General features: G+C 48.5%; 2 protein-coding genes across 7 annotated transcripts; one reads left to right on the top strand and one right to left on the bottom strand.

Annotated features, from left to right (window-relative positions):
• Positions 1-19,151: 19,151 nt before the first annotated feature.
• MFSD4A (major facilitator superfamily domain containing 4A) lies at positions 19,152-45,542 on the top strand. Of its 4 annotated transcripts, XM_036909729.2 has the most exons (11): positions 19,154-19,454; positions 25,318-25,443; positions 27,661-27,859; positions 28,480-28,740; positions 31,750-31,918; positions 32,357-32,472; positions 33,541-33,714; positions 38,104-38,251; positions 40,841-40,911; positions 42,082-42,202; positions 43,351-45,542. In XM_036909729.2, the coding sequence occupies exons 1-11, from the start codon at positions 19,225-19,227 to the stop codon at positions 43,404-43,406; spliced, it is 1,671 nt and encodes a 556-aa protein (XP_036765624.1). In that variant the 5' UTR covers positions 19,154-19,224; the 3' UTR covers positions 43,407-45,542. The 4 variants fall into 4 exon arrangements, with proteins under 4 accessions (XP_036765625.1, XP_036765627.1, XP_036765624.1 ...); XM_036909732.2 differs by lacking the exon at positions 33,541-33,714 and having other exon boundaries at positions 19,153-19,454; XM_036909731.2 differs by lacking the exon at positions 25,318-25,443 and having other exon boundaries at positions 19,155-19,454.
• A 2,844-nt stretch (positions 45,543-48,386) lies between these two features.
• ELK4 (ETS transcription factor ELK4) lies at positions 48,387-66,859 on the bottom strand. 3 transcript variants are annotated; one of them, XM_036909734.2, is made up of 5 exons: positions 66,370-66,859; positions 60,492-60,707; positions 58,509-59,372; positions 57,571-57,687; positions 48,387-56,188 (listed from the first exon to the last, which is right to left on the bottom strand). In XM_036909734.2, exons 1-5 carry the CDS (start codon positions 66,472-66,474, stop codon positions 56,090-56,092), a joined length of 1,401 nt encoding a protein of 466 aa, XP_036765629.2. In that variant the 5' UTR covers positions 66,475-66,859; the 3' UTR covers positions 48,387-56,089. The 3 variants fall into 3 exon arrangements, with proteins under 3 accessions (XP_036765629.2, XP_036765630.1, XP_036765631.1); XM_036909735.2 differs by lacking the exon at positions 66,370-66,859 and adding an exon at positions 65,679-65,978; XM_036909736.2 differs by having other exon boundaries at positions 51,594-56,188; positions 65,996-66,507.
• Between the last annotated feature and the right edge of the window lie 3,590 nt (positions 66,860-70,449).

Genomic DNA, 70,449 nt, shown 5'->3' with positions numbered 1-70,449 from the left:
CGCTGATAAAAAGCACTGGGTCACAGGCATCGCTCACGAGGGTCGGCGGCCTTCTGAGGCGCTGAGCACTCCAAGCTGAGCCGGGAGAGCGCTTGGGAACTCCAGGGGCCCTCGCTGCCGCTGGTAAGTCTTAGTGGATTGTGGAGGAAGGGGCCACTGGGATCTGCCAGGTCTGCACCTCATCTGACCATGACCTTGGGTCTCTACTCTGCCAAGCAGGGCAGCGATGTACGGCCCACAGGGGAGAAGTGCTCCTCCGAGAAGCAGAGAAGAATGTGGCAAGCCGTGGTTCCGGGGTTGCAAATGCCCTTCTCCTGGATTCCAGTATGCTCGGGGCAGTCTCCCAGTCAGGCCTCTGGCTTCGAGGCCAGGCTACCTTGACATTTCCAGACGTGGGACTGACTCTGGGGAGTGGGATCCGTCCTGGGATTCCCAAAGCTGGAGCTGATAAGTGGGGATGGGCCCCAGGGTTCGGGCCCAGACCTGTTTCCTGCCTTGGGCAGATGGCTTGGCAAGTTCCCCTCAAGCCCCTGCGATTCTACACCTCCAGCCAAGTGTCCCACTTGGTAACGGAAGTGACTGTGCAGCTTCACAGTACAGAGAAGGCAAGGGGGATTCAATAAGCAGTAGAGGCAGTGCAGGGCGAAGGTCAAGGGCACATTCAGCCTTGGAGTGAATCCTGGCTTCACCACTTTCTAGTGGTTGGGACCATATAACAGGAGCTCTGTGCCTCAGTTTCTCCATCTGTAAAATAGGGTGATCTTCGGATTAATGTGGACATTAAATGAGTTAATGCATGGAAAGCACTCAGAATTTATTGGCCACATAGAAAGAGCCACATCTGTTAGCTCTGACATCTGCCCCCCAGGGCAGAAGAAGGCACCCCTCACCCGTTTTCATAGTGAGTGTTACGACCAGAGAGGTTTCTCACTGGAGGGAGGAAGGGTTGTATGGGGCACAGGAATGAAAACCAGCCCTTCTGTCCGTGGGGAGTCACCCATCTTCCCAGTCGGCCACTAGAGTTTGAGAATTCTGATGTACCTTATCCTAACAGGTAGATGTGTTAAGCAAACTGCTGTGAACTTAACATCTAAATTAAAGTTTTTTTTTTAGTTTAACAGACATGTTAGAAATTTCCTCAGCCCTAACCACTCTGTGGAACACTAAAGATTCAGAAAGAAGTAAACAGTGCTCCCGCCTCAAGGAACTCACAGTCTGTTCAGGGAGAGATAAGCTGATGGCAGAAATAACAATAGTGGCTTCCAAGTGGACGCTGTTATCTGCATCTCCCAGATGCAGTGGTGATAATCCCGGAGGGTGTGAGCCGCCTGCCCAGGGGACTTGCTCCTTTAAGCCTCCTGACCCCCCCTTCCTCAGTCCCTACGAACCTATCAATTTACAAAAGCCTCAGAAAGGGAGTTGGCTCCCTGCCCTCTAGGCTCAGTTCATAGCTGTGAATGAAAACGGATTGGCATACAAATGAAACATCTGCTACATTAGGAACCTGCTGGAACCCACCCTTCCCCCATCCTCCCCTTCCTTTCCAGGTAGCAGCCCAGACCACCCCCTGCCTTGAGCTCAGGCCCCTTCAGACAGGAGCGCCCATTTATAGGCACGTGGTAAAGCTGTATGTCGAGGTCCCTCGGCCTGGCCTTCCATTCCCTCTGCAGGTCAGACTCACCGCACCGCAGGCAGGCGCCGCCCTTGCTGGGACTCCTGTCCCTGTTACGAAGGGGCACTCATGGTACCAGGGTGCCCTCTGAGTGTCCTCCCTGCCCCCAATTTTACATCAGCCTCTCCGGCTTGTATGAGCCATTCCTACTCTCCTCTTTTCAAGCATGCTTCAAACTCTCCTCCTCCAGGAGGCATTTCTTGATCGACCCCATGTACATACACTCTTCCGGTGCTCAGTTCTGTGGCACCAGGTAGGCCTACACCAGTGCGGATGCAAGGGGTTCATGGGGGCCTTAGCCCCTCATAAGCTCCATCACCCAAATATACACAACCCAAGTAAAAACGGAGAGCTTAGCATGGAAATGTGACTCCCAGCAACATCCCCCACTCCAAACCAGTCCCAGCCCAAAAGCCTGACTCTCTAGAAATTCTGACGGCCTGTCGTCTACACTCGGATTTTCAGCATCTGTGAGGTCTCTTCCCTGGCTTGTAAACTCAGGTCTCTGCCTGGGTGAAGGGGGCCATGCCTTCTTGGGTGTGATACCCCCAGGCAGGCCACCCTGCCCCCCAGTTGCTTGGTTAGGGTGTTGAAACCAGTTGGTGAGCAAGTAATTCCCTTATAATTACTGAGGCACTTTCACGGACACTAACCCAGTTTGTGCTGAAACCATCCTGTGAGGTAGACAGGGCACGTGCCATTACCCCATTCCATGGATGTGTAAACTGAGGCCCTGGGAGGTTTAACACCTTGGACACGGTTAGTTAAGTGACAAAGCATGGCCTCCCCCAGGTACACCTACCTGCCTCACTGCCCTCCGAACTGGTTTGTTTCCCAGGTTTTGATCCCCAGTGTCCGGGGCTATTAGGCTGTGGCCCTGGGCTGGCGGGGGAGCCAGAATAAACGGATTTGACTTCTAATCTGACTGGCCCAGCGGGTTCAGAATGCGGCCGCCTTCCCCTCCTGCACAGCTGCTCCAGCATCCGCTTGCCTCTCTCAGGACCCCCGGCTCTGGGAGCCTCGGGGCGGGGTCCCAGGAGGATGTGAGCCCGTGGACAGGCGGGATGTTTTTCCTACTCGACATTGTTCTGCCGGTGCCCATTGTGTGGGCCGAGAGCGGGACGTCACCAAGTCGCCTGGCAGGCTTTCAGCAGAGCTGGGGAACATTTCCGGAGCGAGTTGACCTGTCATGAATGGCTGAAGCTTTTCAAAAGCTTTGGTGTTTCTTTGGATCCGCCAGACTGGGGGAGCCGAGGAAAGGAAGGCCTTGGAGACGCCCCACTCCTGGCAGCCAGCTGCCGGGCTAAAGGGCCAGGGGCCCTGGCGCACCTGCGGTCTGCCGAGAGGGCCTTGCCCCACAGCCTGAGGAGCAGGGCAGAGAAAATGGGGTGAGAAGGGGCCGGTGGACAGCGGGCTTGGCGAGGGGTTATGGCGCCAAAACGGAATGGTATTTTGTTTACAATGCTTCACTCCAACTCGGGATGGCTCCCACCGGAGGATGGGAACGGACCCGGGCCCCACGCAAAGCTTGATCTGAGCTCACCGCAGAGGAAATGAAAAGCCAGAATTGTTTTAAAGCAGCTTAGTATTGCCTTGTGGTGAGTTCCCAACTCAAAGCTCCTCCCTCTCAGGGATGCATTTGTCACGCAAACCTCTGTCTATCACTAGGCCAGGTGTCCCTGTAAAGTGTTTCCTAGGTGTCAAGCACTTTGCATCAGTTTTATCCCAGTTTGATTTAATACTCACAGCAAGACCAACAGGCAGGGGTAGGGCCCCATTTCTCAAAGGTAGGGAAACTGCATCTCCGAGAGGTTAAGGAACTGCTGGCAGACCACACAGCTTCTGGGCAGAGCTGGGATTTGAACCCAGGTCTGTGACACTCCAAAGTTCATGTTCTACAGCAAGATTTCTCAAACGTTCACATGCATATGAACTGACCAGGCTGCTGGCTAAGGACGCAGAATTTGGGGCCCACTCCTCTCTTGCCCCATTCTAATTCAATAAATCAGGGTTTGGGGGACAGAAATCTGCATTTTTGCCAAATAACACAGGTGATTCTGAGGCAACTGACCCAGAGGCTGAGAAACGCTTCAGCCAAGAGAGCAGCAGCCTGCTCTGAAAACACGGGTGTGCCCCAAGCCCCTGCCAAGACCCCGAGAAGCGGCCTCTGCCCTTGCCTACCTTTTGCGTGTGGAGTGAAATCTAGGAGAAGCAGCCCGGAGCCTCGGAAAACAAACAACAGATCTGTAGCCTAAGAAAGTCTGCCGGTTGCCCTTTAAACATTTTAAACTCAAGAGAAGAACCTGAGAATCAATGATGAGGGACCCTCACTCACCCCTCAGAGAGGGACCCCGCTGAGATCCTGAGCTGCGATGGAGCAGGGTTCTCGGAGCTGTGAGCATCAGGACCCACCTGCTTTGGAATTACATGGGGTTTGCTGAGGATGGGGAGTCCTGGGCCCCACCCCAGACCTCCAGCGGCCAAATCTCTGGGGTAAACTCTGGGAATCTGCATTTGAAATTCACTCGGAAGCAATTGTGAAGCAAACAAAGGCTTGAGAAGCAGTGCCCAGAGGGTCTGGAAGGACTGAAGGAACGAACGCCTGAGGCTCCAGGTCGGGAGAGGCCCAAGGCTGCAGACATCAGGAATCCTGGTGGCACAGCCAGTGCCAGCCCCCCTGGGCGGACGGGGAGGTGGCGGGGGTGCTGAGGCGCGGCAGGGGGGATCTGGTCCACCTCTCTGCGGAGACCACCTGAGCAGGCAGCCGGTGCCTGTGGAAGAAGCCCGTTCTGTTTTCGGGCGATGCCAGCGAAGGGCTCCCAGCAGCATCCAGCCGGCACAGACCCCCTTCCCTCCGCGGGGAAGCCACGGGTTGGGCTGGGCATGGTGGGTTAGCATTCGGAATCGTGACCCTGCACTCGGATGGAGTGGCCTGGGGCCCTCAGAGGGCCAGGGGTCAGGCTGTGGCCTGCAGAACCCTGAAGCCCAACCCTGAACCCGGAGGGCTGTTTCCGCCACTCCACAACCTGTTTGCTCCACTCACAAGCCCCTTCCCCCACTCCAGAAGCACACACCTTACGCCCACCCAGACTGGGCCCTTCCTGCCCACACGGTCTTCTTTCCCTGGAATTGTCTCTGCGAGCTGGGGCTGCTCACTGTTCTTCCTCGCCACCCTCCAGCAGCAAAAAAGACCCCTCTCCCCTCTCTCTTGGCCCTCATGCCCTCTTTAGAGGCTCCGTTTTGCTCCCCACCTCAACAAGCCCATGGCCAACTCCCTCCGGGGGGAGGGTCTGATAAACCAGTTCATGCCCAGGAGGAGGACGAGGCACACCTGGGGCCCTGCACGGGAACAGGTGCGCTTCACTTCACGGGCTGCTGAAGGTAAGAGGTACCGTGAGATGGGGTGGGGGCCTCTCCTCTGGCAGGAGAGCCTCAGGGCTAGGAGCACAGACTCCAGAGCCAGGGGTTCAAATCCTGGGTAGACCCCTCATAGCTGAGCAACCTCTGGCCACCTGCTTCACCTCCCTGTGCCTCAGTTTCCTCATGTGTAAAACAGATATAATAAGTGTACCCATTTCCTGGCACAGAGAAAAACACTCAGAACATGTCTGACACATATTAAGTACTCAGTAAATATTAGCCATTAGTGCTCATTAAAGGAAGGCTTTTGAACCTGGGGAGACTTTTAAGTCTAGACTTCACAGGTAGCTGCCTGTGTCCATCCAGGGCTGTGTGCCCGCCCCATCCAGGCCTGCCTGGTGCTCTCATCTGGAGGTTCCATTGCCCATGGAACCACGTGTCCAAGCTCTCAAGCTGGGACTGTCCTCTGGGGAAATCTCCTTGGGAAAATGACAACATGAGAGCAGTTGCGGCCAGAGTAGGGGGCAGTCTCCATTGGTGCGTCTTAAGCCAGGGCACAGAAAGACAGGCATTTGACTTTCTGCTCCTCTCTGCCATTGCCTTTAGTTCTGCTTCCGTGTGAACAGGGGCAGGGCTTGGTGAGAAACGAGGGTGGGGGCAGATCGTGAATCCCTGGGTCTCCACCGTCTGAGCAATTGGGAAGGAGTGGGATTCTCTGGCAGCTCTGTTCCTCTGCATGAATTAGACGACAAGGCGGGGAACGGTCTGGAGTCCTCCAGGCAAGGAGAGCGCTGGTGGGACCTTGCTCCAATCCCCTCCCCTCCTGGCCATTTGTCCCTGGAGAGGGACAGGAGGTCAGACCTAAAGGCTCCTGGGGGCGGGGAAGGGGTGTGTGGAAGTCTCTGGAGCAAATATCACCTGATCTCCCATCCCCCTTTCTCTTCTGGACATGAGAAAGGACCTCTGCCTCCTCCCCTCTCCTGGGCAACCAGCCGTCCTGGGAGAGCCCTTACCCCTGGGGGTCGGTCCAGTACCCATCACCGGTTTGGCAGACGCAGCTCGCCTGAAGAATGCCACGAGGTAGAGGACCCTGCCAGGAGAGGGGTGAGGACCGCAGCCAGGTCCAGCAAGCACCAAGAGCGCGCCCCAGAAACGCAAGCAGAAAACAGACGCCGACGGGAAGTGAGAAGGGGGCAGTGACTCTCCTAGCACCTCCAGCTCGCACAGGGTGGAGGAAGCCACGGGGGACTTGCTTCTGAGGGAGTCAGGGCCTGGCTGCACCTGGGAGCGCAGCGACGCCTGAGACAAGGGCCACACGCAGGAGGAATCCCGTCCAGGCGGAGACAGTGGGCTCCCTGGGCACAGCAGAGGGTGCCACCTATTCTGTCTGGGACGTGGGACACTTGAGCTGGACTGTAAAGGCTGAGTCACGTTTCTGTAAGACAGGGGAGAACAGCAGAGAGGCCTTGTTCAATGTCACAAGCCTCCCCAGGTGGGAAGGGGACGGCAATGCAGAAGAGGACGGAGACACAGAGGGGGCCTTGACAGGAGGCAGGAGGGACAGAGCTTACCCTCTGGGGGGTGGGCGGGGAGTGTATGTGGTTTCTTCCTGATTATTAATAGCAATATACCTTTATCATAAAAAATTTGGGGGGAGAGCAGGGACAGAAGAAAAGGATAAAGAAGAAAATTAAAATCACTCATATGTCAACTACCCAGAAATAACTACTGTTAACATTTTGGTGTCTTCCTTTCAGATTCTTTTTTTACAAAGAGACATTTAAAAAGAGTATATGGGTGAGAAATACAATGTGTAATCTAGAGGCATATTAATGTAGCAAAATGCATGTTTCACATTAAAAGATTATATTAGAGTATATAGTCTGAATTCAGAGGCTATGCAGATCAACATGCAAGTTATTATTATTTTATAATGACTTAGTAGGTGTACTTTTAAAAAAGTACATTGAGATGGTACAAAGGGGGAGTTTTAAATTTCATTTATTTTTAATAGATCACACATTCATGTGCTCCACAATTCAAAAGGTAAGAGTATATATAGTGAAATGTCCTTTCACCCCATCTGCCACCATTCGTTCTCCTCCTTGGACTCAGTGAAGGGTGCTGTAACCTTTCAAGGATTTTATGCAGAGACAAGAAGTCAAACACGTGCTATTTTCTCCCCCTTCACACAAATGTTACATAAGTGTTAGCCACACATTCTGCATCCTCCAGTTTTCACTTAAATACCTTTGATGCTATTTATTTTCAATATATAGTCTCCTCATTTTTTGTGGCTGTGATACCAGGGTTCTTGTTCATGGAGCCAAAGAATGAACTTCGCAAACACTCAAGGTAGGAGAGCCAGGGAGAGACTTTTACTTAGAGATCGAGTGAGAGGACAGAGCTCCTGGCTCACACCAGGAGGGGGCAAGAGTCTGCGCTTGTGCCGTTGTCTAGGGGTTTTATGCACAGTTGAAGATTTTCAGGAATGGGGGTAAAGGGCTAGGTGTGCACACTTGTTGAGTGGTCCCAGAATGCTCATTTTTGATGAGTAACGGAAGAAACTTGCTGCTCTGGTTCTTTCTCAGGACAGCAGTTTCCATCCGGGAGCATGTCAGTTAAGACCACCTGCCCTGCCCCCAAGGTGGGCTGGGCTGTTGCCTGTTTGCCAAAATGTGTGTTAAGAATCTTATTTCTTAACTTCTTGGGCTGTTTATGGGTGGGCTTGCTTATGAAATAAATCTTTTGCCCAGGTTACAGATTATTTGATTAGGGTTAGAGAAGGAAACACAGCATAGAGGTACAATTAAAAATACCCTGGGCCTTTTAGCAGGCTAAGGTGAATTTTACAGTGTCATGATCTAATTGGCACAATGAAGTCCTGGGTTATGCTGAGATACTCTTCTTTGTCTGAGGAACACTCAAACATTCCAGGCTAAATTGCTCCTGGCCTTTTGAGCTTTAACTGATTTCACTGAAGAATGCCTATATTCCTTGTCTGGTATTTTTACCCTAGAGAATTAGTGTGACTCTGACTTTGCGTAATGCTTAACATGGAGTTTGGATAGGGACTTCTTTGTACATTGTTACATTGTTCTGTCTGTAATTATCTTGTGTTGCCTTTTTTTCCGGAGGCCCTCACCCTTCTCCACTGAGACCCACCGTCCCTGTCTCAGATGTATCATATTCCATTATATAGACATATTCCAATGCATTTAGCAAGTCTCTTCTCATAGCCATTTGGGTTGCCTACATCTTTTGCTTTTATAAACAGTGCTGCAATACAGAATTTTGTACGTATGTCACTTTATACAAGTACAGCTCTAGACTGAGGATAACTTCCTAGAAGTGCAATTGCAGGTCAGAGGCAGGTTGCCAGAATAATTTTGGTGGCTGTTGCCAAACAGCCCTCTGTGGAGGTGATACAAACTGCTTTTAGATATCCGTCTTTTGATGTCAGTAAGGGATGAAATCAGGTCTGAACTTAGAGTGTAGGAGGCTGGATCAGAGCGGGGCAAGCAGAGCCCAGTGAGGAGGCTATGGCAATATGCAGGGGAAACCACCTGGAGCTAAACTGTGAGTCAGAACCACTGGACAACGACAGAAGATGGACCTGGACATGGAACAGTGAGGCTGCGCTGGTCAGTGGGCAGATTTCATTTCATTCAGGTGGGGAGTCTAGGTCACAAAGGGGACTCCAAATAATAGAGGTGGGAGCCCCTTCTTTGGGGCCATTGAGCCCTCTGATGGGGGGGATCCCTGGCTGCCCTACATGTTGCTTGGGAATTGACTGTTCCCACGTACTGTTGGCCAGCCCCTCTGTTCCCAGCCGTGGCTGTGCCTCCTGCCTCCTCTGGGCTGGCCCTAGAATTGACAGGGCAGACATGGACTGGCGCTTGGAGGCCGGAGTGCCAAGGTCTCCGACGGGGTGACCAGGTGGGTGAGGAAGCTGCATCTGGAGTGAAGAGACAGGTGAGAAAGGCCACCAAAGATGGAGGAGCCCCGGGCTTTCAGGAGCCTCTGCTTCCCCAAGTGCCGAGATCTGTGTTGTGATGATGGAACTTGCAGATTCACTCATTCTTCTGTGTTAAGAAGAATGACCTTCACTGCAAACAGGGTAGAACAGACCCACGAAGAGGGACTTGACGGCTTGCCTTTAAAGGTAGCCCATGGGCCACACATGTTTGCTATCCCTCCTTCTGTGACCCCACTAAAATGATAATAAAGCAATGAAGAAAAGTGTATTCTCCCAGTGGTGAGAACAGGAGGGGGGCCGCCGCTGACAAATGTCGTTGGCAACAACACAGGAGCTGGGAAATGGAGAAGAGGAGCTGCCAATGTAGGAAGCGGAGGACAGGGAACCCAGAAGGAGAGACAGCTGAGCTGTACACTGCGCCGCAGGGCCCCAGGGGCCAGGCGCAGAGAGGCCCAGGGGCGAGACCGTGCAGAGGGGGCAGGAGACCCAGCCACGGCTGGGAGCAGAGGGGCTGCGGACTGGCCAATAGCGCGCGGAACAGTCAATTCCCAAGCAACAGGTAGGGCAGCCAGGGGTCCACCCCCCCATCAGAGGGCTCAATGACCCCAAGAAGGGGCTTCCTCCTCTGTTACCTGAGTCCCCTTTGTCACCTAGGCTCCCCACCCAAAGGAAATGAAATCTGCCCACTGACCAGCCAGCCTCACTCTTAAATATGAAAAGACAGAGACCAGATATCTGAAAACAGCTCGTAGCATGAAAAAGAGTTGAAGATCAACAAATGGGAGGTCGGGGAGGATGCACCATAAGAAAGAGAAGTGTTTTAGGAAACAGAAGACAAAAAAGAAACCTTTCAATAACCCATAGGTGTCCTCAGGGAGATGTGAGGAGGCAGGACATCCCTAAACAAGGACAGGAAGCTACGTAAAGAGCAACTAGAAAATGCAAGTGTGAGGGGAGGGCCTGGAAATTAAAGAGAGAGGATTATGGAAAAAATGTCAGTAAAGGTGTTGGAAGGTAAGAGAATTAGTCTGATCTCTGGATAAAAACATATCTGAAAAAGAAGTGCAGAGAAAATGGAAGGGAAGAAATTCTCAAATGAGAAAATAAAATTCCCCAAAGCTAAAGGACAGAATTTTCCAATGTTGAGGGAACGCCAGGAACCCTGTGCATAAGCACCATCATGGTGAAATTTTAGAACAGCAACGATAGAGGCAATATTCTAAAAGGTCCCCTTGGAAAAAAAAAGTTTACCTCTAGAAATATAAGAATTAGCCTGGCCTCGGGATTCTCATTAGCAAAGACTAAGAACAACGCCTTCCACATTCTGTGAGAAAAGCAATTGTAGCGAAGAAGTCGCTGAATTACTGTTCAAGTGTGAGGGTGGAACTATGACACTTCCAGGAACAAGGGACTCAAATCCATACACCACCCACTCCTGCTGAAGAAATTACTTGAAGATGCAGCACAGCAAAATGATAGCATAAATAAAGAAGAAGAGAGGGAGGGAGGAGGGAGGGAGGTGGGGAGGGAGGAAGGAAAAAGCAGTGGGACCAGCCCAGGGCATCAGAGAAGAAGTCCCAGGCAGACAGCTGTGTGACAGAAAAGCAACATGCCTGAAAGATGCCACAGGAAGAGGGCCTTGTCTGTACGAAAGGCCCCTGGGGAAAAGGGGGACCTCATAAATACAATCTTCCATAGGCCAAAAAGTCAGAAACAAACTTGAAGAAATGACAATGGTGAGTGAAGAGAAGAGGAGTGGAAAGAGGAGAAGAAAGACAATCTGAAACTCTATGAAAAACAACAAATCAAAGAAAGGAAATGTAATTGTGGGATATTTCCGGCTCTCCTACAAACGATATTTACATGGTCACAAATGCAAACTCTATTTATTGGATTTAAGCTTCTAGAACTAATGTACAGGCAAAGCATGAAGGCCTAATGGTTAGGAAATTGGATAAAGTTGTTACCAACATGGAGCACTGAAAGTAAATGTTCAGAAGACAGAAGCAGGGAAAGGTGCTAAAAGGGACAGTAGGAGTGATGACAGCCTCGCCCTGCAACATGGTGAGTCACAACTATCAAAAGCTGAGGGGATGAGAAATAAAGATATAAAAATGTTATGTAAAGCAACAAAGGAATCAACTGATTTATTTTTATTTTATTTAGGTGTGCTACATAAAAACAGCCATATAACCATGTTGGGAGTAGGGCTGGGGGAGGGTTTTTTTGGATGATATATGTGAGCTAAATCCATATCTTTCATGGTTATAAATCAATAGAGGATGTTTAAAATTGAGAGATTCAGAAACGGCAGCATATGCATATGATTTAGAGATACAGAAGTCACTCCCCAAAGAAAACTAGAAGAGAAGCAGGTGCCTCTGGCGAGCAGGACTGGGGAGGAGGCATGAGGTGGGACTCTTCACTGTTTGGTTTTATTCTGAACCATGTGCATGAATTACTAGGGTAGAGAGATTTAAGTGCATCACCAAATACATGAGAGCTTACGTAGCTGCAGGTGAGTTCTGGGGGCCAGATACAGATGAGTTAGATGCCCAAGTCATGAAAAAGCACCCAAAATAATGATGAGGACATTGGACATGAGAAAATGTTCTGATTTTCACAGAGACAGAAGGTATTTCTGGAAACTACAGACCAAACGGCTCAATATAGAATTCTGGCAAAATTCTAGAACAGATTATTAAACAGATGGCTTGGGAGCACTTTGTGATTTATTTATTTATTTATACTCTGCCTTGTTCCAAAAAGAAGGATTTGCAGCAGCTTACAGAGATACATGCAATTTAAGATAAAAAAAAAAATTAAGTGAGAAAAAATTCTCAAAAAGTTAAACACAGAGTTACTCTATGACCTGGCAATCCACTTGTAGGCATAGACCCAAGAGAACTGATGCTTGATCACATAAGAACTTGCACATGAATGTTCATAGGAGCATTATTCATGATAGCTGAAAAGTGGAAACCCAAATGACCATCCACTGATGAATGGAAACCCAAACGGTACATCCATACAGTGGAATACTATCCTGCCATAAAAAGGAACAAAGTATTGCTAAATGCTACAACATGGATGAACCTTGAAAACATTATGCTAAATGAAGCCAGACATAAAAGGCCACATGTTGATTCCATTTACATGAATTGCCCAGAATAGGCAAATTCATAGAGACAGTGGCTGCCAAAGGTGGGGCAAAGGGTAATGGGCATGACTGCTAGGAGGTGTGGGGTTTCTTTTTGGGGTGATGAAAATGATCTGGAATTAGGTATTGGTGATGATCACCCAACCTTGTGAAGATACTAAAACCGCTGAATTACACACTTCTAAAAAGAATGAATTTAATGGTATGTGAGTTATATCTCCATTTAAAAAAACATTATTATGGGGGAAAAATGCGGAAAGGAGGAGAAGAGAAAAGGACAGATAATAAAGAGGAACCACGTCAGTACATAACCCATATACCATGAAATCCTGTAAGTGATAAAGGTGTTCCATGACTTTGGCTAGGAACTTTCCAGCAGGTACTACAAAGCTTGGAAAATAGTGTTAACTGGTTGTTTAGGAGCATCACAGCTTTTCCCGGCACTGCTGCCTGATAGAAATCTCTCCTGTGCATCTTCGTATAGTGGTCCATTGGTAGGTAGCAACAGCCCCACCATAACTCCAGCGCATATCCTAGGGTCACTCAAGCTAGGCATAGAGCCCACGTATAATTCAATACAGGCACTTTAATGAGGGGCCCAAATGGGTAGGATATGCAAGCAGTTCTCTGGCAGTGAAATTAAGATGCTCTGGAGCAGTGACTCCAACCTGGGTTGCACATTAGAAAGCCCTGGGGACCTTTTGCAAAATCCCAACACAAGACGAGTCTGACGTTTTGGTACTTCCAGGTGATTCTGATATAGAACCAAGTCTGAGAATTACCAATTAAATAGATGAATCGCACATCCTCATGAAATCCTCTATGAACATTATTTCTTGCCTCAGAGTTTTCCTAAGTTCAAGGTTACATTAATTAAACACACACTGGTGTAGCTAGTATTTTCTGAATGTCAGCTATGTGCCATGCCTCTGAGATATAAGGATTAATGTGTGACCCAGCCCCCAACCCCAGGCGGCTGACAGATGATTCACATTACGGACACCCCAACTGGTGACTGTAAGTGTGGTGAGGAGATGGGGGAAACACAAAGCAGGGACCTGGGGCAGCCTTGGGTGCGTGGGCAGCTCCCAGCAGAATCAATAACTCCTCTGAGCCCTGAAGGAAAGGTTAACTAGGGAAGAGGCAGGTGGAGAACGGTGCACCGTGTTCAGTATCTTTCTCAAAGATTTGGATGACTATTAGCAACCATATATTTTGAATGTGAGGTGGCACCCTTACTGCAGCTTGGCTGGAGGAAAACCCTTCTGCTGCATGGCTGAAGTGAGATCCAAAGTGGGCTGGCAGAGAAGACGAGTCCAGACCAAAATTAAATGAGACGGGAGAGCAGGGGAAGGTGCTCAGAAGTGTGAGCGGCACCACACTCAGTGTTCTCCTGAGGCTTTGCACGTGTTCTCATTGCATCCCACCACCACGCTGTAAGAGGCAGACATTTTACGGTTGAAGAAAATGAAGCTTATCATGTCCAAGCCCTGAGTTGACACAGCCACGCATGGGGCCAGAACCTAGTTCAGGACGGTCTGGCTCGCAGGTCCAGACTCTTTCCATCATTGCACATATACCAAGTCCTATACTTGGCTTCAATAAATCAACTGCACACAGTTGATTCAGTAAATCAATTGCACATAGGAAGACTTTGTTCAATCGAGGTTCCTGAGGGGGGGAAGTGTTAACAGCCATATGCTCATGTACAAGTGTTAGGTGTGTTAAGAGAAGTTGAATATGAGAGGCAGACGATGTCATGGGAAGGATCTGGGCTTTGGAGTCGTGAGACCTGGGCTCAAAATTCAGCTTTGATACTTTCTAGCTGTGTGACTTTGAGCCAGCTATGTTGCCTTCCGAAGCCTCAGTTTTCTTATCCATAAAATAGTGATAACAGTGCCAATGTCACTGGATCATTGTGAAGGTTAGAGCTAATGTGTGTACAGACAAGGAGAAAATTTTACAACACATATAACTGAGAAAGGACCCATGTATCAAGAACTCCTACATAAATTTTTGAAAGACAAACAATCCAATTTCAAAAGTAGGCAGAAGGCTTGAAGGGGCATTTCACCAAAGAGCATATACAAGTGGCCAATAAGCATATGATAAGAACAGTATTTGTTATGAGGAAAATGCAAATTAAAACCATGGAGATACTAGTGTAGCTCCAATACGATTAAAATTAACATGATTGACAATGCCAAGTGTTGACAAGGATGTGGAGCAACTGGAACTCTAGCAGAAGACTACACTGGACAATCTTTGGACAGGTGTTCAGCAGCATCTACTAAAGTGAAACTAATCCTGTGACCTAGCAATTTCACTTCTGAGTGTATACTCAATAGAATGAGAGCTTATGTCCACCAAAAGGCAGGTACATGAATGTTGACAGCAGCTTTATTTACAATAGCTTCAAACTGGTGATAACCTGAATGTCTATCAATAGAAGATGGGATAAATTGTGTTGCATGAAGATGGTAGAATATTACATAGCAATGAAGGATAATGAGCGAGTGCTCTCACAGACAGTAATGAACAAGCATGCTACTATTTCTGGGGTGGGTGCTGGAAATGTTCTGTATTTTGATCTGGGTGATGATCACCTGGGTATGTACACAAATAAAAATTTAATTTGTTTACTTAAGACTTGTGCACTTTTGTGTATGTAAATTTAACCTCAATTAAAAAAAAGTTATTCTATGTCATGTGCATGGCACAGAATGGGAATTCAATAAATAGCTGTCAAAATTACTAGGGAAGAGGAGGCAGCAAAACCATTGCCCTGTGTGCAACTTAGACCACTGAGGAGCCCTGGGTGTAGATCTGGGAGCCTCCCTTTTTAAGTGGGTCACTGACAATCAGGACATAACATGATGGGGAGATAAGGACGCAAGGGGTCTGGAATACATGGCAAAAGAGGAAGGGCTGCAGGAAATGGAGAGGACGTTTTTAGGAATGATAAATCTTAGGAAGGACATTCTTCAATAGAGAATGGCTTTCTGCAGGATGGGAATGGATTTTTCCTTTGTGGCTCTAGAGCAGTGATTCTAAACCTGTAGCTGATCTGAATGTCTTGGAGGGCTTATTAGAACAAATAACTGAGCCATATCCATAAGAGTTTCTGATTCAGCAGGTCAAGGGCAAGACCAAGAATCTGTATTTCTAACAAGTCTCCAGAACATGCTGATGCCGCTGATCCAGGGACACGCTTTGCTGCCACGGTTCTAGTGTACAAAACTAGGAGAGCCGTTAGTGTGGTTATCGTTAATAATAATAATGATGATAATGATAACATTATTTATTGAGAACCTGGTGTACCAGATCCTGTGTTGCACACGCTGTCTACATTTTTCTTACAGTTAGGGAGGTATTATTCTCCCCATTTTAAGGAGGAGGGAAGTCTCACAGCCTAGACTACATCTCTCTGACTCCAGGCCTGGGCACGCTGGACCCGAGGCTGAGGAGCTACCTGGCGGAATCTAATTGTAAAAGTAATTCCACTTCTGACTGGGAGGTTGCACTAGGAAATTTCAGAGTCCTCCCAACTCTCAAAGTTAGACTAGCTTCAACTAGCACTTTTAAGCACTAACCATATTTAGCACCAATTAAATGCCAGGCGCCATTCAACATTCTCTCCAGGTTGTGTGTGGCTACTAGTCTAACTCTTAAGATGCTCCTGGGCCATCTCACCTGTTCTCGTCCCTCCCATTTCACATCTGCAGTGAACATCCCCCTCATCTGCCAATCAGGCTGAGAACTCAGTTCATCCGGATATTTGGCGAAGGAGGCTTTTTGTACACACACCCATAACTGCTGTTTGCATTCCCGTGGGGTAGGGTGGCTGGGTCATGCGGATGCAGTCGTTGGCACCAAGCTGTCTGCCACCTGCCCCATGCCAACCCCAGGCAGAGCCTGCTAATCCATTCTCAACACTCCCGCCAGCAAGGCAATGATGTGGGGGCTGAGAAGACAAAATCCGGAGGTGGGGGAGGGGTGGCCTCATGCCCCAGAACTGCCACAGGAACTACAGGATGTGCTTAATGACCTTGAACTGGAGACTTCACTCTACTGCTCCGGCCTGGCCTCCTGAGAGTCTGGGAAAGCAGAGAGCAAAGGTCTCCGGAGACTGCGGGGCAGGCCCATCTTCACTTAGAGGATCCTGCCAAACATGAAATCAGCCCCAAATCCTAGGGACTCCCTTCGAGGCTGCGATACCAGGACTTTTATTTTTGGGCATTTTAAAATATTTAATATTTTCCATTCTAACAGAAACAGTAACAAAAACAAAATGTGCATCATGGCTTACATACTAAGGAATGTGGGCAGCTGTGATGCACATACAGGATCGTGGTGATGGCAATTAGTGCTTATATCACTCTGAGGTGTCTTATCTTGTTTGCTTTCTCCTTGAGTATTTTCAGGAGGTAGATCATGGTCCCAAATGTGCAGTTGACTTACTGCTTATCAGCTTCCAGGTGTAAGTGGGGAGCCAGTCTACGGCAAACACCTCTCACCAAGGAGTCAATCACAGCACACAGCAGTGAACAAACCCGTGGCTCTTGCCCTGGAAGAGCAGCTGTAAATGGATCATTAGCAATGGCTTCATTTGGGAGCCCCCAGAAGGGACCCTAGGATAGTCAGAGAAAGCTTCCTGGAGGAGGTGACTCTTGAAGCAAATGAATAGAATTCTGTCAGAAACAGCTTGAGAGCCCTTCATTTCTACAGACCCTTTCTCCTAATATATTCAGTCTTTCTATGCTTCGGGGTCTCAAACTGCTTTTCAGAGCTAATGAGGGACAGGGATAATTCCCTTCCAGTTTATGAGGAGGGAAATCAGAGCATGGCTAAGAGACCATCTAAGGTTATCTTTAAAATTTAAGCATGACTACAGGGTGTCCGGTCAGGGCTGGACATTCTGAATACACCGCACAAAGGAAATAAGGACAGCCTCTGTCCTTGGAGAATTTGTTAGCATTGGAAGATAAGCTTTATAAAGGAAAACTCCAAAACAATTATCAAGGTGTTGTGCAAATAATTCAGTTCCCCAGCTATTTATCCAGGACCTGCTGTCTGCAAGGCATTCTGTGAGGCATCTGGGTAGGATCAGAGCTGGGAATACAGGTAAATACAGTCCCGGCCCTTCAGAACTCACAGTTGAACCGGCTGCAGGGGAGGCAGGCTGGCAGGAAGAGGAAGCTAACAATCCATGGAATATAATAGCTGACACTGTGAACACAGCTGGAGGCAAGGATGAGGCGCTTGCTGGAATTGGGGGGTTGGATAGAATTTCTCAGAGCACCCCACTGCAGATTATATCTCATTGCTCTACGTGTTTCCTTGCCTGCTTGTCTCCACTCAGGGGCCCTTCCTCCAAGAAAGAAAGAGGGAAGGAAAGGAAGAAAGGAAAGAAGAAAGAAAGGCCCTTGACTATAAGGGTGTCTCCCTTTGTTTTATTTATTTTTACTCTTTACTATTTTATTCAAGCATAACGTACATAAATAAAAGACACAGATCACAAGTGTACAGCCCAGTGAATATTTTCATATGTTTATATCTGTGTAACCACCACCCAGTACAAGCTATAGAATGCTTCTAGCACCCCAGACACGGGGGGCTGCCTCACAGTACCAGGGTTACTGCCACTGTAGCCCGAGGCGCTGAACTAGTGGGCGATGTAGCTGGGGAGGGACCATCAGAGGGAATTCTGAAAGAATTTGAGGTGTTTGGGCTGGACAAGTGAAGTGTTGGGGTGAGGTCATTATGTGCTTAAAGGACTAACATAGACAGGGCCATCAGACGTGTCCTGTGGGTGACATTAGGGAGCTACAGGAAGGCGCATTTCAGTTCAGCAAAATCCCTCCCTACAACCACAGCTGACACACGTTGGAAGTGGACCCCAGGAAAGATCAGCAATGTCTCCATCAGTAAGAGATACCACTCGAGAACAAGACTGACAGGGATTTATCAGCAGTGATGGAGAGGGGACAGGGGACTCCACTGGAGACTGGGCCTTCCAGCTCTGAGCTCCTGGGGTCCTGGAATTCTATACGGAGGGCAGAGAGAACCCAATCAAATGTTCGTGGGTGGCACAGTCCGTGTCAGCGGGAGGCTCCCAGGAGGGCTCCCAGTCTGGACGCTGACACCCGCCCACCCAACGCCCCCATCTGGCTTTTTCCGCCCCTAAAAGGAATTTTCCCCAGAACTCTTTTTTTTTTTTTCCACTAGAGAATTATTTCTAAATTCTTCCTGGGATTCCACCAGATCACCCCCCTTCCCTTGCCACCCACTCCCACTTCCAATTTGGAAGAAGGAGATGAAGTTTGCACAGAACATCGACATCTTCGTCCTTCCCGCACCTGTCCAGGGCGCAGAGGAGATGCTGCAAGTGCAGACTGGCCCCCAGGCCCTTCCGCGGAGCTTGGGGGGAGGAAGGGGCCGTTTCCAGGGTTTTCTGTCTAAGGGGCAATGTTCCTACCCACTTGAGGTTCTAATGAAAGCCATAAATACTCTCCCAAGAAAAAAACATACGTAGGAGATTTGACCTTCTGTCTGGCGGAGCCTGGGGACACGGGGCGCTGTCAGACCCTCAAAGTCCATCTGGGAAGCCCCTGGGTTTAAGGGGTCGCGCCAGGGTTTCCTCCACCTTGAAGCGACCTGAGGCACAGCGCTGGCAGACCCGCTCTCCAGCCCCGTGCACACCTAGGACGGCTCAGGCTCCCCGTTGGCTGAGCTCGGAGCAGGGGCGCAGGCCCCTCCGGGCCTGGGGGCTGTATAAGGGGCGGGTGGGCAGGCTGGCTGGCGGGGTGGCGCTTGTGTCCCGCCGGGGAGGGTGAGCGGGCGTGCTCGGGAAGGCCAGGGCGCCTGGCACCGTGCGAGGAGGGCGCGGGCCCCGCCGCGGTGCCCACGGGCCACAGACGCGCCCCCGCCGCTCCCGGGCCGTGGGCGGGGCCCTCGCGGCGGCCCCTCCCCGCCCCTCCCTCCCGGCTGCCGGCCTCCGCGCACTCGGGCCGCCGACTCGGAGCCGGCAGCCGCGCGCCCGCCAGCGGGGCCATGGGCTGCGACGGCCGCGTGTCCGGGCTGCTCCGCCGCAACCTGCAGCCCACGCTCACCTACTGGAGCGTCTTCTTCAGCTTCGGCCTGTGCATCGCCTTCCTGGGGCCCACGCTGCTCGACCTGCGCTGCCAGACGCACAGCTCGCTGCCCCAGATCTCCTGGGTCTTCTTCTCGCAGCAGCTCTGCCTCCTGCTGGGCAGCGCCCTCGGGGGCGTCTTCAAGAGGACGTGAGTGCCGGGCCCGCGCCCCCAGCCCCCGCGCCCCACCCCGCCGCTCCGCCGCCGCCCTCCCCCCGCCCCCGCCTGCCGCGGCCGGAGACCACCCCTCCCAGCCCCGCCAGCCCGCCCCGCGGAGCCGAAGGCTGCCTCCCCACCCCAGCCCAGCTCTCCCAGGAAAACTCTCCGGGGACTGGAGGTGACTTCTGGGTTTATTTGCCTGCGCTCACCCCCGTGAGAGGGTAAACCCAGCTCTCGCCCCGCTTCCCCCACCCCCACCCCCCGGGGAGAGGGGGGATGGAGTTGGCAGAAGTGGGAGGGTCGCCCTCTGGCAGCGGGTCTGAGGTTTGACGGGGGCCCCTGCTGCCGGAGGCGGGCTTGGAAGCTGGTGGAAGGAGAGTGGGAGTGTCACCTCCGGGCTATGCCGGGTGGCAGGGCTGGCTGCCGACAGAGCACCCCGGGGCGTGCTCCACTCAGAGCCCCTGCCCCCGTTCAGCTGACACAGGCTGTCCCTTCCCCGGGAGACCACGGGTGCAGAGTGGTCCTGCTCCTGAGGGAGCCGGGCTTCCTGCGCTGGTCCCTGGAGGCAGCACCCCCCCCCCAGACACACAGGACCCTGTCACCGGTAGGGCCACGCAGGGGAGGTTCAGGGGTCTCTCACTGAGCTTGGTAAGGTGCTCCTCCATGTCTGGTGCCAGGCTTCCCCTCCACTTCCACAACCCCTTGGTACTCCTCCCTGCCTGTGTGCCCGGGCAGGGACTGGACTGTGTCTGGTGTGACCCCGGAGATGCCCCTTCGGATACCACTGTCAAGCCTTACTCTCCCGGCTCAAATTGGACAGGGCCGTTTGGAAAGGCTGCAGGATTCACCTTTAGCGCAGCTGGGAAAACAGACCCGAAGCAAAGCATAGATGACTTGCAAGCCAAACGCTGCTGGAGAGTTCCCTAGTCCCAGCTCCTGGCTGGCGTTGCCTGGATTGCATGGCCTCAAGCAAACCGTGGCCTTGGAACAAACCCCAGAGAACTTAAAGGGAGCCATTCTGGGGCAAGGGTTCTAGCCCTTTGACTGACTCCTAGAAGTATTCCTGAGGGTGAGTTTTCCTATCTGCCTTGCTGCTGCCGGAGCGGATGGAGAGGAACACAGGTGTCATGCACACAGACCCCATTTTAAGCCCCTCAGCCAAAAAAAAAAAAAAACCACATCAACTAGGGAGTGACTATCCCCAATACCAAAATCCTCTTGTGAGCTGAAGAATTATTCTCTTAAGAAGCAAGTCTTCTTGTGTACATTAGTGTTTCTGTGTGTTTTGTGCAGGATTAGATGTATGGGGGATTCAGAAAATCTTAAGAAAAAGCTGAAGAGCCTTTCTGATTCTGCCTAGAGGTTTAGTTAGAAATCAGAGTGTTTTTCTGGTTTTGTTTTTGTTTTCAGTATTTTGACTTTCAAAGTGTCCCTTACCTGGAACTTTTTAAGAACATGTGAATTTCAAAGACCAGGAAGGGGAATGAGGATAATTCTAAATGGCAGGTTGGCATGCCAGGTTTTGTGAAAACAGCAAAGACACACACCCATCTGGGCCATTGCTTTGCACCTCCGTCAGGGCTTCTTCCTCAGCCAGAGGCTCTGGTCTTGCGGCAGGACATGTGCTCACAGAAAAGAAAAATGAAAATGGTAGTTAAAATCAACAACCTTGTTGAGCATTTATGCAATGCTGGCACTATTCCTCGGGCCTCGTTTGTATCAACTCATTTAATCTTCACCCAACCCTGTAGAGTAGGTCTATTATCTCCATTTTGTGCATAAGGAAGCTGAGGCACAGAGAGGTGAGGAAACTTGCTCTAGGTCACACAGCTACTGAGATGCCTAATCAGGATTTGAATTCAGGCATTTGTCTCAAGAATCAGACACTTTGGCAGGTCTTGCTTTAAGAATAGTCACATTTCAGTCTACAGGGTACAAGTTATACCCCATCCTCACCAGGCACAGGCATGATATGACTGACCCTATAGAGACACATTGGCTGACTATTCCTGCTCTGACACATCTGAGAAGGAAACTGTGGGCTTCTGCAACTTCCTACTGGGATCCAAGGGGTGGGCATGGGGGGACTGGTCCTATCAGGGATTCAAGTTTAAATTCTGAACCTCAGTCCTCTCACCCCCAAAACAAAATCTCCTCAAGAACCCTTTTCTTTGGTCAAGAGCAAAGCAGACCTCAGTGGAAGTGGAGGATAGCACATGGGGGCGGCCTGTTTGTGGATGTGGGTCACTACCTAGCTAGGGCCGGACGGCTCATCATGATCCCACCAACCCCAAAACAAACCAGACCTCCACCAGCCCTGAAACCTGCCTCTAACGTTTGATTCCTTGGGGCCTCACCACAAGTTAAAATGCTGATACCCCTGCAAGTGCTTTTCAGCCTAAGTGATTACCTGCCAGTGTACTGGGCTAGGTGGGTGCTTGTGCGGGATTGGTTTAACAAACCTGCAAGGGCCAGCTGTGTGCGGGGGGTGGGGGGGTCAGGGGAAGTGCAGAATGACGCACACAGGAGAGGCATCGCCTCTTTCTCTAGGGTTCCTGCTCAGTCCTGCCTACTGCTTGGGCCAGACTGAGAACCAGAGCTGATGGAGCTTCTGGATGCGTCCATGGGGACGTGCATTGGGGGACTGCACACGGAGAGCCCTGGGTGTTAGAGGTGGGGCGGCGGAGGACAGGAGCCCCTGCTCTTAGTAGGACCAGCTCCCTTCTTTCCTCTCTCTCCCCACTCCTCTCTCTGGTTTCTAACATAGAGATCTTGAAGGAGGCCACCAAATGCAGGCCAAAAGGGAGAGCGGTACAATTAGGGCCTCAGGAATCTGGACTAGACCTTCCTTAGAAAAATCTTGCTTATCGAGAGCAAGAAACCCTTCAGAGAAGAGAAAAACACAAAGCCACCTGGTTGGCAAAGAGTCTAGGTATGTGTCCTGTCAGACAAGAAAGAGGAGGGCTGTTTAGACAAGAGGTTAGGGTTCCTCCTGGTTTCCTGGGGACCCGTCTAACCACCCTGGGTTTTCAGAGCTTCCCCAGCCTTCTCCCCGCCTCCCTGCCAGGAACACTGGCCTTTCCTGTGTTCACAACTCTAAGTATACCAAAAAAACGAGTTGTATACTTTATTTTATGGAACGTGAATTAGATCTTAATTTTTTTAAATTAAGGCATCATTGATATACAATCTTATGGTTTCACATGAACAACATGGTGGTTTCAGCATTCACTCATATTATCAAGTCCCTCGCCCCGACTCCGTTGCAGTCACTGTCTATTAGCATAGTAAGATGCTGCATGATCTTAATTCTTTTTAATTAAAAAAAATCTCTAAGCTCATTCCACACCTTCGTTGACTCCTTTAACAAGTATCTTTTGAGCCAGACCCTGTTTTAGGGGTGAAGATGACAGACAAGGCCCCGCTCTCGTGGAGCTTCCGTTCAGGAGGACTATTTTAGTAAAATGAAGGAAGTAAACTATGGGTGAGGATGGCACGTGACAGAGTTGAGGCTACTTTAACGAGGGGGTCAGGGAAGGTGGTGACATCTCTAAGGAGGTAGCATTTGAGCTGACAGCTGAGTGGCAGGAGAGAGCCCTGCAGGCAAAGAACTGGTGTCGCAGAGGGGAAACAACTGTAAACGCAACCAGCGTGTGAGGAGCACTCCCTGCGAGCTGGGAGACCATGGCACACAGGGCCCGCTCCGGCCCAGTCCAACAGGGCAGTTCCAGCTTCAGCTGGGACCTCCCCAAAGACAGGCTTTCTTGCTCCTCCCACTGAGCCCCCCGCCAGCCTTAATATGGGGCTCTGAACAAGCTGGGGTGTCCGTGTGGGGGTGACCCAGTTAGAGGGGGCCCTTTCCCCTGGCCCAGTCCTGGCTTGAGTCCTGGCAATCTCCAGCCTGCCCTAGCTCCCAGGGGTGCCCTGTCTCCTGGTTTCTTGGCCCAGGCCCCTGCTTCTCTCCTGGGGGCTGCCTGTTCATTTTGCGGGGGGCGGCCTGGGGAGGCCTCTGACTCTTGCTGGATTTTGCACTCTGCTCCTGTCCTCTGGTCCTTCAAGGAAAGACATCACCCATGGTGGACCAGGCAAAACTGTGAGAAGGCTGTCAGTGCCCGCCCTGGGGTCCCTCACTCCATGGTGGCATGGCACTGGGCCTCAGCAGCATCTCCCCACCCCTGAGGAGCGGAGGGCAGGAGTGGCTGGCTGACGCCTTAGTGCTTAAGCCCTCCCCCCAACCCCCGCTGTTTCGGAGCCAAGCAGCCCCTTCTCTTGTCACAGAACCGGGAGGCCAGGGCAGGCGCCACAGCAAGGCCAGGGCAAAGGGATCACACATGCCCTCTGGGTAGGGCAGATCACCTGAGCTGACAGGGTCAGCAGTGTGCTCAAGGGCACACAGCAAACTGGCAGGGCAGGCACCTCCAGCACAGCCAGCGAGGCTCGGGCAGGACCTGGCTGCCTGCCTGCCTCCCCCATTTGCATCGTCTGTGCGGAGCCATTAATGACTAACTTAGCTTTCTCGGGCTTTATGAGGAAGGGTTCCCTACGCTGGCTAGGCAGTTCCTGCCTTGGGGGAGTGGGACCCTCCCTCTAAGTGGCTGGAATTAACCTCTAAACCCTGGACCAGGGGAGGGAAGGCCCAGGACACTCACTGGCTTTTGCCTGAATTGGGAGTCAAGAAACTGGACCCAGGCTCGGCACCATCCGGCTCTCTTCCCCTGCCGGGGCCCAGGTCCTGATCCGTAAAATGAGGGGAAGGACCCCCAGGTCCTTGCTGCCATGCTGGCAGTTCCTGGACCAGCCTCGCAGCGGGGGCTGCAGCAGGAGCAGAGGAGGGCCTAGGGGAAATCCAGGGGCTGGCACTGCTCTCTGCACCCTTTCTGCTAAGCAAGCTTCTCTGGGCCGGCAGGCCAGCAGGGAGGGGGTAGGAATCAGGGAGGGGCTGCTGGTGGCCAGGGAAGAGCCCAGGGCGTGAGTGAAGGAGGAAGACTGTGACGTCACCCTGGCTGCACCGCAGCCTGGGGAGGCAGGGCTTACTGTCCCATTTTACAGGGGCGGAAACTGAGGCTCACGGGGCCTGAGGGTGTGCACCTTGCCCCGAGCGGTGGCTGGGAGCGGCGGAGGTGGACCTAAGACCAGTCTTCTGATTATAAATCCCACTACATCTGTGCTGCCAAAACTGTTTTTTGACATTATTATTATTACATAATTTTCAATTACCCACATTCCTGGAAGGAGCCGTTGACCAAACCATTAAGTGACCAAGCCAATTAGTGTATTTCAGTCTGGCTCTGGGATGTATCTGGGATTTCTTTTTTCTTGGCAACACCACCACATTCTAAAGAACTGGGTTCAGGCTGATTTTTGGAATGCCCAGGCACAGCCCTGCCAAAGCAACTGGGGCGGCCGGTGGCCTGCGATCCCAGTTTCCTGTGGGGCAGCATCCCCGTGCATTGGGAATGGATTTCCATCCCCTGGTGCCCGGGGACGCCAGGCCCAGTATGGGCTTAGCCCTCCCCAGCCCCAGCTGGTGGGCTGCAAGTTCAAATCATGACCCAGGGTTGGCAGAGATGCAGCCGGGGGTGGGGTTCCTAGCCCCCTCCAGCCTCTCCTTTGTACCTATTCTCTGTATCCCTTCTTCCTGCCTGTCACTGGGCCTGGGAACAAAAATGCCCTCTGGGCATCAAGTGTTCTTCTTTAGAATGACAAGGTAGGAGAGAAGAGAGGCCTGGACAGGGCTGCCTGCCATGCCAGACCCTTCCCTAACCCCTTCCTCCACCAGCAGCCTGGCCCTGTTATTCTTTCTCTTTCCCTCTCTGTCTCTCTCTCTCTTACCCCTGAACAACTCCCACACCAGCCTCCTGTCTCCAGGCCGTCCTGTGTGGGAGATGAAGACAAGCTTTTCTCCAGCACTATTCCCATTTGATCAGCAATATCGGCAGCCCTGGATCGACCACCTTCTCAGGGCCACACTCAGTGCCAGGTGGGGGCCCACAATGAACAGACTGGGGCAGACCCTCGGAAAGCTTGCAGTGGAGCAGGCAGCTAAAATCGGAAGCGTCTGGAGCTCCCACAACACCAGCAGAGGGACCACCGGGGACTCATGTTCTAGTAACTACAGCAGTTCGACATTGCTTCCTATGCCTGCCATTCAAGGCTCTGCAGAAACTGGCCTCCTGTTCCCTGCTGGCCATGCCCCCATCTGCAGCCTTGCTGGGTCCGTGGCCCAGCACCAGCCCTTTTACACAGTTTCTCTTTCTCTCCTCCATGGAAAAGCAGCGTGATGCAGGGATGGGTTTGAGTGTAGGCTCTGTCAGCCACTCTCTTAGCCCTTCTCAGCCTCAGTTTACTCATGGACCGAACAGGCCCATTGTGACATCAGCCTCACAGCGTGGCCGCATGCACCGAATGTCTAAGGCACTGTAAACAAATTCGTTGTTACCATGGACACTGTAGTGTGAGTTGTTATCCTCACTCTTTTCTCCCAGCTCCTTCCAATCTGTTTATTGATCCCAATCCCTTTCTCTCAGGACTGCTACAGGACTGATCAGGAACCATGTGCATCCAGGTTTTTCTGGACAATCATGATAATGTGTTAATTCTTCAAGAGAATATGTACTTGATTCAGGGTGTCTGGACTTTATGGCAAAGTGGGGACTGAGGCGGTGGAAATATCATGCTGTCCTGGGCACGTGGAACGTTTGAGGGAGAAAGGGATCTTCTCATTGTCCCTGAGTCAGGCCAGGAAGGAGGGTGTCTAGTCTGCTTTGCACAGGCAAAGGGAGGGGACAGAGCAGAGAGAGCTTTGGGGAGCAGCCTGCCTGTAGAGGGGGGAAGGTGGGGCTTGGCAGCCAGGCTGCAGGCTGTTGGTTCTGGGGACCCACAGAGCAGGACGTCCCCACCCCCCATTTTCCTCCTAGTGGCTTGGGGGGAAGAGAGTCCTCCTACCCCTCACACACAGCTCTGAGTTGGGAACAGGCAGGGGTCATGATCAGTAATCTCCCCTGCAGATAAGCCTGGAAACAAGACAAGAGAAAACGACCAACTGCTACTATCAGTAGAGCCCTTTGATAAATGATTTAGTCAAAGAGGGGGCAAGATGAGAAGCTGAGGGCCAAAGCTGTCAGCGCAAAACTCCAGAGAAAGGCGCTGCCTGAGAGGCCTTCTGGGGGCCCCCTCTTTTCCTTAATGGGCTGGAAACTCAGGTCTTCTTGCCACATTGCCCCCCACCTCTCCAGGTTCAACAGCCAGGTGGAGGCTGACTGGGGGCTCTCCAACTTGTCATAATCTGAGAAAGTTCCTCCACATCCTCTCCCTTCCAGAACATTCTTGCTGCCCAATCTCCTTCCCTACACTTTAGACTGGTCCCAGAAAATGCAAGGCTTCCTTCCTTTCTCTGGGAGTCACAGGCAGGGTGTGCCTAAAAGACCTTGGCAGAGCCTTAGACACTCTGTTCACGGCTCGCTCACGAGTGGGCGAGCAGGCCCTCAGCCTGCCTGCTGTGGGCACCTATGGGGAGGTCGCCACTCAGACGCCTCTCTGTGGGGGCCTCCCTTCTGGACACCTGCCAGGCAGAGAGCCCAAAATCTCTGCACATACTGGGGTCACCAGGTTACCCAAATGCCTCGGCTGTGGGCTCTGGTGCGGGCAGCTCAGGCTGGGTGCCTGCAAAGGGCCTGGCCGTTTTGCCCTTCCTGTGTGGGGAGGGCGCAGAGGTTTTCTGGGTCACGTTCCCTCCCAGGCCCCCCCTCCAGTGTCATACCTACAGCACAGTTCCCTTGAGATGCTCGGGGCAGATTCCCCTTACACCACCCTGGAGAGGGACGGAAACATCTTTACATCTAACCTTTTATAAGTAAACAATTTAAAGTTTAAGTAAACAGCATGCAATTGCTCACAGGTAAAATAGCAGTTACACTTGTGGCGTGCCCATTGTGTGCCACGTTGCAGCCTCCTGAGTTCTCAGCCAGCTCGTGAGGCAGGGATTGTCACCTGAGGACACTGGCCACTTTAACCATCTCGCCCACGACCCCTAGCTAATAGGTGACAGCTTCCTCCACAGCTCCCTTCCCCCTCCTTCCAGAGGGTGGGGGTAGGGTCTCGGCTTCCCTGAGGCCCCCCCAGTGAGTGGCGGACATGGAGGGGCTCTTCATTAGAAGGCCCCGGGCCCCCTCTGCTGACCTCAGCCTCTGCTCTGCAGCTTAGCCCAGTCCTTATGGGCCCTTTTCACCTCTTCCCTGGCCATCTCCGTGGTGTTTGCCGTCATCCCCTTCTGCCGCAACGTGAGGGTGCTGGCCTCCGTCATGGCGCTGGCGGGCCTTGCCATGGGCTGCATCGACACGGTGGCCAACATGCAGCTGGTGAGGATCTACCAGAAGGACTCGGCCGTCTTCCTGCAGGTAAGCCCACGGGCAGCCCTGCCCCTCGCCCCTGGCCCTTCCCCCAAGGCTGGGTATCTTTTCCCCTTGGCCAGGGTGGTGACCCAGAAAGAGCGCCAGGGTGTCAGTCCAACATGAGGGCTTCCAGCCAGTATCTCTGGACTTGGGTCTTCTCATCTCTAAAATGGGGTAGGGAGCCCTGCGTGCAGGGTGGTCTCGGGAACCCAAGTGCTAACGAGAAGCAGAGCTTTGTGAACTGGAAAGTGGTGTGATGGGAAGGATTGCCCTCCCCCTTCGGCTCCTTCCCTCTCTGCGTATTTCCCCCTCCTGCTCCTTCCGGTTGTCCCGGACCCCAGTCTGCCCTTGGGTTTATGAAGCCCCTTCCCTCGGGGTGTTAGCTGGTGGGCGCTAACATGGGAACAGCCCCCCAGGTGGGGTAAGATTTGGGAAAGAATGGAGAGTGAGTGAGGGTCTTGGCCGTGTCCCCAAGTCACCCCAAGCCAAGAAGTGATGAGAAGAGCCCCCCGCCCCCCCTGCTTTCCTTTGGGGCCAAGCAGGGGCTCCCTGATGGGACACAGGTGGGGCTGGGGCGTTCCAGCCTGGGCCATCCTCCCACCCATCCCACTTCTCTTCCCTCCCAGGTTCTCCATTTCTTTGTGGGCTTTGGTGCCCTGCTGAGCCCCCTCATCGCCGACCCCTTCCTGTCTGAGGCCAGCTGCCTGCCTGCAAACAGCACGGCCAACGCCACATCCGGTGGCCACCTATTTCATACCTCCAGAATCCTGGGCCAGCACCGCACGGAGGCTCGGCCTTGGTCCAACCAGACGCTCCCTGGGCTGCCCTCACAGGATGGGACGGGGACCCACGTGTCCTACGCCTTCTGGATCATGGCCCTGATCAATGTGAGTGCCACTGGGGAGAGGGTGTGTCAGGACTAGGGGACAGTCTCACGTACAGTCCACGCCAGCGCCCAGTGCAAAGATTCTTCTGTCCTGAGAAATGGGCTGGGGCTGAGGTGTGCCCTCAGGACAGCGAGAGGGTGGGCGGACCTTCCCAGCAGGTTGCATGAGATCAGTGCTGAGTTGTGACACCCCGGGGTCACGGCTCTCGGGGAGGCAGAGCCGTGAGCAGGGTGAGCACAAGGAGTTTCAAGTCATCGCAGGCTCTCTGGGAAACCAGCCCTTCTCCTCCGAGGCCAGATGAGGTGGACTGGGGCACGCTGGGCTTTTCTCTGGTGTCCTTGGGTGCTGGGGGACCCTTCCGTGCCTGCTGTGAGGCTGGCTCCTGCAGAGGCTGGAGGATAGACACGATGACCTCTGAGGGCCCCTGCCTGTGCTGGGAGCCGAGTAGAGAGCCCAGCCCCCTGTGGTGGGGAAGGCCCGAGGCCTCTCCGGACCCCCAACCTACCAAGTCAGCTGACTTGGCCTCTGGCTGCAAACCTCCTCTGGCGCTCTGCAACCCAAGATGGTTCCCCCAAGTCAGCCCAGGCTGGGGCCAGAGGGAGAGAGGTGGGGAGACCCCCGTCAGCTGCTCTCTGGGTTGGGAAGGATGCTCAGGAATGCCACCTGGCTCGGGTCCAGCCTGGGCTGGGGGAGGGGCAGTCTTCCAGGTGGCCATTCACCTGGCTGTGGGATGGAGGCCCCGTAGGGCACGTCGCCGACTCAGGGCCCCTCTTTGCTCTGGGCAGACTTGTCAGCCCTCCAGAGGCAGGCAGGCTGGGTTCAGGCGCTGTAGCGGCTCTCCAGTTGCTGCTCATCTCAAGTGGTGCTGTGCGTGGAGCACCGGAGGGGTCTTTGAGACCGCTCCCCCCGAGCACCAGGACAGGGAGTGTCATGCCGTCACTGGCTCATGGCCTGACTAGGGGCTAGCAAGAGGCTGGGCCGGACAAGCCCAGGGCCCCAGCACAAACCTCCTACCTGCTGCCCCACAGTTACGGCTCATTTTCCCTTTCTTGGCAACGTTCCTGTCCTGTACCAGAGTCTTCACCAGGGGGTCTCAGAAACACAGCCTCTCCCTCCGCTCCTTCCTTCTTCTGCCCGTGCCCATCATTGTTTTGGAGACAATGCAGCTTTGGGGCTGTGCCCCGCCAGTGGGACCAGCACAGGGAAGGAGCGCACTCAGTACAATGTCAAGGCTGAGACTCCGGGACCAGGAAGCCGGAAGGTCCCGCTTAAGCCCGAGGTCTGTTTTCTCTTGCTCCATGAGGTGTGGACTGGAGGCACTTTGTTTGCTTCAGGATGTCCGGAGTTTCTCCATTGGTTTGTGTCTGACGATAAACAGTCCACCACAGGAGAGATGGGGCTGTGCCTGCACGTGGGTGCGTGCAAGCACGGCACAGGCCACCTGGCGCTCCTGGACTTCGGAGGTGGGGCCAGCTTTCCCTGAATGGGCTTCTCACGAAGCTGGGGTGCAGTCCCACTGCCGGTGCCAGCCGGTCCCCCGTGAAGTCCTTCCCACCGCCCACCTCCCTGGGAAGCCCCACCTGAGTGACCGCACCTCCTTCACAGCTGTTTCCCCTCGGCCTTCACCCGGGCATTCTGCCACCACAGGCCTGTGTGTGGGTTTCCTGTTTCCCCAGCAGACCCAGGACTCCTGAGGGCAGGGGCTGTTTCCTCCCACTCAGCCCCATTTGTGGCTCTCACGCTGCGCTGAGGTGTGTCTGACTTTGACTTATTTTTGAGTGTGGACGGAGGCTCTCAAGGTGCCCGCAGGAAGGTGTCAGCACAGGGTGTGTGCTGGTGACTTGGGAGAATGTCCCTGAGAGCCACCGTGCCTCCACGCAGAGCGGAGGCTCCCACAGGACAGCACCGGGCAGGGGCTGGCAGCCTGCGGCCTTCCGTGTCTGCCCCGTGGCTTGACCTGCAAGCCCAGAGGAGCCCACTGGCCTCTGGGAAACTTCCGCGCCTCCCTGGTCTTCCTCTCTCTCCTAAGCTAGAGGCACAAGGATGAAGTTACAGCAGGAAGGACAGAGGTTGATGTGATGAAGGGCTTCCTGGCGGTGAGGATGGTTAGATGCAGGCAGGGCACCTGAGGGAGGCGGTGGAGGCTTCTCCAGGCAACCTCAGAAACCAGAGACATTTCTCATGGCACTGGGGAGTTCATAAAACCTCAGCGGCTTCGTATAAATAGCAGGGAACGTAACACTGAGCATGTGTGTGTGTGTGCACGCACTGCGCGTAGCATGCACTTTGCAATCAAAAGGAGACCATGTCTGTTTTCCAGTTTAGGTCAGCCTCGGCACCCTCCTAGGGCATAACATCACCCATACAGCCCTGAGCTGGAGATGGCACCGGACAAAATCCCAACGCCAGACTGCAGTCTAGCTCTGACCCCAGTCAGCTGTGTGGCCTGTTACTAGTGCTTTCTGGGTCTCTAGCTGACTGCCCAGGTCTCTCCCAGTTGGAACAGGTTGTAACTAAGTGATAATTTTGAGTCTCAGTTATACCATCTAGAAAACGGGGATAATAATCCTCCCCACCCCACACTACTATACTGTTTTAGACTTGTGCTAACTGAAATCAAAACTTCTTTGTAAAGCCTCGTGTGATCTACGAGCACGGGGGAGCCATGCACCGGCACCATTCAGGGTGCAGATGTGAGAAACAAGTTTGCCTCTGGCACCTCTCCTGGGCCCCGAGAGGCCTGGCGTGAGTCCGAGCTCTGCGTGTGATGAGTACGTCTTGTCAGGGAAACAGATGTGGTTGAGGTTGGGCGGCGATCACCCTAAGCCTGCCCTCGCTGCATTAGCTGGGGACGGCTCTTGGGTGGACACCTAGGGAAAGAGCTGTTTTCTCCCAGGACTGTGCAGACATGTGCTGTACGACCGTGTGGAGGGTGTGCGGTGGCCCAGGCATGGGACGGGGGAGCCTGCAGGGGGACAGGGCTTTGCTGACCCTCTGCCTGCCCCCCAGCTCCCAGTGCCCTTGGCTGTGCTGTTTCTGCTGTCCAAGGAGCGGCTGCTGACCTGCTGCTCTCAGAGGAGTCCCCTGCTCCTGTCTGCGGATGAACTTGCCCTGGAGACCCAGCCTCCTGAGAAGGAAGATGCCTCCTCACTGCCCCCAAAGTTTCAGCCACACCCAGGTGGGGGCGCTAATGAACTCTCATGCTCACAGCCCCCCTGCAGGCTTCCCTGGTAACTCCTCCCCCTGCCGAGAGGGTGAACATACAGCACAGGTGAGAATAGTTGGAAAAAACTTTGGCAGCGATGTCTCCTGAGGCCAGAGATGGATCAACCTGGCCAAGAGCATGGGGAAGGCAGACTTCCGGCTCCAGCCTCCATTCTGCCTAATGCCACTGGTGTGACCTTGGGCAAGTTATTTGCCCTCTCTGAGCCTTACTTCCACCAGGACTGACATGGACAGGGGCTTCCCCTAACAGACGGTTGGAAGCCAGAGAAAGTGGGAGGCAGAAAGTGGTTCCCTGTTCTACCAAGGCTCTTGTGACTGCCAGCCACAACTCTGGGCATGCAGAGTGGGGGGCAGAGGCTGAGGCCCAGCCGTGGTCTTGCTTCTCATCCAGGACACGAGGACCTGTTCAGCTGCTGTCAGAGGAAGAACTTCAAAGGAGCTCCATATTCCTTCTTTGCCATCCACGTCACAGCTGCCCTGGTCCTGTTCATGACCGATGGCATGACGGTAAGCCGTCCTTGGAGGGTGCTGCTTACTAGGGGGTCCGCGTCCCCTGAGACTCAAATCTGGGGAATGGCAAGGGCGAGAGGGGGGCATCAAGGCTTCCCAGAGACTCACCTCTGTACCGATTCAAAAATATAAACCGAATGAAAATCCTTGGGGAGACTGTTTCCAAAATTGTTCACAGCCCCTTGGTACCATGGTGCCAATTGCTTTTATTTTTGTTAAGTCTGTGGATAGGGGCCTATCTCATTTGTCACTGAGTACAGGCCTCCCATGCTTTTTAAAGGGGCAGAGCCCTGTTTCCCCAAGTAGAGGGCATGCCATGCCCAGTGGAGGACACGCTGCTTCCTGGAGTGCGTTCCAGACCTGGGCTTCTCAAGCCAGATTGTACACAAGTGCAGGCAGGGCTTGGGCCCAGCTGTTCATCCCACTCCTGACCTCTGTTACACTATTTAGTGCCTTCTGCCAGAAATCTCTTAGGATTAGAGTAGGACAGTTTTGAATTGCTGATCAACAGAATCAGTTTTGAATTAACTGATTGCCATATGAGCGACTCTCCAAAGAGAAGGCCATAAAGAACTTCAGTGACTGGTGGCAAGTCCTTGCTTCCAACTCTCAGTGCAGCCTTGGGCTGGTCACTTCTCTCTGCCCCCTTGCCTGTAAAATGAGATGCTTATGCAAACCTTTTATTTTTTTTTAGCTGCAGCACCCTTCCTTCAACAAAAAACCTTCTGTGGAATCCTCATAGATAAAGCATGTGGTGGAGCTCTGCTCTGGTTGAGTAGGAAGCAGGCCTATGTGCCCAGACCCCTCAGGACTCCTTGTGGACCCCTACATTCACCTCCCTAGAACACCTAGGCCTCTGCAAGGGCAGTATGTCAGCTGCCAGGCTCCCAGGTTCTAGCCTCGACTCGGCCCTGCATGCTGTTATGATCTTGGCGCCACGCCCACCCTCTGTTGAGCCTCCTGTCCTCCCTCGGCCCTCAGCACACTGGCCCCGGCCTAAACTTCTGCGATGAGGGTGGTCTGGCTGCCCTGCGGGTGTGCTCAGTGGGGCCTGTCTCTCCACAGGGGGCTTACTCGGCCTTTGTGTACAGCTACGCGGTGGAGAAACCGTTGTCTGTGGGGCACAAGGTGGCCGGGTACCTCCCCAGCCTCTTCTGGGGCTTCATCACCCTGGGTCGGCTCATTTCTATCCCCATCTCCTCAAAAATGAAGCCGGCCACCATGGTTTTCATCAATGTGGTAAGTGGCCCCTTTTCCTTCTTGGAAGCCAGGAGGCTATTGACTCCTGGGCTTACGTCTGCCCCCAGGACATTTGCTCAGGATTGGACTCAGCCATCAGGGTGGGAATGTAGGAGAGTGGGGAGAGATGCTGCCGAGGAAGGGACGGAAATCCAGGAGGTGGAGGCCGTTTTGGAAAAGTCACTCTTGGGCCTTTGATTTTGTCCCCTTGAGAGGAAAAGGAGCTGTAGGAGGTGATTGCTGCTGGGTATGGACCTGGTCCTCGCTGACAACCTGCCAAGAGAACAGGGAGGCAGGGGCTGGCTCTGGGCTTCCAGTGTCACCTGGGTGCCCAAATGGGCCCAACCCTGTGGCCAGTGGAGGCCAGGGCCCCTCTGCCTTCAGAATCACCGTCTGTGGGCTGGAGCCTGGGAACTTGCATTCTGAAACTCTCTCAGGAGATGCTTAAGAAGCCAGACTGGCATATGAGACGGCTCTGGGAGGCAGGCAGTCTGGGCCTGAGCGACTGGTTAAGGCTTTGGCCCTGATGTGTGTCCACATCGTCATCTGTGACAGAGGGGTCCAGATCAGATTCCTGTCGTCTAGCCCAGCCTCCTGCCGGGGCTCTGATCCTGCATGTCTCTCTTCCAAAGGGCCTGTCCAGTGACTGGGAACTCACTGCCTTTCAGCCCAGCCCACCATCAGCAAGTGGGTTGAGTTTCTAGCAGAACAAGGGTCAGGAAATAATGTTGGAATTCCAGAGACCAAAGATCATGAGCCCCAATGAAGGCCCTTGGGTTGGCTCTGTGCTGGCTGATGACCTTCAAGAAAGACATTTCCTTTCAGTGCAGATGAGAAGAAGGGTAGAAGCCAAACTCAAGCAGATGAAGGAGGGAGGGAGATGGGAAGTGGAGGCATATTGCAAATAGCTCTGAGCTGAAGGGAGTTTTGTTTGACAGGAGTCAGGGTGGCGTAAGCCCGTCTGGAGGCAGAGGAGAAAGGGGGGAAGCCTGTGAGGGGAGGGTTCCCGCGAAGATAACACTGTCAGAGAGTAACTGAGGGAGGAAGGTCCTGGGGGAGGGAAGAGGGGCTGAAGAGCCCAGCGAAGGCTCAGCTCAGCGAGGAGGAGGCCCTGTCCCACGCAGCCAGGTCATGGGATGCAGCAAAGCAGAGAGCCTTCCCAGAGAGGGTGCGGTCACACTGTGCTGGCAGCCAGCCTCTGTAGGACCTGAGGCCGGCTGATCAGGGAGGAGAGTAGGGTGGGACTCTGGGTTTGAGAGAAGGAAGTCTGCAGCATCCATGTGACACAGGCGCCGATGATAGAACTGCATCTGATTCCGTAACATCCCCCTGTGGTGACAGATAGTGACCGCACTATTGGGGTGAGGATTTAATAATGTGGGTAACTGTTGAACCACTGGGTTGGACACTTGAAACCCATATAAGATTGTGTATCAATGATACTTCAATAAAAAGTAAATTAAAAATAAGCACTGGCGATAACATAGCACAGTGATGAGGTATTTCAGCGAGAATTTAATCCAATTCCAATTTTATACAACCTCAGTAAAGCTCCGCAGAAAATCTAAAAACAAAAAACTGGCACCTGGAGTGCTGGTCTTTAAAAAGGAAAGTCAGATTCCTGGGCCAACTGAGACTTCAGGAATCAGAATGCCCAGGGAGGGCCTGGTACTCTGTATTTAACAAACATGCCAGGGGCTTCATGTCATCAAGCAAGTCTGGGAGAATACTCTCCTAGAGCAAGTGACTCTCAAATACATGAGGCCTATAGAGTTGCTTCTGGACATTAGATTCTGGCCCAGAGAGTCTGATTCGGGGGGTGGGGAGGAGCCTGGGCATCTGGGTTGTCTTGGAAGCTTTCCAGGTGGTTTCGGTGGGCACCCCGTTGGGACTTGAGCTGACCAGCCCTAGTGAGTTTCTGACGCTGCGGCTGCCAAGCGACAGTCTCAGATTCCCTGCAACTTCTTCCAAGTCTTCCTCTCGTTTTTAAACTAACAGCCACCCTGCTGTCAGTGTTCTCCTGGGTCTCAATAATCACTTACTGGCTAATGAGTCTGCCCTTTGTGCAGGGTCCTGTGGGGGTGCCAAGTCGTACAAGCGGGGCCTCTGCCATCACAGGGGTAGAGGATGGGTAGGGGAAAGGGAGAGTGTGCCCTGGCACGGAAGGGGAGGAGCAGGAGTTGGTAGGCAGGTGGGAAGCAGGCCGAGGGCCAGATGGGGCCACCAGCCAGCAGGGGCCCCCCCAATGGGAGGGGTGTTGGGGGGCAGAGTTGCTAATATGCCCCAGGCACACTCAGTCTGTGGCCCGGGCTGGAATTGAAGAGCCGGGTGTTTTCCGAACTTCCTACCTCTAGACATGATCAGGGCGACTCTTCAAGGCTTGCCCGGAAGTATGTGTGGTTTGTCGGCGGGGTGACCAGGTGGCAGGAGGGGGTGAGAGCACTTTCAAAGTACTGGTTCTGGCCTGGGCTTATAAACTGAGAGCTGACAATCTGGGAGGCACCAGCCTGTGAAGAGCAGAGGGGAGAGTGTTCCTGGCAAGGGCACTGCCGGGTGTAAGGCCCCGAGGGGGAACTAACTTAGCAAGAGAATGGCAGGCAGGGTGGGGATGCAGAGCAGAAAGAGAGCAGGCTGGGGAAGCAGACAGGGGCTAGACCTGGTAGGGTTTTCTAAGCCGGATTTAGGATTTTATTCGAAGTGAGAGGTAGGAGTCCTTCAGAAGGTTGTGAGTGGGGAGTGGACATGGTCTGCTTTGCACTGTAAAAGCACACTCCAGTTTGTGGAAGAACGGCTTGTCGAGGGACAGGAGTAAAGCAGGAAGGCAGGGAGACACCGCTGCTGCGGCCCAGGCACTGGAGGTGGGGACTGGGGGAGGGTGGTTAGGATGGACTGGAGAGGCACAAAGACTCTAAAAACATTTTTGGGTAGAATTAACGGGACTGGTGGTTGGCCTGAATGTAGGAGGGGAGCAAACAAGAAATCAAGGACTACTTTAGATACAGGGCTTCAGCAGCTGAGTAGATGGGGATACGTGAACGGATGTGCAGGAGAGGAGGTTCAGGGGGCGTAAAGGACCAGGTCTGTTTTGGCCAAGTTGTAAGTCATCCAGTGACCTACCAAAGGGCAGTGTGATGTGCACATCTGGGGTTCTGGACACAGGTCATGGCTGGAGGGATAGATTTAAGAGTTCCTGCACAGAGACACTTGAAACTGTGGAGTTGGACTAACAGGGAATGAGACAAAGAAAAGCCAGAACAGGGTTCCAGGTCATCGGATCTTGCAACCACCACTGAGGGGCTGGTAAAGGAGGGTAAGGGTGAGTGGCTCCCGGACTGCAGTCACTGGCTTTGTTTTTCCAATTAGAGCAAATCCCCTCGGATCTGCACTTCCTCATCTGTTAAATGGGGGGTGGCAGTTGGGGGCATTAGACGTGATTTCCTACACACCTAGCTCTCCGCTCTATGCTAGTATTTGTCTAGAGCTTGCACTTACAGACCCTTCACTGCTATCACTTCACCACCACGCTTCAACATAGCTTTTGTAATCCATTGTGCAGACTAGGCGGCTAAGAATCAGAGAGATCAACTACCTCAAAGCCCCAGAGCTGGTAAATAAAACAGAGTTGGTCCCAACACCTGGGTCTTCTGCCTCCAAATCTGTGCTCCCTGGGTTTCTTCCCAGATGCGCTTTGCATAGAAATTATCCAACATTGATGTAAAACCACCTCAAATAATTTAAACAAAGGGTTATTTTAACAAAAATATGTCTACGTGACAGGGACCCTTACCAAACTAGAAAGATTTCTGGCCCTAAGCCCATCAGGGGTCTCCAAACATGGGTTGGAATCTGAGGGGGGCCATGCTGGTTGGGCTGCCACAGCCACTGACACTTTCCCTGGGAGGTCTGCCTAGATTTCGCAGAAAGTGGGGACCCTGACACCCTCCTGCCTCTCCTGCTACCCTATGGCTTCCTCTGTGAACTCAAGGCTTTTAGGGAAAGAAAAGCCTATCATCTCCGTAAGGGAGGGACTCACACTCAGGCTGGCAGGGCAGAGAACTGGTGCCTTGGGTGGAATTCCCGTACTTCCACACAGACCTGGGGGACAGGCAGTGTTCCCCCACCTAGGCCTTTCACGTGGGTGTGGTTGACCATGTGCGTCGGTGGCTGGCTCCTGGCGCTGTCCCGGATCCTCACGACAATTTTGCCTTGGCGGAAAGTTCAGGCAGGTGCAGTTCCCACATATCCCACCGGATGGCGCACTGGACCCAGCACTGCTCCTGCAGCCAGCCAGGAACTTTCCAAGTCGGGAGACAGACTCCTGGCCTTTCCCGTCTCAGTGGCCGCCCAGCTTTTCCCAGCTGCTAATCGCCTCCATCTCTGCTCTGACAGGTCGGCGTGCTGGTGACGTTCTTGGTGCTCCTTGTCTTCTCCTACAACGTGATCTTCCTGTTTGTGGGGACAGCCAGTCTGGGCCTGTTCCTCAGTAGCACCTTCCCCAGCATGCTGGCCTACACTGAGGACATCCTGCAGTACAAAGGTGGGTGTGCGGAGGATGACAGCAAAGAGGGGCTCCCTCTGGCTGCCCGCCACTTCCTCCCACACACCCCGTCTTTCCATGGTTCCTGCTGAAAGGTCACTGCCCTACGTCCTCACAGAAATGAATGCTCCCCTCCTGACTGGGAGGCACAGGTCCACAAATCAGGATTGTTCTGCCCAATGTGGCTCCCCCCGTTCAACATTACACCCGTATCATGTGATTTCAGTCCACAGAGAGGCAGTAAGCAGCTCTTTCCCATTTCCCCATAGTGATGTCTGCCACTGACGGTTGGCATCTGTGTGACGTGCGTGTTACATGGAAATTCCAAGTTCAAAGAAGAGCAAAGTGGCGCAGGAAAAGGGTTTTATTACTTAGCAGTAATAGTACCTCCCGCTTTGTTGTTCTTGTGGATGTTGTTCAAACACAGAGGATTAGAGCAATGACTCCCCATGATTTGGGTTGTGACACAGCCTCTTTGATGTCAGAAACCTCTAATTCTCTCCACTAATCTTCCTCCCCTTTCTGTAACCTCCCAAGTGCATATAGCAAAGACTTTTTAAAATGAGTTAATTAAAATAATTACGCTTTGAACATTTAATGTTGCCCTTAGAAGTAACCAGAGATGCCCTACGGTGTTGGAAAACCAGCATTAAAGATGAATGATTTCCTTAGAGGAGGAGTAGGGGAAATTGGCCCATGGCGGGAGGGGGTCGGAGCAATCAGAGCCACAACTGATCAGCTATCCACAGGAGCGAGAGACCGGAGACCTGTGCCTTGAACCCTAAGGAAAACCCCCAAACTCAAGCAAGAGGTAATGAAATAGTGTTGGTATTACCTGTCACACAGTATATCCCAGTTTTAAATGATCAGCGAGTGTTAGAGTTCAGTATGTTAAACTCCTGAAGGCTTTTGTCCTACAGTAGCTGTGTCTTCTCCTAGACAGCACACTCCGTGGGCCCCAGCAAGGGACAAGGCAAGTGGGCGTCGAGGTCGTCAGCAGACCTGAATGTTAGTCCTGCCACCACACTTCCTGGCTTTGTGGCCTGTGCAATTCAATTTCCCTCCCCTCTCAACTTGCTGAGCCTCAGTTTTCTCATCTGCAAAATGGGGATGCAAACACCTACCTTCTAGGATTGCTTTATGCATTAGCAAAAATGTAAAGTTCTTGACTTAGCAGCTTAACACTCACAAGTGCTCAATGTACATGTTAACTGGCTTTTCATGGGAGTACCCCGGCGGGGGTTGGCACAGCACCTGATGCCCAGGAGGTGCGGAAAGGCTTCTGGACAAGTGAGTGGAACAGGCAGCGTGTGCTGCTGGAATCCAGAAGGGAGAGACCAGTGTTGAATCCAGAGAGTCAACAGGAAAACAGGAAAAGACAGAAGAAAACAGGTGAAATGTAAGTGCGACCACAAGAGGGACTTCCAGCCCAGAGCAGACAATGATGATCTCTGTTTTATTCAAAAAAACACTAAGTGCCCACCGTACATTGGCCTCTGTGCCAATAATGAGCAGTGGTTTACCCGCTGAGTAAAAGTCAAGGCTTGGCCCTCTCTCGTGGGCTTGCAGCCTAGTAACTGGTGAACAGACAGTGGGGTGTGGGAGAGGGGGTACAGGGCTTTCCCACCAGGGAGGAGCAACAAATGAGCAAAGAGTTAGGAGCAGGGAGATTACTGGAGGAACTGAGCAGCTTCAGAGATGAACGAGAGCTTGCCAAAGAGGAGGAGGAGGGACGTTCGAGGTTGTGAGCGTGTGTTAGAACCTAGCAACGAGAGTGAGTGTGGGGCTCAGGAAACGGGGGGTCCTGTCTCCTGGCTGGGGGATGGATGGTGAGCAGGTGGCCTGAGAGGAGAGGCGAGCTCTCAACAGGGACAGATCATGAAGGGCCCTCGCAAACCACGTTAAAGCAGCTGGACTTTATCCTGAAGGCAGCGCTGAAGGGTCTAAGCAGAGAACAGGCCTGGTTCTGAGGGTTTATTCTGTGCCAGCACTATGCCAGGTGTTGGCATGCACTGCATCAGACACATCCACGTGACCCTGGGAAGGTGTTGTCATGGCCATCTTACTGAAGGAAACCAGGGCCTGGAGGCGGGACAGAAGCTGTCTCGGGTGGCAGGCCAGTCGGTGATGCAGCTGGGCTTGGAACCAGAGTCTGACGCTGAAGCCCGGGCTCTGAAGGTCTGCGCCACTCTTGCAGGTTGGCCAGAGTGTGGCGGTTGTGCCACACCAGGGCAGTGAAGACAGTGGTCTGCCCAGAGCAGAGGGCGGGCCAGAGGAGATCAGGAAATCTTTGCAAAGGTGCTCACACTGGGGAGGGCCCTGAATGCCAAGCTACGCGACTTGGAATTTACCCTGAAGACAGTCGTGAGCAAGTGAAGGTTTCAAACAGTGTGAACCCAGTGACAGCAGGACCTGAGCATTCCCAAGACAAAGAGAAGGGCCGAAGCCAGAGGAGTCTGAGCAGTCCACAGTGGTCCTCCTAGGCAGCCACACCGCTTTCCAGAGGCTTCCCAGAAACAGCCTGGATTATGCCAGCTGACGCCTGCCTCCTTAACTTGCCTCTAAACCAAATCCTTCTCTTTCGCTTAGGCTGTGCGACCACAGTGCTGGTGACGGGGGCAGGAATCGGCGAGATGGTCCTCCAGATGCTGGTTGGCTCGGTATGTGGGACCCTCTGGGGGAAGGGAGTGTGCCTCCACGCAGGTGAGCCACCTTTTGAACCCCAGCTGTCCCTCCCCTGAGGCTCCCACACAGCCCCACTCTGTCTGGGTTACCTGGTTCCATTTCCGGGCCAGCCTCGAAAGCCAAGCTTCCACATGCGGGATTGGAGATGTGAAGGCGGCGGCGTGCGGTCCAAAGCAAACACCAGTCATGTCTGGGAGCAGGGCCAGAGGGGCCCGGTGGGAATGCTCTTCAGCTCCCAGGCCCTGGGACGGCTCTGAGCTGCAGACAGAGTCCTTTTTCCACCCCTTGTCAGCTCCCACCCCCTGCCCCACCTCTTGTAGCCTCTGGCCACCCTGCAAAGGGCCCAGCCCAGCATTCCTGCCTTGATCGAGAGCCAACTCTCCCAGCTCTCTTCAGACATACCCACCTTGCATTTGTTCACAAGGGAAAAAGGATACATCTACCTTTAATTGAAGACTATGGTATAGATACCGTTAATCCTCTTTTTACAAAGGAAACTCCAATTAAGCAACTTGCCCCCTCAGTCAGTCACACTTGGGGTAACTGCCAGAGGGATGCCTGAGCCTAGGGTTTTCAGGCTCCAAACCCCTCTCAGCACCGCTCCTTTCCTCTCCTTTTGCCCCGCCAGCCAGGGGAAGAGCTACATCTTACAATACCCACTGTGTTGGACTGACGCGAGGCCTGGGATCGGCTGCAGTGTGATCTAGTGCCAGGAAGTGGAGGGGACCAGAGGAAATCGGTGCTGATCGCTCAAGCGGGGTGGCGGGTCCACGGGCATTCCATATGCTACTGTGGTATATGTTTTAAATTTTCTGTAAAGTTCTGGTCAGACCTTACAGGTAGAAACACCTTCTATGACTGGAGTCTAAGGAAGATATGGAGAGTTCCAGAAGGTTCCAGACATAGTGCTAAAAGGGACTGCGGGGGTCACCAGGTCCAACCCTGGCTTACAGCAGGATTTCTGCCTCCTCCAGAAACACAACCTTGAAATAAGACCAAGACGTCCCTCCTACTTAGTTTCTGTTAGTAGGATGGGCCTTAACCTGACTGGAAAACCTGCCAAGGGCCGGAGAAGGCCGCCTCCTCCAGTATGTCTTCATGTGGGGTTCTGACAGCCTGTACGTCTGTGTTTTCCCCTTTGGCAGGTATTCCAGGCTCGGGGTAGCTACAGTTTCCTGGTCTGTGGCGTGATCTTTGGTTGCTTGGCTTTTACCTTCTATGTCTTGCTCCTGTTTTTCCACAGGATGCACCCTGGACTCTCAGCAGGTAAGGAAAGAATCTGTTCCTACACAAGAGGAAAACAGAGCAGGGCGAGGATGGGGGAGAGTCTGTGGATCTTAGCACGCCACAAATGCTGTTCTGTTCCAAGTAAAATGCAAGGAAATATTTATTTTTCTACAGCTTCCTTTTCCCCTCTTCCTTCCTTGCCATGCGATTGTCTGTGCTGGACTCCTGGGGCCGGGAGGGGGTGGGGCAGGCCGACTCACGGCTTCTCCACCAGGAGAGGGGCATGGACTGTGAACCTAGCTTCCTGCATCCCGCTATGCCAGGCACCAGGGGCCGGGAGTCACTTTCCAGCGTGGGCAGGGCACGGAAAGGCAGAGCCTGCCTCCTTGGCTGGAACTCAGCCCAGAAGCCTAATTGGCCATCTCTTTGCTCTTTAGTAGGAGTTTTGACTCTAGTCCAAATCTCTTTCTCAAAAAGAAGTCCTTCAGGCCAAGTGGCAAAGAAAAGCCCCTTTAGGGCAGAGACACCTCCTAAGAATAGTCTTGTTCCTGGAGACCCCAAGCAGGGGAAGTCCCAAAGCTATTTTCATCACCCTGAGCCCTCACCTGCCTTTTCACCCCGAGTCTCCAAGGCCCAGCAACTGGGTCGGCTGTGCACACAGTCAGTTCTTAAGAGGTGGCCCAGCAGAGCCCTTGTCCTCTCCGTAGAAGGCAAATGATCACAGAGAGCCTGAAGGAACAGTCATCCAGTCCTCTCTCAGTAGGTGGACAGAGGCACCCTTTAAACACAGTTTGAAGGCCCAGAGAGCAGTGGGGGCCCCAGTCGGCACCAACTACACCTCGCCTGAGATTCTAGGTGCTAATTGCTGTCTAGCCCAGCAATTGGCACACAGCCTTCCTTTCGACCTTGCAGTCAGGAAACGATCTGCTGAATGTCATGAGGGACACTTAATGAGCACCCCAGCCATGTGAGAAAAACAAAGCCCATATTCCCAAGCCTGGGACACTAGTCTCAACAGACTGCCTCCACCAAGTTTGCCAGGACTAGGAGGTCTGGCTTCCCACCTGGCTCCCTAACGAGCTGTAGAATGGCAGAGCAGCAGAAAGCCTGGGGATGCGCTCGATGTGAGTGACTCCTGCAGCTCGTCAGCGCTGCTGACACAGACTGCCTGTTTTTTTCTGTTGCAGTTCCTCCCCAGGACAAACCACTTGGAATGGAAAGCTCGGAGTGCTACCAGAGGTAAAACTGGGTGGAGGAGGCAAGCGAAGACTTCAGCCTCTTGAGCGCTAGAAAGACCAAAGTTTTGAGAAAGCTGGGTGTAGCCATGGAAGCAATCTCTCGATGCCTTGGTTGAGATCTTCTCCAAAATACTTGGCTGGGTAGAAGAAAACCTGAGTTCTGGTACCTGGGTCCTTCCCAGGCAAATCAACGGAAGTTCACCCGGATATTCAAGTTACCTTCCTCTTTGCTGGTTCAGACTTTTTAAGAGCTGCCCAGGATACCCAGACGGGAAGGAAGAAGACAGCCTGTGCTTCACTCCATCAGCTGCCTCCTGCATGGACCACAGCCTGGGTTTGAAGATCGCTCTTCGTTGAAGTTTGACAAAATAGGTTGAAATTGTAAAACTTGATCATCGCTATATGCAGATATGTTTAAATTAATCAAACCCCAAATTCTTCCCTGGCATGCTCAAAGGATTTACGTGCTTTTTACTTATTCATAGTCCAAAGTCCCTCAAATTCCTGCTGCTATCAGTGGCTCATCTACAATGTGAAACGTCTAAAGGAAATGTTGAACCTGGCTATCTTCAGGACACTAGTTCAGTGGTATGCTGGGCTAGCTCATAGCAGCTTATAAAAGCCAATTATGAAACTTTCACTTTGAGAGCTCACTGTGAAAGGCAGCCATTACTAAAAATTATAGCAGTTTACAATTACATTAAAACAAAGGTAAGAGCTACTCAAAACTCATCACTTCCAACTTTTTAATATCTATGTTCTTGAGGTTATGTGTGTCTATTCTATCTGTATGGTGGAAATACTATATAAAGATATGCCTCTGCATCTCTTTCCAAATGCACTTTCAGTGATAACGTGTTGGTGGCTTGAGATCAGCCATTATGGGAGTATTTACACCACAGAAATTGGCAAAAGCCTCAGATCATGGCGTTCTATTTTCCTCTGGAAAGCCAGTTGTTAAACATTTACCAGCATACCACTAATAGATGCTAATTGGTCGAGAAGTTGCCTGGGAGAATGGATGTTCCATTTTTCTTTACTGACATTGACTAGCTTATAAAAGGTGTGGCAACAGCACTAAGAACTTCTCAAAAATATGTCATTGAAACCTTACATCGTCTATAGAGAAAAAAAACTCTACAGCATGTCAAATTCCTTAACGAAAAGCCAGACTCCTGAACAATTCAGGCTGGGCAGTATACTGAACGCTGTGCTGACAGTTATCAATATACAGTACGCAGTAACAGTGCCTGTCCAGAGCGAATCCTGCAGAATACAAAGGCAGAGTGCAAACTCAGTGACTCGGAAAGGGTAAGAGTACTGGCTTCTGCAAGTAGCAAAATGGCTGTTACAGCAACTCTGTGCATAAGTCTTTCCCCGCCCTTCCTCTGTGTAGCTACAAATGCACGTTTAAAAAGTAAGTGGACCATGGTTCCCAGTAACCTGTCCGAGTGGTGTGGTTCACGTGCCCGGCATGGAAAGGTTCACCCTACAACTGCAAGCATCATCACAGAAGCCAGCTCCACCTGCCAGCCACATGGTGCGGTGATGAGAATCTGGCTGGAGGGAGACCCAGTTCAGGCCCCGGCCTCACCTTCTAGCTGTGGGGCCCTGGGCAGATCACTGAGGCTCCGCCAGCCTTGCTTTATCTTTTAAGAGCCATTTCTAGAAGAACCTTACCCTACCTCAAAGGAATTATGAAAGAATTAAGTGAATTATTATATGCCTGACATAGAAGTTGCTTAATAAATGTTGGCAGTTTCTATTTTTAAAACCGAATTAGCAGCTTAGAAATTGTTCATATGTGTTTGGTACATATTTATTGTAAGTCAAACAGATCAAAATTCTTTTGAAAGCTGGTGGTCTAGGGGTATAATTTTAACTATGTCTGTAAATACCTAAAAGTATCAGATGGCAGCCAGACTTAAATGCACAGTCTAACAGTAGTGAGTGACTGATCTGGGCAAAGAAAGCAGCTGTATCTTTTTTGTGGTTTTTCCAAAAAACATCTTTTTTATACAGACTTAGAAGAACCAATGGCTGTATCTAGGTGATCATGATTCACTTGTGAATATAGAAAACAAAGTTGAAACAAATCTAAGAGTACCTTTCCTAAAATAAAATATTTTAAATTTAATAAGCATGTTATCCATTGGTCCTTTTATTAAGCCCAGAAACAAAGGACAGATGTTCCCCAAGGACAGGTCTCTCACAGCCTCTAGGTTCCCAGGGATGCTATCTGAGAAGGAACAATACTCTCTCAGACAGGACTGAGAACCATTATCCCTTCTTACATGACTCAGCTTAAGGGAAGGCAGATATGCTTTTACACTACACTTCAAAATCAGCTACAGAGCCAGCAGAGCTATTTTCCTGATTTCCTTTTAAGAGTTTTGACATTTCAGAGTGCTGTGGGGTCACCTTGTTCCCAGATTTCCCTTTGCTATCTGGGTGTGGGAATCTCACCCCTCTGTACACCAGACTCACTACAGGGAGATGCAGCAACACAGAGGTCTTTTAGAGAACTCATTTATTCACGTCAAAGACTTACTGAACACCTGCTATGTTCAAAGCACTGAGCTAGGTGCAGAGGTTCAACAGAGAATAAGATGGAAGCGTCCACCTCATAGAGATCACACTGCGGTTGGAGACACAGATGGTCAACAAGGGGTAGGTAACAGGCCACAGGATGAGGGAAGTTGGAAAGAAAGAGAAGGCAGGGAAAGGGGTGAGGCAAAGGGATGTCAGTAGGTGCCCTGGAAGGCCTTTCTAAGGAGACACCATTTGTGCAGAAACCTAAGTGATCCTCAGGAGCAAGCCATCCTGGTACCCCTAAAAGAGCCCATCAGGCAGTGGGCAGAGAAGGGCAACGGCCTTCGGCTGAATGTGCCTGTAGCATCTGAGGGTAGCAAGCAGGCCAGTGGGGAAGGGGGAGCGTGGAAAGAGGCTGCAGTGGGAGCTCGGGGCCAGAACATACCGGCCATGGTAGGAATGCCGACTGCTCTTTAGTTATGTGAGATTACTGGGGGGGTTGTACGCAGGCAAGGGACGTGATCTGATCTACACGTGTGAAAGTAATACTCTGGTTATTGTGAGCAGACTATGGGCCAGGAATGAAATTGGGGACACCAGTAAGGTATGCCTGCAATAAACTGTAAGAGGTGACGGTGGCCTGAACAATGTTGGTAGAAGGGGAAATAGTGAAAGTGATTCAATTAAAGCTGTATTTTGAAAGTTAAGCTGATGGATTTTGCTGATGGATTGGGTGTGGGATGTAAGACAATGATGGGATCAAGGATGAGCCAAAGGCATTACACTTTAGTAGATGGGAATACGATAAGGCTATTAACAGGGGAAGACAATGAACTCAAGAGCTATTTTGAACATGTTCATTTTGTGAAGCTATCTTGGATGTCAAGAAGGCTGGTATCTACTAAAGTCCAGAGCTTAAAAGGCAAGTCAAGCCCGACGGTAGAAATTTTATGGTCACAGTGTTTAAAGCCGTGGAACTGAAAACCACCCAAGGGGTCAAGGCAGAGAGAGCCTGGAAAATTGAGCCCTTAGTCTCTTCAACACCTACAGGTTTAAACATGTAGAATCCAGCAGACAAGTGAGGTAAGAAGTCAGAGATGCAGGAAGGAAATTCAGGAGAGGATGTGGTTTCCTGGAAAGCATGTGAAGAGTCTCTCGAGGAGGGGGTTGTGATCAGCGCTGCCACAAGGTCCAGTGAGGGCTGAATGTCAAGCACCCCATTTGGCCACAAGGAAAGTGACCCTGGACTAGAGAGGACCGTCACTGATTATGTATTCAAAACACATGGTATCATAAAACCAACTCGGATGTTCCAGCAGCCTCCTTGACATCGGTGCTTCCCGCCTGTTAGAAATTACCTTTCCTGCCTCACTTCACATGGTGCCCCACTCTCTCTCTCAGTTATTCCAAGTGATTTCACCTTCACGGACTCCCTTCAGTTACAGGGCGTAGTCCAAGTAAGTGCAGGGCTTTGCAGTGACAATGTGAAATCTACCATTGTTAATGATTATCTCCTGCCTGATAAGCCAGCCCTGGGAAATTACCCAATAGCAGGGAATTAGCTTGTCACTACAAGCATCTACAAAACACAGAAAGTGATTGCAAAATAGATACTATGCCTCTCAAAAGAGGATGTGTCAACAGTCCGACTGGTTAGAAAATGGTGGATTAAACCAGCTTTTTTTTGCCACAGGAATTCCCAGAGCCTTTAATATTCTAACATGCATTTTGAATCTCTAAGAGGTGATGTAATGGCCCCATCTCCCAAATGTATGCGACCTCCTGGGACTTGTTTTAGGTAATATATTTTGAGAACTGTGGTTTAGGAGAATCCAGCTCCTTATAGCTACCACCCAGCTGTGCTGAACCTTGCTCACTGACCTGCATCTAAAGTGACATTGCACCACGGGGTTAGTAAACTGTTGTCCCCCACAAAACAATGTTATTCTATCTCATATTCACATGGAGACATGAAATGTAACACCCTATGAACTCCCCTTCCCCCATGTATATTTGATAAACCCAGTTCTGAAAAGGCCCAGTTTCATTTGCTAACTAAAGTTTCTTATCTCAAAAACTATGTGAAGAAACATTGCCTAGAGCAAAAATAAGCAAAAGTTGCAAGGGCTTCAATAAAATAATCTGATTAAATTTTTAAAAACTTTTAAAAAATGTAAATGAAATGTAAAAGTAAAATAAAAAGAATTCACATGGTGAATAACTTTTCTAGCCACTTCTCTTTTAATTCCTTTTTATATCAATAATCATTTTACAATCTCCCTTTTCACTACCCATCCCAGAGACAGATACACGTCAAATAGTTAAAGGTTTTAAAGATAACCACTGGGAAAAGTGAACTCTTTCTACCCATTCAGCCTGGATGAAAATATAACCCATGGAGACTACTTCAGTGGAGGTGAGGGAGGGAAATTAATAATTGACTCAAGAAGTCATTTTGTTAAAAATGTTTATTTAAAAAAATACAATTTTCCATATCTAGTTGTACATATACCTATTAACATATTTATATAATTTTGGACTTTAGTAAATCTGCTATAGTGCCTTCTTAAAGCTGGCTTGCCATTATAAAAGCAATTTCCTCTGTCAGTTCTTACATAAAATAGTTTTAATGTATCACCTTTCTAAAAAGATGTCTATCACTATTACAGAATTTGACAAAAATTTCTGCATACAACTTGAAGCGACAAATGGTCACCTGATTGGTTATTCAGAGCAACCCCTCACTATGTCTAGAGAGGCACTACTGAGTATTAACTACACTTTTTTCTTTTAAAAGCAGCATATTATAAAGTCCTCAAAGTGCTAGCACATCCTCTTCCTCATCTGCTTAAACTCTGTAAGGTTTCTTTGCTGCAAACAAATTGAATTCAAGACTCTAGCTGCAGTCATCCTGATCAACCTTCAAACAACACTCCTTCTTTCCCAGCTGGTTAAGTCGGACAACTTAGCTAGAAGATACGGCAGTTTCTCTCCAGTTGCATCAACAATTAATGCAATTTTAATAAATGTTAGCAGTTACCATCATTTTAATTGCTTTTTCAGCAAAAAAGGAGAAGGGTGATTTTAATACTTTGAAGGTCTCCCTAATGTAAATTACACTAAAATTAAGACAAGTTATTAATGACACTTAACTGCTATTCATTCACTTGGATAGTAGGTGTTTACAGGCCTTATGTATAAGTATCCTATTTATACAAAAGTGGTGGATACTGGATATTATGAAAGAGAGATTTCAATACAATAAACAAGGGGGAAGATAAACATGAAGTAACTTTCTCAGTTGAGTTGCTCTAGGTTTGAGGAAAGCACCCTGACAAGTTCTCACCCAAACTAAGACACTGACAAAAATAAGCCCACATCTTTCTGTGTCAATGCCACAGCACATGTTTTTCTTCTGAATTATAGATAGGGTGGGTGAAAATCAAAAGTTTATTATATATCATTATTCTTCAAGTGATGGCTACACTTGAAGATCCAGTAGGGCTCACAGAAAATTACTAGTTGTTCAAAATACACTTACACAGCTTTTTTTTTTAGCCAACTCAATTATTTGGTGCATGATAGGCCTAATTCTAAAAAACTAATCTTAGTCAAAAGTTTTATTCACCTCAAACCAAAGCTAACCAGAAGCAAAATGACGGCACTGAGTTTCATATTTAATCTTCCCTACCCACAAAGATAAATGAAACTACAAGAAGGCAAAAGTGAAGAAACAGTATGATTATGACTAGAAAAGGCAGAGTGGCCAAATAAAGAGTAATCAAAAATCTATTGTATTAATTTCCATCTTTACACATATGCACCTTAGGCAACTTCACTAATACTGAACAGGGATTCGAAGGGACTGTATCTCCTACATAATAGACAATAAGCAACAATGATTAAACGGAAAGAAACTTAAAATTGGATAGTTTACAAAGTTGAGTGTAAACCATCTATAGCAAATCATTAAAAAAAAGTCATACATTTCTATAAAGCATAGTATTAAAAGCTTGTAAATTATTTTAAAATATCCTAGCCAAAAAAGCATACCTTACAGAGCCTAGAAGAATGGTTCATTTGGTAATCCATTTATCCCTTCTCCAAACAGTATTAAATTCCAAAAAATATAAACGAGAAATAAACCTTACTTCCCTGACCCTAAATATCCTTGAATTGAATATAAACAAAATAATCAGTAAGTGCTTCCAGTTATTTAAAAAAACAAAAACAAAAAATATACAGTGCTAATAATGGTGTCGCAAAAAGTGCCAAGTGATTTTACACCAGTATATGGCATTCCCACCCCGGAACCCAAGACATACTTGAATAATTCCTTTGGCCAGAAGTCTGGCCCAGCCACAGGGCACCCCCACCCCATCCCCCTGTCCAGAAGACCCCAGGCCCGTCCTAGCATGGCTCATAATCCTTGGAGGGGACAAGACCAGAATGGGCCCTTATGAGATGGGCAACAAGGCAAAGCTGAGAGGAATATTCAGCCCAAGATACTCTGAGGTTTCTGCTAATGCTTATTATATACAGTTTAAACGGATAAATTAGGCTACAATGCCAGAACTCCTCCACTGTCTCATTAATCCATGGTCAAATCTGTATGTAGAACTACTACTTTAGGTATAAAGCTCCTCTATGAGAAACTTAGAACCCAAGGAATAAGGATTTTACACAAAAGTAAATGCAGAAATTTTAAAAAAGGACACCCTTACTTGCTCAATAATACATGAACATGAGAATAGTTTAAGATGACTCTGTCAAGAGTGTGTCACATGTAGTGCAGTATTTTTAAAATGTTGGCAAGCAATTAGTCTGTAAGGCCTCTGATTCTCTGTGCTTAAAAAAACTGAAATGTGCAAGGCATTCATTTTTAAAAAGTGGTAACTGCAAAGTGCAGCCAATTAAAAAAAAAGTTTTAGTATAAAATAGCCTAGGAGCCATCCTAGAGGATGAATAATATATGTTCCCTCTGAAAAACTGATTTATACACACACACACACACTCTCAGTCAATACTTCAGTACACATGCATGTATGTACTCAGGCAATAAATCAGAATGACTCAGAAAGAAGTGCTCTAGTCTCCCAATATTTAAAATTTAAATCTCATAAAACTTTCTGATGCATATTATACTCAAAAAATTAGAGCTCAAGACATTTAACTATGTTGGATTGTTTCCCTCATGAATTTTCTTGTACAAGGTTTCATTTAAAATGATGTTAACAACAGCTTTAATTTCCTGGTCTCTGTAGAAAGCTTTAAAGCCCACATTCCTCTCTCTTGCAAACCACTTTGGTTTCCATCTTTCACAATGGCTAAGTGTGAATGGCAGCATGCCCGGAAAGTACTTTCTCTGACAGACTGTCAATCTATCACTTTTTTTTTTTCTCAAAAAAGGTAGATTGAAGAAACTGGCAGCTTCAAATGGAACATTTATACTATATCAATAGCTCAGCTTTCAGATTTGCCATTTACAGGTCAAAACATGACTTTTACACTAACAGGTCCCACCAAGTACGAGAAATGAAATAAAGCCGCCTTCTTGCTTAATACACCCACAAGAATTCCATATTCTGCCGTTAAAGTTCTGATGACGTAAGAGGAATAACAGAGGACACCTTGGTTCAGGCAATGCTAGTAGCACTGAAAACAGTAACAAAACATTTATTTGTTGACCCCAAACCAAGAAGATAATTAACAACAAAGTATTTTCCACAGCACCCATTCTCTGGTCACAGTTCCTACTAAACAGAGATAATTATGTCTGACCTTCATTTCACTAATACAGGTTGAACAGCTAACTTCTCATTTCTGTCATACCCTCAGAGAACATGATGTGTATACCAGGAACAAGCAGCCCTTCCTAACTTTCCTGTTGGTCTGGGAGCTCACTCAGAGCCCCAGATTTCTGCACAGAGACCTGCACTCGTCTCCATACATGTTTATACATCTAAGAATGGCACCTCAGCACGATTCTAGATTTCTGGTATGGGTAAATGTATACAGCAACCAAACTGATAAACAGGACAGGGCCATCAAGGAAAGTTATTTCTTTAGAGGCTGAAATGTTACAAATTGAAAAAAAAAAAAAAACCTAATGCAGCAAGAAAATGGAGGTTACTTGTATTGTAACAAAAAGCAACTTGAAATAACTCTGAATGTGTTGGTAAAATACTTATAAGGCCAAAAGAAGTTTGTAAGCAGTCTAGTAAATCACAGTCATACCTAATATGAGAGGAAAGAGAACAGGCTGTCAAAACGAATACACATGAAGTTCTGGAACACTTGGTAGTGAGTTACTGAGCAACTTACGCAAAACAATTAATATGAAATTTCAGAAAGTTGAAGACAAGTTCTCCTGAAAAATTCCAAATCTCTTCCAGACATGAAATCTGATCAAATCTGTAAAGGATTTCTCAATCACAACAAAAGCATCCACATTTTTTCCTCAAGATTATAGAGTGAAAGACAACATGCTGAGTCAGTTGTCTTTAGAGTGGCATGTGCACGAGACAATCTACTGGGTATGGGGCAGAATGTTAGCACATCTACTCATGATCTACTTTTTTTGCCATCCTTAGTTCTATTTTTGTGCCTTTCTTATGATGTACATGTAACTTTAGTAGAGTGGTATAGAACTTGGCATTCTACACCTGATTTTGCAATAGAGAATTCGTGTTCAAAAATAGTAACTGATCAAGATTTATGTTCAAAAGGTTGGAGACTGCTTTCCTGAAACACCAACAAATACCTCTCATATGCTTAAAGTCACTGGAAACACACAACATTGCCTTTTAGAACTTTAGAATCATAACACAAATTTGAAATCAGGATGAAACAAAGTCATTAGACAAGAAATCATACAATGCCAGGTGTGAATGGAACTCAAGTGATACTATCAACAGCCTGTACTTACAGCTCCAGAATTCCAAGCCTCTGATTTATTTTCCCCTCCAAGCCTAAATGACACATAATATGGGGAAAACAAGAAATTGTGCCAGATAAATAGATCCAACAGTCAGTCCTGCCTTTTTAAAATCTCTAACATAGTGTGTAAATCTCCAAGGAATTCTTCCAGTTAGAAAAAAAAAATTCCAGTACCCTTTTACTGTATTATATAGGCTCATGGGCTTACTTTCCCTATCAAAATGTGAAGGAAAAAAAATTATACCTGTATTTTAACCCTAAGAAGCTAAGGTTAACACTTTGTTTCTGGATTCTTCCATTATGTATACATTTTTCAAAATCAGTGGAAGTTTCCACCTGTTTGAACACACAAAACATGCCATGAGGACTATAACCTCACAAAAGCACTGTGACAAACCACTAAAAAACTTACTGAAGTCAGACATGTGATTTTAATTTCCTATTTTTAAAAATCAGCATATGAACAAGAAGCATTATTTTAGAAATTATGTTCAAATCCGCTCCAGGGTGTAGTGCAGTGGTTTCCTGGCTGAGTGTGCGGCTCTGAGCCAACTGTGCACATCCCTTCTCAACTCCAAGGTGGTGGCTTAAAATCAGCCACAGGGGGAGTAATTTACATCATATAAATCAGCAAATGCTACAATTTAAGGTCTTGTTTTCCCTTCAGATAGCCTGGTGGTTAAACCAGAATATAACTGAGTAGATATGGGCCAGAGCAGATGAGACGTTAAGATAACTGCAGCACATGTCCCCAAAACTCATTCATCCTGCTCCCCTATCTTAGGCGACTTGTGCCCAGCAGCATTCATCCTGGCAAAGTGACTAGTGATGGATGCCAGCTGCAGCTATCAAATATGAGTCTCTCCAGGAACACTGATCTTAAGTGGTATGTCACCTTTTGATACTAAGGAGAACTCTGTGTATGTTCAAAAAATATGATGCTCAGACTTTCCCAGGAAGGAGGTAGTTTACAAATAGAATGGTCTGCTTCCTACACTTGAGCTAAGGTCGTAAACTTTCATTTAAAAAAGGACACACACACACACACACACACACACACACACACACACACACGCACGCACGCACACACATGCACAGAAGCTTCCCCAGACAGGCTGATCTCAAAGAGAAAGCAGATCATCAACAACCTAAGGCCCACACCTCTCAGAGGCTTGGGGATAGGTTTATAGACAGAGGAGTGACTAAAACTAGTTTCTTGGAAGTTGCTTTAGTTTTATTGGTGCCCTGGGTTCCCAGGCACCTGTGCTGAGACAGTTACTCATCAAACATATCATCTATGAAAACAAGCAATGGCTTTTCTCCTTTAATTCAAAAAGATAAAGATAAAATATTTTCTGTGCTTTCAAAATTTAAAATATCTAGTTAAATCAAGCCATCAACATTCATTTAACGTACAAAATGTTAATTAACCTAATAAAACTATTCCAAAGTGCTGCTGGGAGATCTAATTTCAAGCAGGCATGCAAACTGATGACTCACTATGGGGAAAAAAGTCCAGTATGCCTGTTCCCCATCACTACTGAACACTAACTACCATTGTACATCTCAGGGCCAGAGCTGGCAGCTGAGGACCACGACTGAACCAGCAACAGGGCTCCGACACCACAGAGGCAGCTCCCAAACACTGTCCCTCTGCTGCTAATGAACTAGCATGGACGTCTATACTAGAGCTTTCCTACGTTGTATAAAAAAATGTAATGTGAATATTATACATCTGGAAGATGTTGGTCTGTATCAGGGTCATTTTGAGCCCTCAAGTCCTTACTCCCTCATTCCAACTAGTTCATGTGATTAAATTTTAAGAACTATTTCTAGAGTTAAGACTAGTTTACTGGTCCAGGTGGCAGTGGTGGTAGTGACAGCATACAATCTAGTTGTGGACTTTAAAGTCAAGTTTTTCAAAAGATTCCACTGTGGTGTTGGTATCAATTCGGTTTGGGGGATCAACAAATCTGCTGCACCTGGCAATGATTAACTGTATGGATTATTTTATAAATTTGGTAGAGATAAAGGTGTATACTTTTCACTAATATAAATAATCCAATCCCTATAGATGAGCATTTCCAAATGAAAATGCTCTGTTCCTCCCTAATTATAAAATTTTTTCAAATAAATAAGCTTATCTTTATCTCACTGCAGACATAGAGGCTTCACCTGGCTTTTCATCTTCCCAATTACATCTTTAAAATGATTACAACCTTAAATTTAAAAGACCTATAGTAGAAAATGGGATCAAATGAACAGAAAAGAGAAAGGGTCCCTCACGCTGGGTATCTTCTAACTGGGAAAAGCCCTGTATGCTGGTTCAAGTTACTCAATTGGATTTTTTGCTCAAAGATGCCTCAGAATTCCAAAATCCAGGTGCATCCTCTGAAAAGCCATCCCCTACCATGCTGTATTCCACGGGGGTATATATGATCATACTACCCGCAGGACACAACAACATTTCTATGCTAGGTATGGTGTTCCGAATTCTTACTGGTTGTTCCAAATGCTGTCTTAAATCCCAGGTTTAAAAATTGTCCTATGCTGAAATAGACTAGCTCCCAGCTCTGTTGACAGGTTCAGACACGATCACACTAAGAGACACCCTGAATAAATGTAAAGATGCCTTTTCATGGAGTTGCTTACATATGTTACATTTCACAGCAAAACAGAATCTTTCCAATAGTATTACTCCAATCTTATTCTGCGTGAACAGGAATGGTTCTTTTTCCTCCACTGGTTTTGCACCGCTCACTTTTAGTTATTCTACAGAGCACACTTAGTCCTGAAGATACTGCCAATTTCATTTAACTAATAGTTTTCTAAATTATATACTCAGAGTGTAATTCTTTCCTGGCCAAAGGGTCCCAGTAAGGCAGAAGGAGTAACTGTTCTTAATTGCTCTTGCAAGAAAGCATAGTGAGCTGCTAAACCCCATTAAAAACTTAACACAAAGCTCAAAATATTTTTTAAAAAGAAAAGAAAAAGAGGGAGATGGAGTTTGAACTCCAATTAAGGCAATTTTACACACAGTCCAACTTGAGTCCTATTCAAAGGAATCTTAAAAAGGGCATTTCGCCAGAGAATGGCAACAGTCACAATAGTCTATTATCAGCACAGGGGACTATCCATTGCTCACTTCAAATGTAATCATGTTGACTGTTTCTCTATTTCTTTATTCCTCGGTTCTCTCACTCCACAAGTGCATAGGTTATGTTTTCTGCAGATCTGGGGAAAATGGGCCAGGGGTGGAAGGTCCATCCAGGCCAGACACAGTGAATGGCCCATGACTGTTCAGTACAGTAGGAAACTGAGAAAGAAAATAAAACATATTATCATCTTATTACACAACCCCAACTTTCACTTTCTGTCCCTACTGTATTCCCTGAGGCAGAACATGACAGCTTCCTGCAGCGGCTCACGGGACAAAGGCAGTGACTGTTTAGCATGGAGAATATGGCGTCACAACAAAAACTTTCAAGAAAAAAATTGTTTGTTCCACATGTTAGATATCAACATTCTCCAGCCAACCTTGATGGAATGGTAAGAACCTACACCTTCCTCATCTCCTAAGGTACACATGTACCTTCAAAGGTCTTAGAAAGTTCAGTAAATGACAACATGCATTACAGAGTATAATTCAATTATAAACCAAATCATAGACTGTCAAAAGAAGGTTAAAAAAAAATAGAGAGACCCATCTGTAAACTCTATAACTAGTGCAAATAGTCATAGGACATAGTGATCCTAGAGCAGGTTCCCCATCATGTACTCTGAGACCAACTCTTAAGGAGATTCCAGATGGCACTATATGAACACTACGACTTATGACTTTACTTAGGAATCAGGTCACTCCAGGACTCAATTATCTGTGAGGCAAAGAAAAATGTAAAAATGAAATATGGAAAACCCTCAACACTTTATTAGAACTTTTTGCAAAAACAGAAATGCAGAAGTAGAAAGATTTTCAATTCTTTTTCCTTAGCATTTCGCTCCCAAAAGAGCAAATGAAAAGTTAAATATAAAAGATAAGAACATCTATGATGAAATCACCCCTAAATAAGCAAATTAATCAATGGCAAGGAAGTCTACAAGTTATAATGCCTCCATGACTGGGGAAAAATAATGGTTAAAAGCTGTAAGACATTTCCTAAACTCTTGGTTAAGATGTAATCTTCATTTTCTAAAATATGTATTTAAATATTGATAAGTATCAGTTCTGAGTAAGGGAGAAATAGGAGTATTTGACATACTGTCCTCAAGCGTTTTCTCTATTTTGTTTAAATCTTCAGATAAAAGGGGAAACAAAGCATGGAGATTTCCCCAAAAATGTATGTATATACACACACACACACATATATGTACATAGGTATTTGTATGAATATATATATAGACATACATGGTTTTTTCCCCAAAGAAAAGGATTTCTAGAGTTTAGAATGACAAAAAATTGGGCAGGCTCCAAATCTACCACAGTATTGAACAATTCTTGGTCTAACTCAAATGTATGTAATAGTAAACAATGAAAAGGAGACTGCTGTGAATATTGATCTGAGCTGTTGGCTGACTAGAAAGTTAACAGAATTCAAAAATAAATCTAAATAAAGTTGATTAAATGATAATTTTATACCAATTAAACGGAAGTAGGACACTACCTTTTTGCCTCTTCCTTCACATCCCGTCCCCACGTACCTGGAAAAGTGTGTTAGCACCTTGCAACCTGGCCGGACTCAGGGGAGCCACGGGGCTGAGAGTGCTCCAGAAGTGGATACTGGAGAACAGGGGGCTCGGCGTCAGTAAGATGGGGGTCTGCAACACACAAAACACAAGTAGTCACCAAGCTACTTGCCAGGATTAGATTTAATTCTTGGGCTAACACAGATAGCCCTGACCCCAATACTGTCCTATTCTCCCCTCTAAACATCTCCAAGTCTGAAATTTTATCATAAGGAAAAACTCAATAAAGTATTTTTACAACCTAAGAAAGATAAAGGCCAAAATATTTTTGAACCCTTCTTTTGAAGGGTCTTTCCTGAATACAAAAACCAACCTGGACTCAGGTCTGGAGTAATAATGGGTAACTGAGTGACAAATCTATTTTTTTCTTTTATTATGAAAAGGTCTGGGAGTAATCTATTTAAATGTTATATGAGATAAGCAGGTTAAGAAATAGGTAATGTAACTGCACTAACTTGTTTCTCAACATCACACTTGTCATTTGTCTTAAGGGTCTCAGGATCCATTGTTTTCTAACTAGAGATCGTCACTTGTTTTTTTAAATACCAACTAGTTTTATAAGACCAAAGGGGAGCAGGGAGGAGAGAATATTTATTTTCCTGAGGAGGAAGTGGAAAAACCAAAATACTTATTTACTTACTTAAATATTTATTTACTTTACTTGAATTTTTTTTTCCCTGCTCCTTTACTTGAATTTTTAACACAGTCCTGCAAACCTCTTGCTTTGGCAATTCTATTTGAGGTCAGCAAACAGGTTACTTTCACAAGGTCTTATACAACTACTCTAAGACAAACCTAAGTAGCAGAATGAGAACTGGAGGTTGTAAAGTCTGCATTTGTTTAAAAAGGTGAATAAATGCAAACAGTGGTGGCACTAAAAGAAAGAAAGTTACCTGTGAAAAAAGTGCTGGCGTAAGAGAAGCTGTAGGGAGAGACGGGCTTAATATTCCCAGCGGGCTTGGATCACTGCCTGTGATCACGAGGGTGGGTGCCAGCTCTAACCCTTTGGGTTTCTTGGATCTCGATGAGTGATTTGTTTTGTCCTTCTCTGGCAAAGCGGAATCCTGGTCTTTGGGCTCCAGGGACAAGTTCTCTGGAAGTTCCATTGGCTGAGAAGCCACTGAATCGATGTCTGTGTCGATGTCTGCATTAGAGCTCAGGGGTGGTGAAGGTGTCCTAGGAGGCTCCTGCAAAGGAGGAGATGAGGACGGAATAGGAGGTGTGCTGGTAAAAGCTGGAGTTGCACTCGATGCCTCCAGGGAAGGCAGTTTTGGGGAAGCCAAAGTCTCTAATGCTTGGATAGCTTCTTCTGGAGATGGGGAAATACCTGGGCCTGTTGAAATGGTGGCAGCCACGGGTTCAGCTGGTGGCTTTTTGGAAGGTGTTGTCACGAATTTTATGACAGATGGTGTTGGCTCCTGAGGAGATTTTTTCTCTGCCAGTTTCTCAGCTGGATTCTCGATCTTTTTAGATTTGAAAAGCTTCACATTGGAGGAGTTCAATGAGTTGAGAGTAAATGAAGTATACAAGCCAGAATGTATGTAGTCATTGCGGCTCGAGGTCTTGGCACCAGGCTGAAGTGGCTTCTCTTTCCCTCCATTCTCCACATCCTTGGAACTGCAGTTGACCTCGCTGATGCCTGGAGCATCCCGGTCTCCCTCAATCCTGCCCACGGTCATTGGGTCCATTTTCAAAATCTCTGGGTAAGAGACAAACTTGTACACAAACTTCTGACCATTCACTTTTTTAATGATATTCTGTAGATAAATAAAATAAGCATTCTTATACTTTCTTATAAATACTCCTCCCAGTGCTCATGAAAAAGCTGGCCTATAATGGTCTCTATTTGACAAGTAGTTTACTTAAAAGCTTCAAAATCCTATAAATTTATCTAGCCATACCAAACTTTGTTCCTACTACTATGGGATATAAGTTCAGAACAATGAACTGTTTTATTAATAATAGCTGAGTTCATATGTCACACAGAAGCTGAAAGACTTTAATTGCTTAACACTCTCAACCAAATCACTGTCAGAAGTCAGAAATCACGGAACTGCGGTCTCAACCCGAGAGGTGCAAGCCGTACGCATCCTGGGTGAGCAAGAAGAAATTCAGAAGGTCGCTTCCGCTCGGGTTCCTGCTTCCTTCAGCGATCCCAGGGGTTTCTTACCTCATCTCTCCACACAGGAAGGACGACCCCACCAACCACTTAAAGGTGAAAGAAATTAAGATCTCAGTTCTTGACTCTAACCCTATCCATTGGAGTCACTAATTTTACCTCAGGGCCAAGAATGTATTCAAAACAATAAGGAATTAAAAAAATACAATTTAACCGAGTAACCAAATTTATGTATTAACAGCTATCCTTTAAGGTATTAATTTGTTTTCAGGGTTAAACTAAAAAAGCAAAGATTAACAGAAGCTAAAAAACAAGTATATATATATATATGATAATTTTAAAGTAAATTATGATATCCACAAGAATACTTATTTATCCTAAGAATCCCAAATTTAGCTTTCCTTATTCTAATCATGTATCACTTTTCTTTAAAGACAGCTGCAATGAGGAATAAAATATGTGTAATGGCAGCGGGGTACTGAATAAGAGTCTGGAGAAATACAGCCAGAACATTTATAATTTTCGTATTTCCAAACTGCTAAAGCTACAATTTGTATTAAAATAAGCCAGGACAGTGATCATTTTACAATGTATACAAACACTGATTCATTATATTTTATACCTGAAATGAATACGTTACATGTCAATTATACCTCAATTAAAAAAATTTTAAAAACAAATAAACAAACCAGAACATTAGTACCTACAATGCCAACAGAAGAGAAGCAATTCTTGTTTTGAGGTGGATGTGTATTACCTTTACGTAATAGTATCTGAGGGCTCGGCTGAGTTTGTCATAATTCATATTGGGCTTGTTCTTGCGAATCCCCCAGAGACGAGCCACCTCTTCTGCCTGCAAAAGCTTGAACTCCCCATCCTTAGAGGTCCAGCAGATCATGTGCTTGTTCTGAGGCTCCTGTAGGAGCTGAAGCAGGAACTGCCACAGGGTGATTGCACTGTCCATAGCAATGAGCTGAAAGAGGCATACAGGTAAGACGTATGATAATATTAACAACCAACACTTACATAATACTGTATTCAGGCACTGTTCTAAGTGCTCAAACTGTATTTACCTCATTGCATCCCCACAATTCAGTAAAACAGGCACTACTGCAGCCTCATTTTACATATGAAAAAAACCGATTCATATAGGAGGCAAGTAATTGTCTAAGGTCACACAAGTAAATGGTGGAGCTGAAATTTAAATCCAGGCAATCTGGATCCAGAGTCCCAACCTGTAGGCATGCCACACTGCTTAGGAAAATCTTGCTGGGAGATAAAGCTAGTTCCATAAATTACAGGAGCAGACTGGTGATTGCCAATCACTAGAGTATCACACTATTATTAAATTTTATCTTTAAAACTCATTGCTGCATTCTGGGGAGACCACCATTTCAGCATCTGTCTAAATCAACCCCTTTAGTTTATTTGCCAGACTGTGTGTGTGCGCCTCAGGGGGGCCCAGAAGTGCAGGGAACATCTACTTTTGCTCCACTGAAATAGTTTCCATTATCATAAATGTACTTTACATATATATTGGCAGCACTGTTCAGCAAAAAATGTACCCTGATTTAATTTATAACTTCAGTAACCATTCTTTCCATCTGCATAGATCCTCCTTTTATTTGACTAACAACCTTTACTTGATTATCAAGAGATGAACTGATAACTGTTTCAGTATCTCAAGTTTTAGGATCTCCCTTGTTTAAGCCAGAGTTTTTTAACTTGGCACTAGATGCTTTGGGCCAGATTAATTTTCTGTTCCTAGAGGCTGCACTGTGGTTTGTTTGACAGCACCCCTCACCTCTATCCACTACATCCTGGTAGCACCTCCTGCCCAGTTATGACCATCAAAGATGTTTCCAGACAGTGCCCAATGTTCTGCTGGTGGACAAAAATCACCCCAGTTAATAACCACTGGTTTAGGTAATGGAGCGGCAAGAAAATGCCCTCACAAAGTTACTTTCCTCATAAAACTCACAGCACCTTTGTTTATTAGAAGTTCTTTAAGGCAGAAACTCTGGCCAAATACATAAGCACATTCTAAAAAGCCTATCAATAAACTACACACACAAAAATAAAACAAAAAAACCCTTCCTTTATCTCGGAATGAGATCTCCTTGGATCAGAATAGGACTTGAAAACAAATCACTTTCATTAAAATACTACAAAACAGGTAAACTGGATTACACCAAAATTGAAAACTTTTGTACTGTAAAAAATACCATTAAGTGAAAAGACAATCCGTAGAATGGGAGAAAGTATTTTCAAATTACAAGTGACTTGTATCAAAAAATATAAAGAATTCTCACAATTAAAAAAAATAATAATAAATCAGGCAAAGGATTTGAAAAGACATTTCTCCAGAGAGGATATACGAATGGCCAATAAGCACATGAAAAGATGCTCAACATCATTAGTTATTAAGGGAAATGAAAATAAAAACCACATAAGATACCACTTCACATCTACAAGGATATAATCAAAAAGGTAGACAATAACAGTATTGGCTAGGATGTGGAAAAAGTGAAACCGTCATACCTTAGTGGTGGGAAAGTAAAACGGTATAGTCGCTTTAGGAACAGTTTGACAGACCCTCAAAATGCTAAACACAGAGTTACCATATGACCCAGCAATCCCACCCATTAGGCAAATACCCAAGAGAAATGAAATATATGTCCACCCAGACACTTGTACAGGAATGTTCAGAGCAGCAATATTCATAAAATACCCAAAGTAGACACAACCCAAATGTCTATCAACTGATGAATGGACAAGTAAAACGTGGTATAACCTGACAGTGGAGTATTATTCAGCCAAGAAAAAGAACAGAGCACTGATACATGGCACCACATGGATGAACCTTCAACACATGATGCTAAGTGAAAGGCACCAGCCACAAAAGACCACGTATTGTGTGGTTCCATTTATATGACATGTCCAGAATAAATCCATTAGACACAGAAAATAATTAGCAGTTGCTTGGGGCTGGGGGACGTGTCGGGAGAAGGATGGCAAGTGCTGCTCAGGTGAGGAAAACATTCTAACTTAGATGGTGATGCTGGTTACATACACAACTCTGAATATATCAAAACCACTGAGTTGGACACCACAGAAGGTGAATTTCATGGTATGTGAATTATATCTCAATAATTCTGTTAAAAACAAACATACAAATGTTAGAGAAGTTAGGCCTGAGAAGCTTAATTCTAACAACGGATACCTCACAGAGGATGGGATTTTTAAGGGTCAACTATGTCTGCTTCCAAAAAGGGCAGAGACAAGGAACTACAGTGGGAAACATCTTGGTTTCTGTAACCTTTCTGAGACACTCAAAATGTCCTCCAATTATCCTCACAGTTGTCGTTTTGAAGCTGGTTATCTAGAGATACTGTCGTCCAAAAGTGGAGATGGGAAAATAATAAAGAACAGAGAAGGGAAGATGCCTCCCAGTTTCAGAGCTAATGGAGAAGCTGAAGCCATGAATCTGAGTCTTTCATCACAGTCATGTACTGTTTATTAGGGAAACCACTTGCCTAGGTGGATAAAAGCCTTCACTTCAGCAGCCGGTGGTAAAGTACCACACACAGATACTAAGTGATAACAATCTGCAAATACCAAGTGCTCCTTTTAATGCTAAGTGACCATGCCCACTAGAAATCAGTTTCCCACAGTCTCACCTAAACTGGGTTAAAATGGCAGGTTTATATTATACCCAATCAAGTATCGGGGCAGGGCTCCCTGTCATTTCTCTGAATTTACCAGAGGCCTTTATTCTGATAATGCCTGTTCATGGCAAGTTACTTTTTAACTATGTACGTTTTCCACTTAAACAATTATTTGTTAAGTCTAAACCTGTTAAAACTACTCCTTTGTACATTTTAGCTTAACAAGTAACTCAGTCTCCACATTCCCAAACATCATCTTCATTATCAAGAACGTTTACAGGGGCAGGAGTGTGAGAGAGACAATGCTGATGACAGTGACGATAAGGGGAGTTGGGCCAAGACAGGCAGGGAACTGGAATCTCAAGACTGCTACAAATGTGGTGCCTATGATTACATTTGTTTCGGGGAAAATTCCCAAAACCAAATCTTAAGAGTCTTAATACCTGTCATGCTTGAGCCCCCATGGGTTTATAATGGCTAAGCTATACAAGAAAAAAAGACAGAAGCCACCATCAATATCTCCACAATGGGTACAAAGGCACCATCCTGAGCAAAGCGGAGGCTGGCAACAGTAGGTGTTCCCAGGTCACCAGAGACATCACAAGACCACAAGTCAAGCCTACATCCAATAACCCCACCACCACCCTTTGCCCTTTGCCCCATTCTTCAAAGCCTTAAAAGACAGAATCCTAAGCCCTTAAGTGCACCTCTCCTCTGAGGTTTCCCGCATTCCTCTTTGAGTCTGTACTTTTTGCCCTAAATAAAAAATTCTCACGACTCAACTTACTGCGGTTTGTCTCTGCGCTCTTCCAGTGGTAAGCGTCTTTATTACTTGGCTAGTGCATTCTACTTTCTAGACTTTAGCACAAGTCTCCACTCTGCTCTAGTTCAGCTTTGGTGCTCTCTGCTGCCAGCAAGGCAGCTACCATTCCCTACTACTCTCGTTTTAATGGATTCCTTCCTTACCTACACTCATCCAGCCTGACCTGCTCCAGAATTCTTTCTGGTTCAAGGTCAAGAACCCTACCCAGTCCAGGTTGAGGTTTACCTGGTGTGCAGGGAGACCTCCCCATAGGCAGCTGCCCAACAAAATGAAGTTTAAAAAAATAAAAACTTTAAAAATCCTTTTTCTTTTCACAAAACTCACCAGTGTTCTACAATCAGTTTTAGAAGAGTTTTTTTAGTTGAAGTATAATGAGGGAGGGAAAAATATTTAACCGAATCAATAAAGGAATCTGACTTTTTAAAGATTAAATGTTGAAAACAACTGATTTTACTTTAACACTTCAAAGAGATTAATCTGTGCTAAATTGAAAGAGGGAGCATACTGAAACAACTTACCAGGGAAAGGAAGTCTCTGGTAAATGAAATCTTTTCCACCCTAAACATGTTTATAATACACATAGTCCAGTTGCTGTGGTAACCCACAGCCCAACTATTTTTCAGAAACAGCTAAGACCCAGATAATGTCTCCAAATTCAGCATCCTGCTTGAAACAAAAATCAAATTATGAAATGTACCAAAACTAGTTCTGAACTAAAATCATCGTTGTGAAAAAGCAATGGGGCATATCTAACTTACAGTATCCTATACCAAGAAAATATTAAAAGTATACTGTTAAATTACAATAAAAATTGAAGGCAGTATTTCCTAAGAATGTAATGGGTTTCACGTATGCGGTATTAACGTTTAAATAAAACCAAAGAGAGAGTTCCAAAGGGAGGGAAAACTCAATTATACTACGTTTTAATGAAAACACCACTGACGATCCTAAATATCGAAGCACCAAGGTTTCCACGCAGTGGAGTGGCGGGTGGGAGACCGCAAAGGGGGAGGGAGGATCTGACCTACCGAGGAGATGGGCAAACCCTTCTAATGGGGAATAAAACTCCAGTGTTTTTATTTAAATGACCGAAACTTCAAATAGCGATATCCTGGGAAAAAGCCAACTGTGTGTCTGTCTTTTAATTACTTCAGTCAACCATACCCCCAATTTCCTGCCAAGGCCAGTTAATATTCCGCTCCAAAAAGATGTTTCCAATTGACGTCCCTAAGAATAAAGACGCTACCAGCCTTGCGGCCGCTGTGCATTAAGCGGAAAGTTAAGGGGGGAGGCAGGTTTGCCGCAGAGAAGTAGAAGAAGAAATGAAACTTGACACCGGATGAATAGCGAGCTTGGGGAGAGAAACACGGACGACCGCGTGCCCCAGAGAACATCAAAGTCCGGGGAAGAGCCGCAACCTCACGCGGCTTTGGTAAGCACTGAATTACCGTACTTTCATTTTCCAACTTCCTGTCACTTCAGAAAGTCGTAATTGCTCTCCGCACTCCCGAGCAAAAACAACAAAACAGCCGCTGCGCAACACCACCAACGCCACCTTTTGTCCCAGGAACGTCACAGAAGCGAGGGGCGAAGGGGGGAGCGGGGCGCCCCCGCGTCCACCTGCGCGCGCGGGTCCCCAGAGGCTCCCGCCGCCCCCGCCGCGCGCTCACTTCCTGTTGGGCCGCGAATTGCGCGGCCCCAGCCCCCAGCTGCGTGCGGGGCCGGGCGGCGGCCGCGAGACCCCAGAGAGGCGCGGGGCTGGCCGCTCACCGACGCCGCGCGCGGAGCTCCCTCTGGGTCTCCGCCGGGAACACGGTGCTCCTCTCCACCGGCCGCCGCCTCACGCCGGGAACCCCAGGACGGCGCGCCCTCCGCTGCGACCCCCGCTGCGGAGCCGGAGAAGGCGGCGGCGGCCGAGCCGAGCCCGCCGAGTGCCCGCAGCCGCCCGCATCTCTGGCCGCCGCCGCACCAGCCGCGGCTCCTCGAGCTCCGCCCCCGCACTCGGCTACAGCGCAGGTCGACGGGCCGCTACCCGCCTGCGCGCGCTGGGCGTTCCTCGCCGCGGCCGGGCCTGCCAAGCGCTCCGCGGCCGCCGCTACTCTCGAACCCCCCAGCTGCGCCCGGGCCTCTCCCAGTCACCGTACCCGCCGCGCGTCACTTCCGGGGGCGGGGAGGGAGGAGCCGCCGCGCCCGAGCGCGTGGCCTGGGCGCCGTGAGGTACCCCGAGCTCCCCAGATACCAGCCCGCATCGCGCTGCTCACGAGCTGCTCGCAGGTTGCTGAAGCGCCCGCCCGGGATCCGCGGCACCACAGCGGCCACCCGTGTCGGGACCTCGGACTGCCTGGCGCCCCGCCTCACGTTCCCGTCCGGGGGAAGGGGTGGAGCTCCCCGAGCGGCCGTACAGCGCCCACGTTGGAGCGGACGGAGGAGGCGGTGCCGCCGCGGCGTTCTCATCCACGTGCCACATCCCCGGACACCAGGAACACTTGAGAACTATTAAATCTGCGCCGTGTCTTCTCTAGCCTGGGGTCTGACGAGTGGAAACACTGGTCGGGGAGGAAGGCTCGTTTAACCGGGCGAGCTGGGCAACTTTCTCAACCACCCGAAACGGTTTCATCAGCTCTAAAATGGAGAGAACCCGATCCTTTCGAGGGGTTGTGCTAAGAGAGAAGGTGCACGTCACCAAGCAGAGTTTGTAGCCCACACGTTCTCATTAAATGTAACTAAGGAATCAGGTCACTTGGGACCAGCGGCTACTTGAATAATTTAACAGCAGAAGGGGTGCGAAGTTGTTAGTAATAAGCTGGACTGTTGAACAAAACTTCCAAAAAAGAGATTTGTATTCTATTTAAAGGAAACCAGAGACAGGAGCCAGGGTCTGCGTTACTTGTTATGACCATTTACTAGCTGTATGACCTGCAGTGAATTGTTTGACCTCTCTGAACCCCAGCTCCTCCTAAAATGAAAATGACAATGGGCGAAGATGAAAAGGGATGCAGGCTGTAATGTGTAGAAACCCAGTAAACGGTGATGTAATTTATGTTTACCTCTCCCCACCCCCACCATTGAATGCAAGGTAAAATTAATTGAACTCACTAAGTGAAATGTGGTCCTATCATCCCTTTGTGGGCTTTGAGAATCATCCCTCCTTTTGATTTCCAACCTCTGCCACTATAACATAGACTGATTATAACACTCAGATATTCCTGTAAAAACAAGGCTAACAAAGATGTTAATTTTTCTAAAATAAGTTCATCAAAGGATGTAAGCATTTTCATTAAGAAATAGGTGTTTTAAAAGGAAACATGCAATAGCTGAAAAGCACTAACACTCTTGGTACCTGATGTAAATTGTTTCCTCGCAACAGCTCCCATTTTAGAAACCAAGGGGAAAACGTAAGAATTATTAAGTTAGGCTGTTTAAGATATATCCCTTGGAAACATTTGTTCTCTACAGAGCAGTTTCATTTTAAAGCCCCATAACCAAGAACAGGTAAGGGCTGTGGAGCTCTTCCACGGGCTACCCTGCTCTGCCCAAACTAGCAGTGGACTAGCAGTATTGTCAACTGCAATGTATTTTTGGAAAAGAACCTGTTTGGGGAGTTCTTAGTCATAGCAAGTCTGCTTCTAAATTGACTCTTCCTTTTTTTTTTTTAACAACAGTACATGTTGACAGCAGAGAAACTAGAATAAAAGTAGATTCCCGATGAGTGAACTGAGAGAAAAAAAAAGTTTACTAACGTGGCTGGTTTTCCCACTCAGGATTCTGTGCATACAGAATCTCTCTCCATGGTTCCTCATGCAACAGATGGTTCTGGTTTTGCAAACTCCATGGTGATTTTGTTGGTCAACCAAAGAGACCTCGCTTTTTGTTACCTTGTTCGGTCATTTTCCCACCAGATAGATGGATTTCCAGTCTTACCCTTAGCTACTCAGGGCTATCTCAAACAACATTTGCAGGTTTTATTTAAGTATTTAAATACATGTTTTCTGCCGGACCTACCCAGAGAGGGCATGACGAGGCATGAGTTACTGCCGTTAGTGCCTGGGGCAGAGCAACTATCTAATACGTTTAATGACCTGTCACAAACACACCTCAAAAATAACTTCATAAGATTTTCATCTTTGGAATTTCATCTACTTCTTTCCTCCTCTGCTAATATTTTTAACCTAAAATAATTTTATTGGTCTTTGATACCTGTACTTTTTCTGGGTTCAACAAAATTGATGTGAAATATGTGCTAGAGAAAGAGGAGGGAAAGATTGCCTTATTTCTAACTGCCCTTTGGAAAAGATGTAACTTAATTGACAAAAGCTCATGAAATCCACCCCTTGTGTAACTAAGATTTGGGGTGGTTTGGCCATCTCCTTGTATGGCGCATATTACTCTGGATGTTGACCCTGAAGTTTTGTTTTCTCTCTTGCATATTTTATAATTGGCTAGAAACTTTTTCTCTTTTCAATTCAAATGAATTCAGGAGCCACCAATGTATAATACTATGCCATTTACTACAGGAGGGACTCGAAGAGGCTTTGTTCTTTTTTCAAGGCATTTTCAGTCTTGGGTCAGCGACACTGACACCCTGGGAGACCATCATTAATAGGCACAACTTCCGTCAGAGTTCTCTTGCATTATCTCCTTTGATCCTATTGACATAGACAAAGAATTCAGCTAAGGATCCAGAGATGATGAGGAAGGAAAAGGGAGGCTGGCACATGAGGGAGAAGTGCAGCTCTGCACTGGGTTTGGTTGCGCCAGGAGAGTTTGCGAGAGAGAGTGAATTACCACCTCCCACTGCCTTAAAACATTTCCTGAAAGGAGTGGAGTTTGAAAGACTTGGTGCTAATCCAAAAATGTGTAATGCCAGCTTTTTTCTGCCTTTATCCAGCTGCAAAAGAAAATGAGTTTTGCTATGCCAGAGACCTCAGACCTCAGCTTGTGAGTCGTATACCCTTCAGAAGGACGGGACACGGGCCCCAGCTTCCCCACCTCAGACTCTCAGGGAAGGCAACTTGAAGTCCACCTAGGCTCACCCTGTCAAGTGGGAAAATCAGAGGATCTGCATGGCTTTTTTTCTCCCTTCTTGCTCTGGGCTTCTCCCTGCTTCTCAGAAAATGCAGCTGTGATGAATGTAACTGATGGAATGCATCTAGAAACCAGACCCCGGTGGGAGAGCCCAAAAGTCGAGGGAGAATAGGGGAAAGATTCTTTTCCTGATGGAAAAGAATCCAGAGACAAGGTTTCACGGAGCAAAGAGAGTTCAGGTTTGGTTTGGTTTGGAACTGTATCGCTCCCCACCCTGTGCACACCCTTCGTGCCTCTGCCTCCTCCCCACCCCATCCAGGCTCCCTCAGCCTTGTTTGCTTCCTGGGCCCTTTTACCTCTAGGCCTCACCCTGCCAGTGGCCCCCTTGAGAATTTATTAGCCATGATAGTGGTCTTTAGGTCTGAGAGGATTTCATATCAAAAAAATATTTTTTAAGCATTAACCACTGCACTAAATACTTTAGGAGATACAAAGATGACCAGTCTCTTCTCTAGAAGTTTCTAATAGACAAGGAGGTAAAAATCACCGTGATACAGGAAGGGTGTTAGTGAAATGCAGGTAAAAACTATGTGCTGGAGTTGGGAATAGGCGGGTCCTCATGTTCACACCAGAACTGACCTGAGGACCTGAGCCCTCAGCGTGTCTGGGATTTGGAGAAGGTTGGGAGGAATTCTGTAGGGAAAACACTGTGCTTGGCATGCCTTCTCCCAGGCTCAGCCCCACCTGGCTGTCTCCTACCCCAGGTCTTAGCTCAGATGCCACCTGCTCCAGGGTGCACCCCCCCACACACACACACCCTAGACTGGGTTTGTGACGACCAGTTTCTCCTGTTGTGTTCAGGACTGATGTTGTCTGTGGCACTCACCACAGTGACCTGAAGTTTCTATTTGTCTCTCTGACTTTTTGGATTGTGGGTCCTTGGAAGAGAGCCTAGGTCTTGTTCAACTCAGCCCAGCAGCCAACACAGCACAGGAGCTGCTCAGTGGTCACTTCCGGAAGGACGAGGGCATGTCGGTGAAGAGCGTGCATAGCAAAGCTCGGAGGTGCAGACCGGCCTGCTGCAGAAGCTCCGTGTCACCGGGGCTCAGCCGCCCCCTCCACCTTCCGTGGGTCTGTGCCACCCACCGCTGCCTCTCTCAGGCCATTAGCCTCTCAGCCTCACCTCCATCCTTCTGCTG

Source organism: Manis pentadactyla, chromosome 9, assembly GCF_030020395.1.
Source record: "Manis pentadactyla isolate mManPen7 chromosome 9, mManPen7.hap1, whole genome shotgun sequence".
Classification (NCBI taxonomy): Eukaryota; Metazoa; Chordata; class Mammalia; order Pholidota; family Manidae; genus Manis; species Manis pentadactyla.
Note: the sequence above shows the minus strand (reverse complement) of the source record. Positions and strands in the feature narration are given on the sequence as shown.

Bases quoted from the DNA above. Each gene is read 5' to 3' on its own strand.
- MFSD4A (XM_036909729.2), top strand. From the start codon at position 19,225: ATGGGCTGCGACGGCCGCGTGTCCGGGCTGCTCCGCCGCAACCTGCAG. The intron at 28,741-31,749 runs GTGAGTGCCACT...CCTGCCCCCCAG, and splicing joins GGATCATGGCCCTGATCAAT to CTCCCAGTGCCCTTGGCTGT. The intron at 33,715-38,103 runs GTAAGTGGCCCC...CTGCTCTGACAG, and splicing joins CCATGGTTTTCATCAATGTG to GTCGGCGTGCTGGTGACGTT.
- ELK4 (XM_036909734.2), bottom strand. From the start codon at position 66,474: ATGCGGGCTGGTATCTGGGGAGCTCGGGGTACCTCACGGCGCCCAGGC. The intron at 57,688-58,508 runs GTAACTTTCTTT...TGTGTGTTGCAG, and splicing joins CGCCAGCACTTTTTTCACAG to ACCCCCATCTTACTGACGCC. The intron at 56,189-57,570 runs GTACGTGGGGAC...TTTCTTTCTCAG, and splicing joins GTGCTAACACACTTTTCCAG to TTTCCTACTGTACTGAACAG.